This window comes from Hyperoodon ampullatus (genome assembly GCF_949752795.1).
Source record: "Hyperoodon ampullatus genome assembly, chromosome: 14".
In the NCBI taxonomy this organism is placed as follows: domain Eukaryota; kingdom Metazoa; phylum Chordata; class Mammalia; order Artiodactyla; family Ziphiidae; genus Hyperoodon; species Hyperoodon ampullatus.
Window position 1 is genome coordinate 38,731,156 of NC_136927.1, and position 72,089 is coordinate 38,803,244.

Sequence of the window (72,089 nt, forward strand, 5' to 3'; positions counted from 1 at the left end):
CGCCACCAGGGAAGCCCTGTATTTTTCTTTTCAGTTATTGTATTGTTCATCTCTGTTTGTTTGTTCTTTAATTCTTCCAGGTCTTTGTTAAACATTTCTTGCATCCTCTCGATCTTCGCCTCCATTCTTTTTCCAAGGTTCTGAATCATCTTTACTATCATTATTCTGAATTCTTTTTCTGGAAGGTTGCCTATCTCTACTTCATTTAGTTGTTTTTCTGGGGATTTATCTTGTTCCCTCATCTGGTACATAGCCCTCTGCCTTTTCATCTTGTCTATCTTTCTGTGAATGTGGTTTTTGTTCCACAAGCTGCAGGATTGTAGTTCTTCTTGCTTCTGCTGTCTGCCCTCTGGTGGATGAGGCTATCTAAGCGGCTTGTGCAAGCTTCCTGATGGGAGGGACTGGTGGTGGGTAGAGCTGGGTGTTGCTCTGGTGGGCAGAGCTCAGTAAAACTTTAATCCACTTGTCTGCTGATGGGTGGGGCTGGATTCCCTCCCTGTTGGTTGTTTGGCCTGAGGTGACCCAACACTGGAGCCTATCCTGGCTCTTTGGTGGGGCTAATGGCAGTCTCTGGGAGGGCTCACACCAAGGAGTACTTCCCAGAACTTCTGCTGCCAGTGTCCTGTCCTCACGGTGAGACACAGCCACCCCCCGCCTCTGCAGGAGACCCTCCAACACTAGCAGGTAGGTCTGGTTCAGTCTCCTATGGGGTCACTGCTCCTTCCCCTGGGTCCCAATGCACACACTACTTCATGTGTGCCCTCCAAGAGTGGAGTCTCTGTTTCCCCCAGTCTTGTTGAAGTCCTGCAATCAAATCCCACTAGGCTTCAAAGTCTGATTCCCTAAGAATTCCTCCTTCCGTTGCTGGACCCCCAGGTTGGGAAGCCTGTCATGGGGCTCAGAACCTTCACTCCAGAGGGTGGAGTTCTGTGGTATAAGTGTTCTCCAGTTTGTGAGTCACCAGGGTGAGTGACATACTGCTGGGTAGCAGTTATGAGATTTGATTTTATCGTGATTGTGCCCCTCCTACCGTCTCATTGTGGCTTCTCCTTTGTCTTTGGATGTGGGGTATCTTTTTTGGTGAGTTCCAGTGTCTTCCTGTCAGTGATTGTTCAGCAGTTAGTTGTGTTTCCAGTGCTCTTGCAAGAGGCTGTAATTAGATATTTTGATCAACACGTTTTTAAGTCAAGTATGTTAAGTATTTTGTTGAAACTTTCTGGGATCCTTTGGGAGGGAGGTAACACTTCATTACAATACCATTAATAAGCTTGGTCCTTCATCAGACCTTTAAGCAAGTGCATGGACAAGAAACAAAAATGTTGCAAATAGCAATAAAGCCTGAATTAAAAACAAAAGTGGCGCCCACCTTAAACAGCAAAGTTGAGGATGCAGGAAACCTGGACCATGCAACAAACAGAATTTAGATTGGACCTCAGTTATAACAACAACAGGTAATATTGGGAGCCAGGCACCATATAAGCCTTTAACGTGTGAGCCCTGTGAGCCTCATAACAACCCAATGACACAAGTGTAATGTTGTCCCCATCCTATCAATGGGGAAACCGAAGCACAATAGCTGATAGGTGGTAGAGTCACAACTGAAATAAGCCTGAGACTGAGGATGCCATTGTTGCCCTTACTATTTCCTTTATAGAAACTAAAATCAGAACTGCAGGTGTAAATCATTCATGCTTTGTTGATTCTAGTTATTCCTCCATTTGGAGTGAAATGTATATAGTTCCCATTCCTTGGTGGGGGCTATATAATTCTAAATAAATCTTTTTGTGGTCTTCATAAAGTCTTGAGCTTAAAAAGTCCCTCTAGGTGTAGTAATTGCAGAAAACCTGCAGGGTGGAGTCTATCCTGTAACTGCAGTGAAAATTCTGTTGCCCAGGCCGTATATCTAAACAGCCTACTTCTTCATAGACCCACTGAGGTGTCTCAAGCACATCAGATTAATATGTCCAAAGCCGGGCTGATACTTTTTCTGAGTCTTCTTTTTCAGTTAGTGGCACCAGCATCCTTCTGGTCACCCAGACTATGGACCTGGGATCTTCCATTTCTTCCCTCTTTTAGTCCCCACACTCATGTCCAACTGGCCATCAAGTCATCAGGTGCTGTTTCTTAAAAAGTCCTCAAACATGGCCCTGGCTGCATCCCTGCTGCTACCACCCTAGTGACGTCCTCAGACGATTCTGTGATATTGTAGCAGCCACTTTCTGACTGGTGATCCTGCTTGGTTTTTGTCATCTTGCTTTTGTTTCCTTTCTTTTTAATTTTATTTTTTCCTCTACGAATAGTTTGGATTTCTGGGATCTTTTGTGAAAACTGGGAAGGCAGACACTTTGATTTAAATTCTATTAGTAGCTACCTTAAAGATTTTAAAGGAAATTCTTTTTTAAAATTGAAGTATAGTTGATTTCCAATGTTGTGTTAGTTTCTTGTGTACAGCCAAGTAATTCAGATATATATATATATAAATATATGTCCTAAAAGAAATTCTTATATCTATATTAAGTGATCAAAATCCACCACAGAAATGCAATTTTGGGGTGCTCCTTTTTGTGGAAGATAAGAATTTCATTTTGGGATTCTTTCCATGTGAATTTAGCCTCATCATTTTTTAATGATAAGAGACCTTTTGGGGTACAATCAACCTTGTATCCATACTAAAACAATGTTTTAGAGTTATTATTTCTATTCTATTTAACTGGCTTCAATAGAGAAACACATGATCACTAACCACTGTTCCCTTATTCTTGAGCATTTACCTCTGATTGCTATTTCATTTTTCTGGCATGAGTCTTCAAGTATTTTATTCAGGATGGGTCTTTGCGTGTTTGAGAAAATCTTTCTGACAACTTGGCTGGATGTAGACTCTTACTGCTTTGTAAATGATGTTCCACTGTTTGCTACCATTTAGTGTTGTAAAGTGCAAAGTCTGAAGCCAACATGATATTTCCCCAGATACTTACAGGAATTAAAAAAAAAAGTTTGCCTCAGTATTTCTATGTGTGGATCTTATTTGTCTAAACAAAAGTCCAGTCTCCATTTTTAAACTATCTTTATTTAGATCCAAAATTTTTCTTCTATTATTCAATAGTGTGTCTGCTCCTTTGGAGATTTCTACTCTTTGTTTTTGCTTCCTCTCATGATTTTTTTTTTTATCATTTACCATTTCCTCTGAGTTTGGTGGGGGAGGGAAGCAAGTTTTTCCAAGATTATCTTCCACTTTGCAATTCTTTCCTCCGTGTGGCCTTATCTCCTATGTGCTGCCTCCAAAGTGCCTTTTAATTTAATTATTGTGTTTTTCATATTTAGATAATCCTTCTTAATAAAAAATTAATATTTTATTGTGACCACTTGTTCCCGTTTTATAGATTAAAAAGACTTTTGGGATCTTGTTGAGGTCACAGATCAGGTATTTTAGAAACATTTTTCTCCCTTTCTTCCTGCCCCTCATCTTTCTCCTTTTCCTCTTCCTTCTTTTTCTTCTTTTTTTTTTTTTTTTTTTTTTTTTTTTTGCGGTACACGGGCCTCTCACTGTTGTGGCCTCTCCCGTTGTGGAGCACAGGCTCCGCACGCGCAGGCTCAGCGGCCATGGCTCACGGGCCCAGCCGCTCCGCGGCATGTGGGATCTTCGCGGACCGGGGCACAAACCTGCGTCCCCTGCATCGGCAGGCGGGCTCTCAACCACTGCGCCACCAGGGAAGCCCTTTTTCTTCTTTTTTGTCTGGCTGTAAACAAATTTCCCCTGACTCTGGAGTGAGGCTCCTTCCTTTGAACCGCAGACGATTTGCATACACCTCGTGTTGCTTGTCATATTTGCCCAAATTTTTATAAAGAAGGACCTACAGGTCCACACTTTAAGAGAAAAAGTAAAGAAAGCCGAAAGATTATCAGTCATGGCCAAGTTTAGGGATCCAGAAGCATGTGTGTGTGTGTGTGTAATGGGAGAAGCAGAATCTCTGGTAGCCTCCCCTGGGGGCTTTGTCACAGATACTAGAAACAAAACCCAGGGACTGTCTGGCATACCTAGGACTCAACTGTACAATATGTAAGGGAAAGCAGAGGTTATTTCCACTGATGTATGGTCTCACCAAATATTTATCTGCAAGTAGAAGGTTTTACTCTATCAATCACCAGTTGAGAGTTGGTTTGGCTAAGAAGTTCTGAGTCTGAGTTTTTAAATACACCCTCCCATCCCTACCTTAACTAGGGAGGCTGCTTCTAAGCTTAGTCTTCGCTTGATTTACACTTTGAAAATAGGTTCAGTTACACTGTTCTGGGTGCTGGGTCGCAATGGTGAGGAAAACAGACATAGTCTTTGCTCTCATGGGATTTGTAACCTATAGGGCTATAGGGTGGTAGTCGTATGTTAATCCAACAAGCATACTAATAAATGCAAGGGAAGGGTAATCACAAACTGAGAGTGTATAAGTGGGAATGGGGAGGGGAGCAGGGGCTGCTTCCTGGAGGAAGTGGCATTTGGGCTGTGCTGTGACGGCTGAATGGGGATGAGGCAAACCAAAGTGGGCGCAGCTGGAAGAGCAGGCCAGGCAGAGGGAGCATGTGCAAAGCTTTGCGTGGGAGGAAGCCTGGACTCTTTGAAGAATCTGAATGAAAACTGCTTCTGTGGTTGGAGTGTGAGCTGGAGGCATGGGGACTGAGGGGTGGTACCAGCTGAGGTCAGAGGAGTGGGCTGGGTCATAGTTAAGGGCAAGAGGAGCCCTGGGAGGGTTTCTTTGAAGGATGGAGCTGGAAGAGGTAATGGCAGCATCACGTTTGCATTTTGGAAAAGTAACTCTGGAAGCAGAGAATCTCCAGGCTGGGGGAGGGGGAGGGAGTGGGAGGAGGGATAGATTAAAGATCCACCAGGACCCGAAAGGTGATTCCACTGCTCACCTGTGGGTGTGCGCACTGAGGGTGTGCCCGCTGTTGAAGGGAACGGTGGTTTTTGTGTTTGTTTTTCCTGTGTGAAAACCAGCTACTTACGTAGGATGGTTTGTCCCAGTGTGTGTGGGGATAGATGGGGAAAGTTAGTTACTTATTTGAGCTTGTTTATCTGTCCTTCCTTCATAAGGTGTGGGAGCATGACCTCCCCTGGTGAAATCTATGGAGTTGAGTCCACCAGGTTGGTCATGGCCCAAGGAAGCCAGTCCTGCAGGCTGTTCCAGGGCCTCCCCAGGCCTCCAGGAAGGGAACAGGAGCCCAGCCTCTAACGTACGGGTTCCTGGAGCCCACACCCCTTTCACTTAGGGGACACAGTGGGGAGGTTCTACCAGGTTCTCCTCTTCATTGCTCTAACAGAGCACCTCTCCAAGGAGGGTAGTCCCGTATCAGACTTCAGTGAAATCTTTTCATCTGGTCCTGTCCATGCTGCACTGGGTAGAAATTTCTTGAAGCCCCTGACACATCAATTGCACCCCATCTGTATCTTCTCTTAGGCACCAGTGAGTGGAGGCGCTGGAAATCTCTGCTCACAACATTGAGAATTATGAACACAAAAAAATATTCCTCTTGAAACACGCCTCTAAATAGCCTTTCCTAAAAGGTAAACCAGTTTACATGGCTCAAAACAGGAAACAAACATGCCTTCACTGTTCCTTCACTGGGTATTTTTTAAAATGTCTGCTACTTTTCTGGAGGAAAAAAATGTCTGCTACTTTTTTGGAGGAAAATGCAGGGAGGATTTGCTAGTCTTTTGTGAGCTCTCTTATGATTTGCATTTCCTCTTTCATTGATGTCTGTTCAGGTCACAAAGGGTTAATTTAAAATGGCCTGATCCCCCCCAGAGGGGAGCCCTACCTTGGAGATACAACTAATTACACTGGCTCTGGGAGATCTCCGAGCTCATTTCAAGGTAGATCAGAGATGATTTCTGAAAATGTATTCATCGCTGCGTGGCTTTTGTGGGAGAAGTGAGGGAGGGGACGGTGCTTCCTCAGGACTAATTGGTTGTTTGTGTGCAATGAGAAAAATAGCTCTTGGAATCTGTTCTAGGTTTTTATTATTTATTCTATAGCCAAGATTTGTTATCACTAGAAAATTCAATAAATGCATGTACTCTGCAAATCAGTAAAATGATTAGTAGGTCATCTGGATGAAAAGAGTTTTTATTTATTTTTTAAAATTTATTAATTACTTTACTTTTGGCTGCATTGGGTCTTCGTTACTGCGCTTGGGCTTTCTCTAGTTGCGGCAAGCGGGGGCTACTCCTTGTTGCGGAGCACGGGCTCTAGGCACGCGGGCTTCAGCAGTTGTGGCTCTTGGGCTCTAGAGTGCAGGCTCAGTAGTTGTGGCGCACGGGCTTAGTTGCTCCGCGGCATGTGGGATCTACCCGGACCAGGGCTCGAACCCGTGTCCCCTGCACTGGCAGGCGGATTCTTAACCACTGCGCCACCAGGGAAGTCCCAAGAATTTTTAAAATTGAAATTAATATGACTGACTAAGGGGTCAGGCAGGTGACAGAAGGAGGCTAGCCAGGGCAGGGAGGCAATAGGCAGGGGTGGGGCTGAGGAGACTTGGAAAACCAGGTCCCCATCTATGGGGGCTGCTGCTACTCACCTCTGGCTGACTTCTGCCACATGAGAATATGGGCTCAGTGTTGCCCAGTCTTCCAGCTTTCTCAAAAGAGGTGGAACATCTGGATTTTTATGTGGAATTAGCAGCTAAATTCGCAATACCTCTGCAGGTCACACAGGACATAAATGCTGTAGCCCACCTGCTTGCAGTCTTGGGTCTAGACTGTGAAGTGAAGAAATTCTTTTATCTCAGTGATTTACATCTGCTGGGGACCCTCACAAAAAGAGGGAAGATTAAGTATTGGGTCCCAAAACTATGGGTCTTTGTTTCTCTTTTCTTATTGGGAGGAGACTGCTATTTTCAGAACTTGGCTCCTAAAGGACTCTATGGTCAAAGTGGGGAAATATAACGCATGTCCAACCCATTGACCCAAACAGAGAATGACCACCAGGGAAACCACCAAAGGTAGCCATCAGGGCTGACAGTCAGTTCCAGCCTATCACTTTCTCAGCCCCACATGGAGTCCAGTGGAAGCTGCCATGTATGGTTGTATAGGTTGTGTACTGTTCAGTTGTAGAGGGTCTCATTCACGTTGTAGACTCTGCGAATGGCGACCCCCAGGGCTGTGGAGTGTTATCACACAAGCCCTGTCAGAGGCCAGACGTCACATGTTCCAGAATGGACAGTGATGTCATGTTTGCACTTCTCTGTATCCTCCTTGTGTCTGTAGGGTGCTGAGACTATAACTTGATTACTTTTATATCAGCCTGCACAGTAGTCTTAGTAGTGTGGATAGTAGGGTGTTAATAAAAAAAATTTTAATAGTGATAACTAAGGAAAGAGAGAAAACTAACTTCTGTACAGTATAACAAGACTTGAGAAATGCAGGAATCTAAGTGGATGTAGGGTGGAGGAAGAAATAGGTTATTCCTGGGAGGGGCATTATTAAGGTTTCACAGGGAGATGGACAGAAAGCCTTAACATTAGGCAGGACCAAGGGGAAAATGTAACTATTTTGAGGTTCTTAAGACACTAAAACAAAGGGGCATTTTTTTCCTACTTATTTCAGGCCCAAGAATTAGACAGAGTACTTAACAGTAAGAGCTCTTGAGGTAAGTAATAAGAATGAGAGAGGTCTGGTAAGTCCCACTCTCAATAAAATGAAAAAAATTTCATTTTATTGAAATGAATAAGGTCAGATGTCCAAAGGGGCTTCTCGCTCCACATAGAAGTATTTATCAAATGTGGAAAAATGTTCACAACATATTGCTAAATGAAAATCAGGCTAGAAAATGATATGTACAGTGTTTATTTATAAGAAAAATGTGGTTTTTTTCCCTTTCTAAAAAAATGAGTTTTTCTTAGAAATAAACAGATGTATAGAAAATAAAAGATTGCAAGGGCATTGACTAAAATGTTTACCTGGTTACACTTTCTGGGGTGTCTGCATGAAGAATTATTACTTGAGTAATAAAAAAAACACAATAAATATAATTCAGTATGAACGTTCCCAATATGAAGTTTTGAATAACATGCTGAATAACACAGAAAATGATGATGATATTTGTTAAGTGAAAAAAGTAGGTTGTAAATTTGTTATATGTGGAATGATACCATGTTTATAGCAGTTTATGTGTCTGTGCACAGGAAAAAACAGTGGTTATCTCTAGTCGATGAGCATAACATGATTTTTATAGTCTTTTTTTCTGTTATAATAACTATAATTAATGTTGTAATAAATTTTTTAAATTAATAAAAATTTCTGTGACTATATCTACATTGTATTTATTATATTTGCATTACATGTTTATTATATCTATATTCTATTATATCTACATTGTATTGTTATATGTACATGATATTATATCTACATGTTACTTTGTAATGAAAATTATTTAAATAAGAATACCTACAAGGATGTCAGAAAAAGCATACAGGTCAGGAAACATCTCTGGAAACATTTTATAAGATTTTACAACTTTAAACTCTTCATATATGTTGTCTTTTTTTGTTTCTTATTTTCATTTGGTATTTACAGTAAAGCCCTTAAAATAGTAATAATGAGAAAGCACGACTTTGATCACATCACTCCCCTGCTTAGAATCCTTCCATAGCTCCCTATTGCGTTAGAATCAAGTCCAAATTCCCTAAGCAGATTTACAAGGCCTTCAGTGAGCTGGCTTTGCCTACCTCTTTGTCCTCTGCTGTCCCCTGCCTTTCATGCCTGTGCCACTCCAGTCAGGCACCCACCCTCCCCCGGCCATCCTGGACTCCTGCACACGCCGTTCTCTGCTGGGACACACTTCTTTTGTGCCTCACAAACTCCTACACAGGGTTGAGGTACCAGTAACATGTCACTTCCTTTCAACTCTCTCTGCTGCCCAGTTTAGTCATCTTCTTCACATACTCTCTCAGCACATCGTGCATCCTCTATTCAAGGACCCGTGACACTGTTGTCCTTTCTTGTTTTGCGGTCCACGTTTCCCATGAGACTGTGCCTCAAGCATCTTGCTCACTGTGGTATTTCTAATGCTTAGCACAGTGCCTGTGAAACCATAGGTGAAGATTTGCAAAATGAATGAATGAATGAGTAAGTGCTTACCTTTGGGGCAGCACAGAAAAGGAGAGCTCTGAGGTTCCCATTCATCAGGCAGCCTTCAGGGAGCGGGGCAGGTGACAATAACGAAGAGTCTAAAGCTGCACAGAAGAAAAGCTCAGGGAACCAGCCTGGGCTGGGGACAGTGTCACTAGGCTTAGCAGTAGACACTGCTTTTTACTTAGTCCTTGAAAGAAGAGATCACCAGGCAGAGGAGGCTGCATAGGCCAAGTCCTGGAGGCTGGAATGTGCTTGCTGTCCAGAGCGGCGAGGATCTAGAGTGAGCTGGAGTGCAGGAGGAGGGCGCGATGGGGGAAATGGGAGTTGTAGGAAGGGACACAGCAAAGATTTTAGGTCCATTGCAAAAGCCGTTTAGTCCACACTTTGAACTTTGGGCAACATGGAGCCAGCCAAGATCGGTTTTGTTTTGCATGAATATTTAACAAGTGGATTAACACAGGAAACAATGCCAAGTAGCTCTCTGTCATAGCCTCCATGTGACAGCTATACGTTCCACACACACAGATATGCTATGCTCCGTGTCAAAGAAAACCCGAACGTGCAAACAGCTCATTTGGTCTGAAGTACTCAGCTATTTCATTCAAAGTATGTTACGGGAAACAAGCTTATAAACGGTGTTTACAGGCAGCGTCATTTGGGAACTAAAGCATTTGCTGAAGCCCTTTAAAAAATTTATAGCAAGATCAACATTATATGCCAATAAAGGGAATTTTTTAAAACCCAAACAAATAAAGAAATGTAACCACCAGTTGAACATAGGAGGATGTAACAAGTCCTGTGTTAGAGATTTATTAGTACAGAAGAAGAGCCTCTTAAAATTTTTTTGATGAAAATAATACATGCTCATTATTTTAAAATGAAAAAAGAAAGGAAGAAACAAAGAAAATGGAGAGTGCAGAATAGCTTTTAATGAAAAACAGTATGCTGGCCCCACTCCTTCCCACTCTCAGTCTTCTTTCTCAGAGGCAGCCAGTTTTAAATCTTCTTAATTATGTCTTCTAGTGGCTACCTCTTCATCTCTAAATAACATGCAAAAATGGCTGTTTCTTGGTTTATCAACCGTAGACCCTGTCTACTGACTGCCAGCACTGATGGACAGGAATTTAACTCATTTTTCACCGCATCCCTTCTCTCTCACATCTTCCTGATATAATTATCTGATTATATGTCCTTTCCTTTGCAATTTTAGAAATAAATCTAGGCTACAACTTTAAATGCGAGGCCCTTGTAGATGTGAGGCCCCTGACAACCCAGGAAAGAGGTCTGGCGGCCAAGGGAGGGGTGAATGGACCAAGCTTTGGGGGTGTCCGTCATGCCCCGTTTTGTCTTATAGTTCACATCTGAAGCACCAGCAGATTTTCTTGGCTCTGCGTTCAAGACATAGCCAGGGGTTTTTGTTTGTTTGTTTTATTCATATATATATATATGTATATGTACATATATACGTATTTGAAGTAACATTGGTTTATAACATTATATGTTTCATGTGTACAACATTATATTTCTACTTCTTTATACACTACAGCTCAAAAAGTTAAGAATAGAACTATCATATGATCCAGCAGTTGCACTTCTGGGTATTTATCCAAAGAACACCAAACATATCCAGAGTTTGACAGCATCTCCTGTTGCCCTGGGTGCTTCCGTTCTGGTGGAGCCCCGTCTTCTCTTCCTGGATGATGGTAATCGCCTTCCGATGGGTATCCTTCTTTCTGCTTCTCTAAATAAGGAAGCTTTTCAAATGGAAGTCGGAGCACATCACTTCTCTGCTCAAAAGGCTTCGATGATTCCCCACCTCACTCAGAATCAAAGTCGAGTCCCCACCACACCTGGACCACAGCTTCTGCCCTGATTTCACCATTGACCACTTGCCCCATTGCTCACTCTGTTTCTCAGGGGCCTTGATGTCCCTCAACCAATCCCAGCATATTCCCACCTCAGAGCCTGTACACTTTCATCCTCCATCTGGAACATTCTTCTCCCAGCAATCTGCGTGGCTCATTCCCTTTCCTGTGCGGCTCTAGAGGGAGTGGTAATAAGTATGTGAAATGCTAGGGGCAGACCATTTGTCGAGGGAGTCTGGCAGGGGAGAAGGAAGGACAACGGGATACTAGGAAAAGACAGGATGGAGGGAAGCTTTTAACAATAAAATGGCCCCAGGCACGATTTTTGTTTAAAGTAGAAGGAGCTGTGGGAAAGGGAGAGAGAGAAAGAGAGAAAAGTTAATATGGAGAGAATGTCCCCAAGGAGAGAGAGGGCACAGATCAAAAGCATGAGTGGATGAAACCAAATTATTTTAATATTAATTATTAATTATTGCTTTAACAAGTTCATGCCTGAAAGCCATAATTTTCTCTCTGAAATAGAAGGTAGGGTCTAATCCAAGGGGACTGGGCTAATTTAGGGGCCAAGATGAGCTGGTCATGTGGGTTTGAAGCACATCGACTGCTGAGGGGAGCAGGAGAGGGAGATGATCAGGGATGTGTGAAAAGGTTGCCTTGCTTGCTGGGGGCCAAGCAAGGCTGGAGCCCTTGAATTTGAAGTGTCCTCCTGTACATGCATGCACGGTTTATTTTTCTCCCCTAGTAATGCTCGGCAGTCCTTGTGTTGTGATGATAAAATAATAATAGTAACCAACATTAAGTAGAGGATTATCACTTCTCCCATTTTAGAGATGAGGAAACTGAGGCACAGAGCAGTTACACAGCCAGTTAGTTGTTGTATTAGTCAGGATTCTCTTGAAAAACAGAACCAATAGGGTCTCAGTCTCTCTCTCTCTCTCTCCCCACCTCTCTCTCCCTCAGCTAGAGGGAAAGCATTAAGGAAGAAGTAGAGATAGAAAAAAATGAAGAGACATGTTGTCTTCTAGATGAGGCAGGAGAGAATGGAATCCTCTCTCAGAGAGAGAGAGAGAGAGGGAGAGAGAGAGAGAGAGGTTGACTGATTAATTGATTATAATGAATAATTGACTCACATGATTATAAAGGTTGACAAGTCCCAAGATCTGCAGTTGGCAAGCTGGGGCCCAGGACAGCTGATATTTCAGTTCGAATTTGAAGACAGGGAAGAACCAATGTCCCAGCTCAGCAGTCAAGCAGGAGTTCCTTCTTTGTCAGGGGGAGGGTCAGACTTTTTGTTCCATTCAGGACTTCAACTGATTAGATGGGGCTCACCCACTTTAGAGAGGGCAATCTGCTTTACTTAGTCTACTGATTCAAATGTCAGTCTTATCCAGAAACACCCTTGCAGACACACCCAGAATAATGCTTGACCAAATGTCTGGGCACCCCAAGGCTCAGCCAAGTTGGCACATAATCTTAACCGTCACCGTGGTGGAGCCCAAGTCCAAACCCAGGCAATCTCTATCCACTGGAGTCCAAAGTTGAAAATGTGATGACATGGTGAATAACAGGCTAAGTACTAAGGAGTGGTTGATGTAAAGCCCCGAGGAAAACGTAAGCTGAGACATACTAGTACTGGTGTTTTTATTAATAATAATTATTGTTTTTGGAAGTGAAGGCATGACTGGAAGATAGTAGAAGCCTCTGGCTGATGTACTGGTTAGGGTGTAGGCTGAGCCTGGAGGTGCATTAGTTAGGGTATGGGCTGAGCCAGGAGGTGTACTAGTTAGGGTACGGGATGAGCTGGGAGGTGCATTAGTTAAGGTATAGGCTAAGCTGCTGCAACAAAGGGACCTGAGAATACAGAGGCTTCAACAGGATGCAAATTCATCTCTTTCTCACATGACAATATAAAGGTGGGAGGGGTGCATTAGTTAAGGTATAGGCTAAGCTCCTGCAACAAAGGGACCTGAGAATACAGAGGCTTCAGCAGGATGCAAGTTTATCTGTTTCTCACATGACAATATAAAGGTGGGTGTGGCTCCATCTCTGGGTCCAACTTTTCCGGCTGTCACCACCTCCCAGCCAGAGGGAAGAGGGGAGGCAGGGGGGTGCATGCCTACCCTTTTTAGGATCTCCAGGTGGGTTATCCAATAAGGTGGGCAAATGTGGCTATTGAGACTGAGGGAGTGAATTCTGGATTTAATTTAATTTTAATTAGTTTAAATTTAAGTAAAAAACTGATACTCTGTTCAGTTATTGGAAGACTTTTAAGTATGTTTGGAACAACTTGAATAAATGAATATACTTTTTCAACTGTGAATTTTCTGAAATCTAAATACAGATCAACTATTTCCAGTGAAAGTTAGCATGACTATAGAGATGTGCTAGAAATATAAAATATCCACTAGATTTTGAAGACTGAGTATGGAAGAAAGAATGTAAAATATTTCATTAATAATTTTAAAATATTGATTCCATATTGAAATGATAACATTTTGGATATACTGGGTTAAATAAAATATATTATTAAAGTTAATATAACCTGTTTCTCTCTACTTTAAAAAAGTATGCCTACTACAAAATTCAAATATAATGTGGCTCACATTATATTTCTTGGAAAATGTACCTATCACTTAAGATCACAACCCATTGGCCAGAAATCAGTCATGAGGTAGTTATCTTCCTGTTTAGAAGAGAAACACACATTCAATTCTTTCCAGTAACTATATAGACACTATTGCTAAGTCTCACCTTAAATTCTGATAGGGCTTTAGAATTTCATACACATCATTATATGATCCTTACAAGAACCAGCTCTCAGCACAAGGCCTGGCTTATTGTAGGTCCTCAACAAACATTTGTTGAATAAATATGGGAATAAATTAGGCCATTTGGATGAAGATAAAAGAAGAGGTAGAATACGTAATTCATTCATTCAACAAATACTTTAGTGCTTTCTCTTTTGGGCACTGGGAATACAGCAATGAACAAAACAGACAAAAATTCCTGTTCTCTGGAGGAGTGGGGCTGAAAAATGAACATACAGGCCTGTAGTAAATAATATGATATCAGTTCATAATAAATACGATGACTAAAAATACAAGAGAATAGAGACATTGAAAGTGATGGGGGGGTGCATTTCAGATTGAGTGACCAGAGAAGCTTCTTTGAGGAGGTGACATCAGTCGAGAGACATGAGTGAAGCAGACAAGCTGGACTTGGAGATGTCTGGTGTAAGAGCATTACAGTCAGGAGGAACAGCGAGTGCAAAGGCCCTGAGGCCAGAACGTGCTAGTAGTGTTAGTGGAGTTAACAGCAAGTAGGCAATGCAAGGAAAGGCGAGGTTAAGAGTGAGGGAGACACGGATAGAGTCAGAGCAGGGGGCAGGGGCCAAATGACTTAGTTTTCATTAAGTTTGATCCTCGGTGGGAAGGTGGCCGCCAGAAGAATGTTCTTCTTTGAAGCTGTTTAAAGTTGTTACCGCACCTTTTGTGAGCTCTTCCTGCCACAAAAGGCATGGAGGCGTGCATGGCATTGTGGATATGGGCCCAGGCAGGGCTACAGCCAGGTTTCCTCTGACTTTTGCTAAAGGGCTTTCAAAAATTGGTTTACTTAGCTGTGTTTAGCATCCCCACACTTTCTCTTTAGCTCACTGAAGAGGGAGCAGAGAGATGTTTTGGGCTTCCTTCCAGACTTGGAATTAGTTTGTTTTCTGTCTTTTATCATAAATATCCTACTGCCCTTTGCCAGTATTCCTGGTAATGGAAGCTTTTTGTTTCGTTATATTTTAATCTGCTTAGTGCATGTGGCTTTTCTATCTGGACTCACAAATCACTGGTTATCATCACAGTCAATGGTCTGTGTCCAGCCAATTTCACAGACAAACACCTCTCTCCTGGTCACAGTCCCTGACATGGGGAAGTCTGATTTACAAAGTCAATAAAAATACATTCAGGGAATTACTGGGCCTGCTGGCTTAATAGATGAGATTAAAATCTCCAGGTTTAGGACAATAAGAAGTCATTTAACACACATAAGGCGGCAAGTGGGTTATGGAAATGTCAGCTGGTCAGGGACAGGCACCACTGGAAGGGGATTTATTGGAAGACAAAAGGACTAATTGATTAATTGCCTTCAGTGCCTTTCCCAGCATGACCTGGGGAACAGATATCATGTATATTTCATTGGTCACTTTGGAGAGCAGACATTTTTTCATAGTGGAAGATCACCTAGAACAAAAAAAATAAGGCATTTTACATGGAATTTTTTAAAAATCAAAGTTTTCCTCATTAATGAATGAATGTGTTCATTATAGTTGCTGTAACATGGCTTATCTGGAAAGCAGAAGTGAGGAAAGCAGGGCTGGGCAGAGGGAGAAATTGGGCCATGATGCAGTTACAGCAAAGGCCTCAGCCAAATCCATGGGAGCTCAAGAGCTGGGATGAAGGCAAGGGACCAGGCCTTTGTGTGCCAACAGGGAACAGCCACTGGATGCAGAAGTCCCCAGGAATTGGTGTGTGTGTGACCCTGGGTGAGGACAATTCTTGGAAAGTGTCTTGGAAGCCAGGGGCAGGAGTGCCTCAGTCCTGGAGCAGGGACCTGAGTGCTGCATCACAGTATCCACTACAGTAGACATTTTAGAAAATAGAAGCAAAAAGAAGAAAACAAAAATGACTCCAGATCCCATCAACCTGAGAAAAGGATTAACTTTTTGGTACATATCTTCTCCATCTTTTATATCATACAGATATATGTATGTATATGAAATGTGTATTGGGTATGTGTGTATGCACATACACACATGCACCCACATATATACAGCAAAAATGAATCGTACTATTTCACATCTTGCTTTTTTCTGAATATATCATAAATATATTCTTTGTGTTAAACAGATTAAAATAAAATATACAAGGTATTTATTATTTCTAACCAGCATTATTTATACTGGTTAGAAAAATCCAGAACAACCTAATGTCCAACAATAAGGGTCTGATTAAATACATTATGGGGGCCTCCCTGGTGGCGCAGTGGTTGAGAGTCCGCCTGCCGATGCCAGGGGATACGGGTTCGTGCCCCGGTCCGGGAGGGTCCCATGTGCCGCGGAGCGGCTGGGCCCGTGAGCCATGGCCGCTGAGCCTGCGCGTCCGGAGCCTGTGCTCCGCAACGGGAGAGGCCACAACAGTGAGAGGCCCGCGTACCGCAAAAAAAAAAAAAAAAAAAAAAAAAAAAAAAAAAAAAAAAAAAATACATTATGGGATAGCTCTACCAAGACCATTGTAATCAGAAGCCTATTTTAATGATGTGAGAAACTGTGCCCAATATATGGTCAAATATTGGGAAAAAACCCCAGGATACAAAACACAAGCATTTGGTGGGAAAAAAAAAGTATATGTACATTGGAAAAAATAGAATATCCACCAAAATGTTACCAATGGTTATATCTGAATGGAATCACAGGTGCTTTTTTTTTGCTTTTTTTCATTCTTTTTTTCAAAATATTTTATAATTAGAAAAGCATTAAAAACATTTTTGGTTAATCCCCAAATATTTTTAACAGTACTCTAAAAATTAAAACAGTAATTCATGTATACGGCAAAATAGTTGATAAAACAAAATGGTGTACAATGAAAAGTTACTTCTCGCCCATTCCAGAAACCTCTCTCTTCCCCAGTTCTCTCCTTTTTTTAGCTGTGCCCTTACTTCCCCAACCAGGGATTGAACCCACACCCTTGGCAGTGAGAGCTCAGAGTCCTAACCACTGGACCGCCAGTGAATTCCCCCCCATTTCTCTCCCTAAGAGGCAACCACTGTGAGTAGTTTCTTTTACATCCTTGTAGGGATGTCCTATGTAATATAAAAATACACATACACAAACACACACGCACGTGTGTAAGAGAGAGAGCATACTCTATGCACCACGCAACATCCTCCCAACTTATTATATCTCGAGAACATTCTAAATCACAACATATAGATCAGCTTCATTCCTTTAGTGTCTAAGTAGTGTTTTTCATGCCCCCACCCACACAAGGCAGATGGGTGAGAGTGAATGATAACTCGTAACATCACAGTAGATGTACAGGAAGTATTAGTTGGATGAACAAGCTGACTTAAGAGGCCAGAAGGGATTCCCTCCCTCCCACATCATCTGGAGGATGCTCCCCTTCATTGCCTTCTATCCCAGTTCTTCCTGGACCCTTTCCCTCCAGCCTCTGTACATAGGCTCATCTTACCCTCAAAGGAAGGAAGAAGGAAGGGAGGGATAAGGAGGGAGGTAGGGAGGAAAGGAAGGAAAATTAAAATACAAAACCTCTCAAGTTGACTTGTTCACTGCCCTTCTGCGTAACCGACTCATACACTTACTCTGTGCCAGGTGTTCTTCTAGGATATTCCAGAAAACAAAAACTTAAGAGTGTCTGTCCTCACTGTTACATTCTAGTGACATTTGAGATAGACACTAAACAAATATGTCAGATGCTGGTAAGTGCCATGGGCCCACCTCTCTGCACACCATGCTCAGTATCCAGGCCTCCTTGAGCAAGTCTCTGCTACCCGCTGAGGGCACAGGTGGACCAACTGCTCTGGCCTGCAGGTTGTGGGCAAGGGGCTGCTGTGTCTTCCTCATCTTCCACTGGACCCTCCTCTTCCTGTGCACCCTGCTGTCCTGTCAATGGCTCCCTGGTGACACAGGGCAAGGGCTGGCATAAATAATATCTACTGTTAGGTAGTTAGACATTAGCAGCAAGGAGGTGACAGTGGCGGAAAGACAAGAGGGGAGTAGTCAAGTCACACCCCAACCATCTGGGGACCCTCCCCGGACCCCACCCAGAACGGGTGAAACTATGTTCTGGTGGTGGGCAACTTATCCTGAGAAAGAGGGAGCACCGTAACACGAGGGAACGTCCCTGGGCTGCGCATGCCCAGACTAGACAGGCGTATAACCTGTGGCAAACACAAACTCACTATACCGTCACTATAATAAAATCTGTATGTGGTTTTGCCCCCCTCCCCGCCCCCCGTGGGCTTTTCTTAGCGAATCAAGGGTAAGAGCATGCGCAATACTGAACTTGTTACACAGCTCGGGACTGTCCATCAAATAATGATCCCCCTGTCCCTCACCCATGATCGCGCCCCGCCTCCTCGCAGAACACTCCTTACAAACACCCTTAAACCTGTACAGAAGTGCTGGCTTCACTTCGCAGAAACAGTCTGCTCTCCCTCTGAGAGGGTAAGCTTAAGCCTGAAGTGATAGTCTGCAATTCTTTGCTTGCTATCACAAGGACCGAGATTGCTGGTCCGGGTCTTCCGTGACCTCCACGGTTGAAGCTATTTGACACAATGCACGCCAACCCGGTAACGCTACCATTAACTGAGCACCTAGTTCTATGTGCCTGGTGCTGAAATAAGTATTTTACGTGTATGAACTCGCATGAAACTTTTGAGGTAGATACTATTATTATCTTTGTTTCATAGATGAGAAAACTGAGACCCACAGAGAAGAGGAGGAATCAGAAAATTTGAACCATGGCAGACTCTCAGGCGTCCTTAATATCTTAACTGTGACATGCTAAATACGTGTCAACAGATAGGCAATTTTGCTCTTTCTTTTTAAAAGTCGGGACTCTTGCTTTTGGGATAAATATTCCCAAGATTTTTGATTTTTTACTCGCCGGCTCTTGATTTTTTGCAACTGTTAATCAATTAAATTATTCAGCATATGTTACTAGCACTTACTCTGTTCCAGGAAATTTCTAGGTGTTGGGGATACAAAGATTAGGATGACGGGTCCTCCGGTGAACAAAGGACCATAAAAGAATGCAGATTGGATTATATAAACTGTAAATGTAATAACAGTAACTTAGCCGATAACATTTGTTGAGCACTAATAGATTACTAGACAATGCGTTATGGGCATTGCCTGACGTGAACCTCATAAGAATCGTGAGATTTTACAGGCGAGGAAACGGAAGCTCAGAGAAGGTCAGTCCCCTGCCCCCGGGAGTCTTGCCAGATCCAGTATAGGACGCCCAGTTAAATTTAAATTTCAGAGAAGCTTGTTCCATACTTAGACCAAAAAATTATTCATTGTTTATCTGAAATTCAAATTTAACTCTGTGTTCTGTATTTTTATTTGCTAAATCTGACAACCCAAGCTCAAGGTCATCCAACCAGCATTTGGACTCAAATCTCACTTTGGAAACGAAGCTGGCGAACACCGCGTACTGAAACTGATCACAAGGTCAACAGCAGCATGCCCTCAAACGCCCCCCACCCCTCCCCTGTCAGAGATTCTTCATACCGTACTGGCCTTCTAGGATGTACCAGAATGGTACAGGCCCTCAGAGACGTTAGTGGTACGTGTGTGCCCGTGCGCGCGTGTGTTTAGAGATGGAGACAGGAGGGAAGGGGGAGTCTCGCCACCTTTGCCCTCCAGGTGTGAGAAGACAGCAGCTAAGCAGCAAAGTGAGTGGCTCCAATCTGTGCTGTTCCTTCCGGAGGGAAATCAATGATTTAGTTAAAGCCTCACATGCCCCATGCTGCGGATTGGGGCCATCCCAGCGGAGCCGCTCTACAGAGCCTTTTTATAAACCACCAACAATTTACACTCCAAATGAAGTCCTAATAAACTACCGCGCAGCCCTGCCAGGAGGAGGCCGGGTAAACACTTCCTTTTAATAAAACAGTTGAGCGCTGGTCTCAGCAGGGCTGAAACTCTTGCGCATCCAACATCCTGGCCTTGCAGCCTGGACCCAGGGGACCGAGGGAGGGGTCCTCGCACAGCCCGGCTGCTGTAGGTTTTATCTGCTTTTATTCACCCAGGTCTCTGCTCCTGGTCTTTCGATTCCCAGGGCGGGAGGAGCCTTAGATTTCAACCAGGACAGTCTTGTGCTGGGTGCTGGAATTCTAGTGTTTCCCAACCATGGGTCCATGATTCCTCACTGCTGTTCCAGGGGGGCAGTGCTGCATGATTGTTGGAACTGTGGCCTGGAGTCAGGCTGCTGGATCATGTACTGCTTCCTAGATGCGTGACCTTGGGTACGTTTAACCCCTCCATGCCTCACTTTATAATTTACAAAGTGGAGATACATACAGCACCTCTTATTTAAAGTTATGGCATAGTGCCTGGCATAAGTGCTCAATAACAATCATTACTGTGATTTTATTATTAAAATGACATTATATATAATGACTGTGAAGTTCTCAGCACATAATAAATGCTTAACCAATGGTCTGATCTTTATGCTATTACATTTAGTATGACTATAAGTATTAATAAGCTATATCAGAAAGATCTTGATAACTTTGAGAAAAAGTTACATTGCTGTAAATTCTACCCCTTGTGCTCACTCCATCCTCAAAAGGAACTAAACAGAATAAATTTAAATAAATTTAATCCTGACAACCCTCAAACATCTGCCCCACTCCCAAATCTACCCAAAGTTATGTTTAATTCAGGTAAAAGTACACCAGTTCTTTCAACAATTCATCCAGACATCCTAGATCTTTTTCTATTAAGCCTCAGGTTTAAAGTGGGGACTAGAATACTTGCCTTCCAGGAAGGAATAAGTTAGTGGATGATAAAGCTCCTAGCATGTTTGTAGCACACACTAGGTGCTTTTCCCTCCTGTTCCCCGCATGAGAGCAGAGTGTCATTGTCCCACTTCCTAAGAGCCAGCCTAGCTAGTGACTGTGAGTACACAATCTGGAGTCAGATTGTCTGGGTCCCAAACTGGCTCCATCAAAGCTGTGTGACCTTGTGCAAGTTACTTAACCTCTCCTTGCCTCACTCACTTCACCCCTATAGTGGGAACAATAACATTGTGTGCTTGTGTTGATTAACCAAGATGAACCAGGCATTACACAGTGCCTGATGTGTGGTAGGCACTCAATCAATAGTCTTAGGCTATTATTATTTCAAGTGAACCACACAGAACTGGAGGTAGTACTCAGGAAGAGGGTCCTATTCCCTAACCCTCTCTTTAGCCAGCATCAGACCACCATCCTTGGCCATCTCCTCCCATTACTGGCTCATTCTGAGCTTATGTTCTTTTCCACAAGAGCTACCATTAAGCGTCAACCCTCTTATCTTGTTCTCCACCCGCTATTATTTCCTTTGGACTCAAGTGTAAGCCTTCACATTAATCCCTATTTAATTTCATCCTGCTCGTTTTGTGCTATGATTCCAATTGTTCAAAAATCTTTTGGATGCTCAGCCTGTCATCCAACATTGGCCAGAGCTCCTGCTATCCGGGCTTATGGACAAAGCAGATGTTGTAAAACCAGGAGGAAGAGCCAGAGCCTGTAGTGGACTTTTGTTGCTCTTGTCTGCCCAGAATTCATGCCCCATTTTTTGGCAACTGCACTTCAATATTTCTTTAAGGAATCACCCCTCTCCCATGGCATGTAGTTTTGGAGGGGTGTCAGAGGAGGGTACAGGTCCCAAACTGGGCCAATCAGATTCTTTCTCTGGGACCTAACTGTTGAGAATGATACAAGGAACACTTCCCACCAAAGAAAAGAAAAGAAAAAGTCAGAGTTGGTTCATCCTGAGAACAGCTACTTGAAGAGATTGTTCACTAGATCCTATTCAATGGATCCTTAGTGCTGCCTTTTTCCTGTCCTGTCAAGGCCTGGTTCTTCAGCTTTGCCTTTGATGGCATGTATCAGGTATTTATTGCCACAAGAATGATGTGTAACAAACTTTTATGGGCTGAGTTGTGTCCTCCCAAAAGTCATAGGTTAAAGTCCTAACCCTCAGTACCTCAGAATGTGACTGTATTTGGAGATAGGGTTTAAAGAGGTGATTAAGTTAAAATGAGATCATTAGGATGGACCCTAATCCAATCTGAATGGTATCCTTATAAAAAGAGGAAATTTGGACACACAGAGACTCAACAGACATTCACACACACAGAGGAAAGACCATGTGAGGACACAGCCAGAGGGCAGCCTGTGGCTTTCCACAAACGCACAGGACCAGTTTCACTGAAGACACCAACACCAGCTAGCTGGCACCCCCTCCTCAGGGATTTGGGTTCCAGACCCACAGGACCCCTCCTCTGAACTGCTGAGTTTTGATAATTCCAACATCTTCTCTTGCTGCTCCAGCTGGAGTGGTGGTAACTGCTTTCTGCAGGGGCTGTCTCTGTGATACCTTGGAGTTATTTTTTCCTCTTTCAGTTAATTAGTTATCAATGCTAGACCTTGTTAGAAATTCCTCATAACAAAGGGCATCATTCCAATAACTTGTGTGGCTCCTGTCTCCAGTCTGGACCCTGACTGATAAACCCACCGTCACAGAACCCCATACAGAGTACTACCATGGGCTCAATCCCATTGTCCTGAATTGTTTCTGTCCCTGTGTCCCTGTTAATATGGGTTTTCCCCTTATAGTGATCAGTAAACCTGACTGTGTCAGAATCTGCTGGGACTTTTGTTAACATATTTTGGGGGCCCCACATCTAGAGGCTCCGGCTCACTAGGGAAGCTGAGAATCTGTATTTTTAATAAGTGCTCCTGGTTTGGGAAATCACTTTTTTGCAGTCAGGAGCCAGCTTTTCCCATCTTTGTTCCCAGAAACCTGGCACTGTGCAGGCCTCCACATGAAAGCTTGTTGAAAGAGTGCATGGGTTATGTTTGCATTATTCTGCAGCCACTTCCTCTCCGTGGAACGAAGAACCAAGGAGAACAGCAAATGGTTTTATGTTTTTCCATTAGGCAAAAGAGGGTATAATGCTGGTCAGTAGAAGAGAAGGTCCACTCAATTCTGCTTGCTTCTAAGGTCAGATATTGGACAGAAGACCCAAGCCTGAAGTATATTAAGAATGAAGCTAGCATATGGTGATGGATGTTAACTAGACTTATTGTGGTGATTATTTCACAATATATGTAAGTATCAAACCATTCTGTTGTACACTGGAAACTAATACATTATATGTCAATTATACAATTTTTAAACATGTTTTTAAAGTAAAAGAATAAAGCTAGCAAACATGTTGAGAAAGTGTCCTGTAAAATAATGAATCATTGCTTTCAGGAGGTACTGAGACGATCTCTTTAGAGGGTTTAGTTAATGGGTGTGAACAATTTTGGAAGTTTTAAATAATTCTGGTGGGAAAAGTTCTCTTTTTCCCATAATTTTACTTCACTTGAGGTAAAATCCAATGAGAGTAGATTACTAGTCCCTTCTTTGGTAAAAACTGGTTTGGAGACAGCTGTTGGGAAGGTCATTATGGTGCAGGGGCTGGGAAAGGGAGGATTGATTTTTATTCGTTTACCTCTCATAGGAGGGAGAAAAGCCATGAGGGGTTAAGTATTAACCAATATATACTTATCCCTAAGTTAAATAGATAATGCTTACCCAAGATTTGTTCTAACTATATAAAATGGAATTAGTAGGAACAATGGCTGTTAGTTGATGGATCAGTGTTACCATCCTCCAGACGAGTGGTTCTTGAAGATATAACCCTCCACTTTCTTTTTTTTTCAAATTGAAGTATAGTTGATTTACAATGTTGTATTAGTTTCTGGTGTACAGCAAGCTGATTCAGTTATGTATTCTTTTTCATTATAGGTTATTACAAGATATTTAATATCTGTGCTATACAGTATGACCTTGTTTTTTATCTATTTTATATACAGTAGTGTGTATCTGTTAATCCCAAGCTCCTAATTTATATCTCCTCCTCTTTTTCCTTTGGTAACCATAAGTTTGCTTACTATATCTGTGAGTCTGTTTCTGTTTTGTATATAGATTTATCCGTATCATTTTTTAGATTCCACATATAAGTGATAGGTATCATATAATATTTGTCTTTGTCTGACTCACTTCACTTAGTATGATAATCTGTAGGTCCATCCATGTTGCTGCAAATGGCATTATTTCATTCTTTTTTATGGCTGAGTAGTATTCCATTGTATATATGTACCACATCTTCTTTATCCATTTGTCTGTTGATGGACACTTAGGTTGCTTCTGTGTCTTGGCTATTGTAAATAGTGCTGCTATGAACATTGGGGTGCATGTATCTTTTTGAATTAGAGTCTTGTCTGGATATATACCCAGGAATGGGATTGCTGGATCATATGGCAACTCCATTTTTAGTTTTTTAAGCAACCTCCATACTGTTTTTCATAGTGGCTTCACCAATTTACATTCCCACCAACACTCCACTTTCAAATGTCTCCAGGTAAAGCTTGGTCAACATGGAATGCAGGGTCTCAGGTATAATTATGCTAGTTATAGGTACATGGACAACGTTAAGAGCAGAAATTCTCAGTTGACATTATCTAGAAAGTCTCTATTTGGCAACCTTGATGGGAGGAGAGACGCATGTTAAAGTATACCCAGTAACCCATCTACTGGGGCATTAACCCAACTACGATGACTCAGTTTCCTCTTGTAGTGTGGAAATCTAGGCGTTCAGAGATAGACACTCTGCATTAACTGTGATGCCTTCAACCAGCCCATTTCTTGCATATTTTTTTCTTTGATGTCAAAGAAGAATCTTGACAGGGAATTCATTTTCAAAAATATAGCCCTTTTCAGATAAACCTGACAGATCAAAGTCTGCTTGTAAAACCTTGTCCACCTGCTACATTAGGAGAGAGGCCTCTCGTCCATAGGGAGGTAACACCTGGGGAGTTACAGAGTCTAGGAGGTGGTTTAGGATTTTGGAACTGTGGTTGGTGCCTGAGGGATGCCATTGGAGTTGGGGAAGGCTCATTCTTCTGAATTAAGCTAAGTCCACATGGCCTGCCTAGTCTTTGGGTGGGAGAGTCTGTAGGCTTTGGGGACCTGGCTACCTGCGTAAAGAGAAAGCTCAATTCGAAGCCAAAGAAAAGGAATGTGTAGTTTGCCTGAGGCAGAAGAAACAAAAGGTAAGAAACAGCCTCAGGGTCCAAGCTTTTGGCAGAGGGGAAATCTGAAAGGCATCATAACCATGAAACAAAGGCAGTGGGGAAGATGATCAGTTAGAGGGGAGATAGTTGGGTAGATCCCACAGGTGTCTGAAGGATGGCTTAATTGGCCAGCACATCATTAAGTTGTGCAACTGACACAAAGGTCTCAATCCTCTTAGATATTATTTAGCCTATGATGGAAGGACTCACATTTGCCTCAAATGTGTTGCCCCCTCCCCCGAGGGAGCAAAGCAAAGGAATGTGGGCAGAGCCAGCTCTTCTCCAAGGCAAACACAAGGGCCTAATAACTGGCTCCTGCCCCCAAAAGACGAATCTGTTGTTCTCGACTGACCTCAGTCCTGCAGTTTGCCCAAACTTGATAAGGATGTGCCCATATTTCAGTCTTTCTGAGGGATGCATGTTGGGGGGCGGTGGAGAATATTTCAGCTGCAGAAGCTATTGAACTGGGCATTGCTCAGCATTTACTTAGCACAAACAAAGTGAGTATGTATGATGCAAACAAAACAAAACAAAAGATGTGATGATATGGCAGCAGTGGTCCCCAAAGCCATGCTGTGTGAACGTCCCTGACTGGCTTTGGAGCAACTGACCACAAATCCCTCCCACCGAAACTCCATAATATCCTGACTCTGTGCTGATCATCCCTACATATCGTGTTCATTTCTACCAGCTAGAAGAATCTGGGTACCAAACTGTAGGAGTAGTCGCTGTGGCACTTTATAAGGAACCTAGATCAACTGAAGAAAAGCAAATTACCTAGGGGTGGTGAGTGATAAGAAAATAATAAGGTTATATTTGTATTGTAACCAGCTGATGCTAGTAAAGAAAATATTCCATCTCTCCTTTACCATCCCCTCCCGCTGCTGTGCCCCATCTGTCTATGTCCATTCACATCCACAGAAGCTTGTTTTTAAAGTGGAAGAGGCGAAAGGAGTTTAGTAGGGGAAAGAAGCCAGAGAAAGAGGATGAAGGGAATAGAAGTCCCCTGTTCCAAAGCTTAGGGTTGGATTTGGGAGGTAATAGAGTTGCAGACTGCATCACATTTTTCAAAACTGACATTTTACGAAACTCTAGACTCAAGCATATTATGTCTGAGCCTTTGGGTCAAAGGGTGTTGCCCAGAATTGGGAAAGATGCTCTTCTCCTTGTTTTTTGCAAAGAACCCAGTGCCATCCTGGAACATCCAAGGACAGCATGCTTGGCATGGACATTTTTACAGAGAGCTGGGATGGGGAGATACTCTTCAAGCACCTCTGTAGACAACAGGTGGGAACTGAGGGAGGGTGGCAGATCTGCATGCTGGCTGCAGCTGTTGGCCTGGTGCATGAGTATGCACTGGGCATCCCACTGGGGACTCCTGGAGAGAAATGGCAAGGGAATGAAGTGCTGTTGCGGGGTGGGCACTTGTGCTTCACAATCATTGCCGAAATGTTTACCATTTACGAAGTGGAGACACCAGGACAGAGCATGTTAATTAGACCACACACAAAGCACACAACAGGAGACTTTGGAAAAATTCTAATTGGTTCACTTGTGATGCACTAGCTCTAGCCAGACCTTGGCTAATTCACTTGTGTCTGTAAAAGGAAACGGATGCTCAAGATCAGGTAACAAGGCTGAAGCCTATTCCCATGGGGCTAGGCTGAGGTGCTTAATAGGAGTTTGGGGTTTGGTTTGCTTGGGGGCCCAGTCACCTGAATCCTCCTTGTAGGATCTGTGTATACCCAGCCAGCCAGAGTGCCTCCCTTTCTCTCCAGGGGGAGAATCACACAGGCTACGTTACAAAATGGCTCATGGATACCTCTTGGGCTGTCTTTTCTGGACATATTTATAAATTTATTTATTTATTTATTTTTGGCTGTGTTGGGTCTTCGTTTCTGTGCGAGGACTTTCTCTAGTTGCGGCGAGCGGGGGCCACTCTTCATCGCGGTGCACTGGCCTCTCACTATCGCGGCTTCTCTTGCTGTGGAGCACAGGCTCCAGACGTGCAGGCTCAGTAGTTGTGGCTCACAGAGCTAGTTGCTCCGCGGCATGTGGGATCTTCCCAGACCAGGGCTCGAACCTGTGTCCCCTGCATTGGCAGGCAGACTCTCAACCACTGCACCATCTGGACATATTTAGATCACTTATTTTGTCCACAGAGGTGGCTCTCAGCTGCTGCATTCCTGCCAAGTGCACCTCACCCCCTCATAGCAATAGCTGCTAGGTCCAGGGATGGACACTTCACCCAAGCCAGACTGATCATCCTCCTCTGGGAGTTTGGAATTTTGCATGGACAGAGGCTCAAGGTCAACTATATCAAGGGCAGCGCTCGAAAGCCGCGGGTCTCACTCTCGCATGCCAGTCAGTGGGGGTCTTGTTAAAATGCAGATTCTGTTTCAGTAGGTCTGGGGCAAGGCCTGAGATTCTGCATTCCAACGAATGCCCAGGTGATGCCTATGTTGCTGGTTCTTGGACCGCATTTTGAGTAGCAAGGAACTATAGCATATTCCTTTTGCTAAGAGAAAATTTTCAATCATATACCCCAAGAGATGTACATTTATTTATTTCTAAATTATACAAATATAATACTATTATGTATATTACAAAGCATACCTAAATAAGAAGAAATTAAAATGAGCTAAAGCTAAATAGAAATAGACATTTGAGTGTTTTCTCCCTGTACCTCAGTGGATAGACCTTACAGAATTAAGGCACTGGGATGAAAAGAAAGGAATCAACAAAGCAAATGCCAACAAGCATCTGTGTGCTGATGCCACTGTGTTAGGGGTGTGTTTAGATTTGATCTTGTCATCAAAATGTAGCCAAAAATGGATGCAGAGCTGTCCCAGTTGTATGGTGACAGCAGTCATGTTCGCTTGGTCTGAGAATGTTCTCAAAACGATGCCCATGGGACTTCCCTGGTGGCTCAGTGGTTAAGACTCTGCCTGCCAACACTTGTCACTCTTAAGAGTGTGTATACACCGCTTTGGGGGCCACTGCTCCAGATGGAAGGTGCACAAACCCACTGCTGAGAGCCCCCCATTTTCCTGGCTCTATCCTTGATAAGGATGGGATGTCTGAAATCTCCACCAGTTCTCCAATATCCTAGCAGCTGTCTAATGATTTCCCCAGTGTGTACTGTTACTTGCAGGCAAAGGCAGTGCAATGGTCTGAATATTTGTGTCCCCCAAATTCATAGTGAAACTCTAATCCCAATGTGAGGGTATTTGGAGGTCAGGGTTAGGTCTAAGAGGAGAGGTGAGGCTGTATTTGGGAAAAATGAGCTCAGGAGCATGAAATTGGTCCAGGCAAGCAGTCTAGTGCTATGGCCCTGACAACGCAAGGATGTCAGAGGCCTCTTTTCATGCTTTGTGCTGCTTACAGGACTGGTTGGCCGCCAACAAAGAGATCTGCCTCTGTCCTACAGGAAACTGATTAGAGAGAACCCCAGTGCCAGCCCAGCTCTTCTTAGCCTTCATGGTCAGGGAGGAGACATGGGAAGACTGACGTTCTTACAGATTCCTCTGAAATGATGCCTGGTAGGAAGGTATATCAACTTGGTACTAATTCCACAGGAGGTACATTGGTATAAAAGAAAATTTGAAATCTAAGAGGTGAACAAGCACAGGGAGAGATGTTCAAATCGTTTAATATTAAGAGAAAGGGCAATTAAACAAGAATAAGAGATCACTTCCCACCTAGACTGGCAAAATTAGAAAGCTAGATGTACCAGGCTCAGGTAGGGAAGAGAGGTTCCGGGAGCCTCCTTCATGCTGAAGGAAAGGCGGTTTGTGCAGTGGGCTGCAGGGCACCCTGGCAGGGCTAAGGCAGATCCACTATCCACGAGTACCCTCTAAGCCAGCAAGCCTGCTCCTAAAGTAGGGGACATGGGAGAGAGTGTTCCCCGAAGCACTCATTGTGGGGTGTCTTGGTGTCTGTCACTGGGAGGGCGACAGGCAGAGCCTGGAGGACCCGGCAGCAGTCACACTAGTTGCACGAGAGCAACACAAATGGATCCTGAAACCACAGGCTGCGTGGTCCATGGTGTGGGAAATGAGGTGGGGCTAAAAGGGGATGGGAGAGGCCTTGCCTAGATCAGTGCTGATATCACAGGTTGGAAAGAAAAAAAAAAAAAACAAGAAAAAAGAAATTCTGCTAGCTAGCCAAGGCCACTTTGTGGTGTTTCTTCCACAGAATAATGCTGGGGACTCAACAACTTGTCTGTTAGTTCAAGGTGAACCCAGCGAGTAACACAGGAGCCGAGGGCTTTCCCTGCCCCCATGTTCACCACACACACGTATGTACACACATAACACACATACAACATGCATACACACACATATACATATACACATGCACGTATACACATACACACAGATATACACATGTATACACATACCCACATAGACACACATATACAAACATGCACACATATGCATACACACACACGTATACACATATGCATATAGACACATATCCATACATACACACAGATACACACATACACACACATACATGCACATGGGTGCCATTTCCCCACTATTTCTGGGATGCTGCTGCTTCCTTGATCCCATCTCTTTGTCTTCATACATGATGTGGACTTGTCTTCCTGGGAGATAATTCTACCTTGCGAGTTGACTAAATCAGCGGTCCCACTGGATATTGTAACTATGCCTATTCCCAGGGCCTTCCCCAGGCCTGTCCTATCAGAGTTGGAGACTGTGAATCTGTGCTTTGGTTAGTCTAGATGGTAAAATTGGTATGATTCCAATCATCTGACAGTTTTGGAAACCAAGGGATTCTCAACACGGTTGCCCCGTAGGATCACAAGTAGAGCTAAAAACAAACAAACGAACTACAACAAAAACTGGTGCCTGGGCCTCATCTCAGACCAAGAAACTAGAATCTTTCTGGGTGGGGCTCTGGGGTTTTGTTTTGAACCTTCCTGGGGATTCTACTGTGCAGCCAACGTTGAGAAGCAGGGTCCCCAGGTAATACTTCCCCAAATTCCCTGCTTTTGTGCATCACCTAAAGTGTTTGTTAAACACACAGCTCCTGGGCCCCTCGTCTGGAGATTCTGATACCCATGCATCTGGGTTGAAGCCTAGGAATTTGCATTTTCAACAAGTACAAGGCTTGACCTTACCTCCAATAGTGGGATAAAAATAATCCATTTTGTTCTCAGTGTGGAAGGGAGTTCCCTTCATCATTCCCTTCCCCTTCTCCCTGCTTCCAACTCTGGGCAACACTCCTCACTAGGAAGAAACAGGCACATTGTTGGACACATGTTTTGTAGTCTGTTTTCCAGTGTCCATCACTGAGTTCTAAGTAGTTTTCAGAGAGGTGCTTCTTTCCGCAGCTATAGCTTTGTGCATTTTCCCTAGTGGAGGTCCCCTGCATTTGTTTCCCATACCAGGGCTGTATTCCATGGAGCTGCTAGGGGAGGTGTGGAGGCTAGGGAGACAACATGACATGCTTGCCACGTACTAGAAGGGTCTCAAGATGCTCTTTGTCTAGCCCTGCTGGCGTGTGTTCTGCTTGTCAGCTCTTCCTTGAGACCATCAATCAGGTGAGGGCTCCAGATTGAATCCATTCTCATCAACCAAAGCAACCATATCTGAGAGATCGCTGTTCTCTCTTTGGACCAGAGACTCTATTTGTGGTTCCTTTTGTCATCATTCTCAATAACTCTTGACCTCATCTGAATTGAGATTTTCAATATATATGATAGATAAATGGCTATTTCCCTCTCCCAAATGAGGAAGAGACATAAACAGAAATAATAGGAGAAAAATACAAGTGGCCAATAAACAAGTAATAAAATAGTAATAATAAAAATAATGCAAAAATTACAATAAAGTATCAATTTTTCACATGGTCTGGCAAAGATTAAAGATTAATAATAGCATGCATTTTTAGTGAGGTTATTGTGAAACAGGCATTTCCATTGGTGGGAACTGTGAATTGGTCCAAAAACTTTAGAGGAAAATCTGGCAGTAGCTATCCAAATTTAAAATATACATATCATTGAGAAAGCAATTCCAGTTCTTGTAATTTACTTTATAGAGTTATTCACAAAAATATGCAAAGATATCTATATTTATATGTCCCCATATCTATATCTATCTATATGGATATAGATATTTATTGTAGAACTTTTCATATAAGTGAAACATTGGGAAACAACCTAAATGTCCACCAATAGGGGAGCAGTAAAGTCATCTCTGGTTCATCCAGACACTCTGCAGCTGTTAACGAGAATGAGGTGGACCTATATACACTGATGTGGAAAGATCACTTAACTAAAGAAAGCAAAGCTTGTATTAACTAAATAATGAGGAATACCCAGCTTGCTTAGAACTCTAAAAAGTCTTTGTTCTGAGGTAATAAGAAATAAAGAGATCAAAACAAAGACTTGACTCTCATTCCCATCACTTATAAGCTATACAATTTGGCCAAGTTACATAACTTTATTGAACCTTAGTTTCTTTATATTTGAAATGGGAGTCATAATAGCTACTTCATAGAATTCTTATAATGTTTAAAAGAAATACCATATTAAAACTAAATAGGGCTTCCCTGGTGGTGCAGTGGTTGGGAGTCGGCCTGCTAATGCAGGGGACACGGGTTCGAGCCCTGGTCTGGGAGAATCCCACATGCCGCGGAGTGACTAGGCCCGTGAGCCACAACTACTGAGCCTGCGCGTCTGGAGCCTGTGCTCTGCAACAAGAGAGGCCGCGACAGTCAGAGGCCCGTGCACTGCGATGAAGAGTGGCCCCCGCTTGCCACAACTAGAGAAAGCCCTCGCACAGAAACGAAGACCCAACACAGCAAAAATAAATAAATAAATTACTAAACTCCTACCCCCAAATTCTTCTAAAAAAAAAAAAAAAAACTAAATAAATGTTAGTTCCCATTTCCCCAAAGGTAAAAATAAGGTGATATAAATGAAGGTTTGTATATAACATAAGATTAGATCAATTCCTTATCAACCTTAGTTATCCTCTGTAAACTCTGACTAACTTTTTTAGAATTGGCCTAGGCTTTTTTCTTGGAGTCTGTGTTTCAGGACATTTACAGCTCAGGGGTGGGGTAATGAGAAGATGTGGGGTGTAAATGGATTCATTATAAAACCCACCTAGCCCACCTTAGCTTAATTCAGTCCTGATTCATTTATTTTCTCTCTCACTCTGAGCTTTCATTTGATGCCTTTAAGACAGAGATTTAGCTAAAACCATATTTCAAAGCCAACAAATGCTTATTTGAGTTTAGAATGTAACAAGAATGAGCGAGGCAGGCAGGGGATTCAATAGTAAAAAGTAGGAATCATCTTTATTTCACAAAGAAATTTGCTCATGTCCTGCATCCCCATCCCCACTATTTAGCTTTTATTTTCCCAATTTTTACTAAACATAGGAGCAGAAAAATTTTGTTTCTCTCTTAACTCTAAGGAAAACAAGTGCAACAGTAAATAGTAGGTGATGTGCAATCTCATTATCAAAAAGGCTATAAGGAATGGTGGAGACTGCAGCAAATAAGAAATTATGTTCTGCTCCATGTTCTATGTTCAGTGGGCAACTAACACTTACTTCTAGATCAGTGATGCAGAACCATAGGTCTAGGGTTGCCAGAAATTCTAACTTTTCAAGAGAAGCTGGAAGTTTGGTTTTTATGTGAATTACCTTGATGTTTTTAGTTACGGCAACTATTCTTCCAAATATAAAAGCATATGAGGGCCAAAGTGGTGAAGGCTCAAGAAGACTCATCTGTGAGCCAGAAGTGGCCTGAGTTTGTAACCTTGATTTTAGCTTCTTCACAGAGAGTATATGAGAAAAAAATGGGGAGAAGGAGTGTATCAGTCAGGTTCTGCTCAGAAAACAGATGGCACATTCAAATTAGTACAGCTTGAGAAGGATTTACTAAGAAAGAAATGGATTGCTAAGTTGTGAGTAGGATTCCGGGGAGCCTCAGGAACAGTGCAGTACCTGGGGCTGGCAGTGGAGTTGTCACCACCCACAACTGAAGGGATGAGGGGAAGGAGAGTTGTACAGAGAAAGCCTCTCTGAGAGGTACCTTCTGCTGAGGGACCTAGCCAGCCTGAACTTACCTCTCAGAGAAATAACCTCCAGTGGCCTCCTTCTGTTGCTTCTGGTGCCTCCCATTGGCCAAACCCAACTGGAAGCAAGAGGACGTGGAGGCTCATGGATGTAATACATATAGCCCAGTATCTGGGGCAGAGAGCAGGTGAAGGGGGCACAGAGGAGATCTGGGGGTCTGGGGGGACAAGTGGAGACATCTGTCAGAGGGAATGGAAGCAACGGATGTTGGAGGATTTCTGAGGCTTCTTTTGGGTCAGGCTTCTGTTGGGTTAGGTCCAAACTCTCGGAGCTGCTGTTCACACAGTCAAGTCACTAAGCCTACCCAGATTTTAACTAAGGAGGAAGAGAGCCTGGGAAGAATGTGTCACTGCGGGCAGCCCAAAGAAAGGCTGCAAGGGAACTTGGCTGGGTGGGCAATTCAGACCCATAGAGAGGATCCATCCTCTCCTAAAGGGACAGAACTGAGAGTGCGGGAAGCTTGCTGGCAGCTCCACAAAGACAGGGATCTTGATGTATCCCAAGCAACTCTAGCAGTGCCTGGAATACAGTAGGTGCTCAATAAATATGTGCTGAATGAATGAGATGTTTGGGCAAGCTGCGGCAGTCTGATTATATTCTCAGTGTAGAACCATCCTGCTGCAATTGTCAGCATCCAGATCTCCCAGGGCTGTTGGAGTGTCCTCAGCTTTTTAGAAGCCACTCTTGGAGGAACCTCAACACCAGAAGGGTCCAAATGGGGAAACTATAACCCAGTATTACTCTGGGATTTCCTGGATCAGAGAACAAAACCTAAAGCCTCTTCCCCAGCTGCCTCCTTCTCACCTGCTGGAAATAACTCTGGAAACTAGTGGCTCACGTCTCTGCATATTTCTCACTTGGCAAATCAGCAAGCAGTTGGATTAGAGGATTAGGCACTAAATGAATGGCTAATGGCTTCTTTGAGATGCTGCACAGAGGGCATGAAGCAGGTGGCAGGGAATGACCTGACCTGTAGAGTTTTCTGAGGCAGGTCTGAGAAGTGCTGAGAAGGGGGAAGAGGTAAATCTAGTCCTTTTATTCCTTAAGGCTCATCTTGGCTGATGTCTTAACCCCTGCCCTGTGGATTGCTAAATCAAAACAAAGTCCTCATTCAGTCAACTAATATCCGTTAAAGGTTTACCATGTGCCGGGCTAGTGCCAGGCACTGAAGACAGGCCCATGGATAGCACTGGCACGCTTCATACCCTCCCCTGAGCTTACATTTGAGAGTATATAAATCACAGCCACACGGAATTTGTAGTAATGCAGATTCTGGGGTCACATGTCTCGATATTCTGAAATAAGAGATCTGGAGTGGGGACCAGGAATCTACACTTTAAAAAACAAGCATCCTGGGACTTCCCTGATGATCCAGTGGTTAAGAATCTGCCTTCCAATGCAGGGGATGCAGGTTCCATCCCTGGTCGGGGAACTAAGATCCCACATGCCGCGGGGCAACTAAGCCCATGGGGCGCAACTACTGAGTCCACGCGCCACAACTAGAGAGCCCACGTGCCGCAACTACAGAGCCCATGTGCCTCAACTAGAGAGAAGCCCACGCACTGCAACTAAGAGCCCGCGCGCTGAAACGAAAGATCCCACGTGCTGCAACTGAGACCCCAATGTGACCAAAAATAAAATAAATAAAAACCAAACAAAAAACCAAAATAACCAAACATCCTGGGTGATTCTAGTGCAGTCAGACCAAGCCACATCTTGAGAACCAGCTGGTCTACTTGGGATCTTATGCATTATGAAAAAGAGCTCCGGGGTCATTTAGCACCTGCCTTCCTAAACTGGAATTCTGCCTCCTGATAAGGACATTAGATTCATAAGTAGGCAGAAAAGGAGAAAAATCTCACGTTGTCAAAATTACTCGTGAATTGCTTAAGAAGTTACCAAATTGGAGGTTGTTGTATCATCTTTTTAAAAGACCAGCCCAGCCAGTTTTCCTCCACTATAGGGAGAAATCTTCATTTCTTCGGTGTCTGGCTTGGCGGTCCTGCTGTTTAAAAAGCACCAATCTTTAAATACTCCTCACTGCATGATATTCTCTTTATAAGAGGCGCACAAGGAATAGCAGATTCAAGGCCCCATTTCAGTCTCGCTTAGGGATGTGCACTTATTAAATGAAGTAGCAGGAAGAACTGCCTGTGTTATTTGTTATTATTTCTTTTTCTTAATTTTCTTTCAAATCCAAGTAGTTAGATTTTCAGAAATTCAACGTGCATTTGATAGAAACCCATAATCCTAGACAGACCATGAAAAGCACCTGCCACTTGCATTTCCCAATTTTGAGAAAGCTGAGAGGGCCTCCAAGCCCACTGCTTCCTTTGGGGGGAGGTTTATGATTAGGTCCCAATATTTGTACCACGTGACCCACAGGTTATTGCACCTAGGTCGTGCACTGCACAACCTTCAGCAATACAATTCACAAGGACTACAGTGTAAATGACACCCTGGAGTTGTGCAGTACACAACCTGCACAGCCTGATGTGATGACCCTCATTGTACCCAAAGGCAGTCAGGCAACTCCAAGATTCTGTTCCAGCCTTTTATTGGGTGGGTAAGGAGTACACTTATTTTATTGCTTTCAAACAACACAGCAGTGAAAACTGAGACAAATGAAACACCCAAGAGGATCTGCATATCCATATTTCCAATTACACTGAACATGCATTCTTCACCCACATGAGTGCCAATTTGTATTATTCTGAGTTCCACTGAAATTGGAGTTCCACTGGGGAGCTTCCTGCCTAGTTTCACTTGTTACCCTGGGATAATTGGTTTAAAACTGATTACAGGGTCACTAGTTATGGGGCCTATTGACAGTGTATTTCAGCTTAGGGAAGCAATTAAAAAGTTCACCCTAATTAATCAGGGGTAATTAACAGGTCTTAAATTTTGTCAAGAGATTAATTATCAAGAAATCCAGAACAAATCAATGCATTCCAGGAGGGTGAGAGAAGACTCAGTCATTGGAGCTGGTGGTTATTTGGGCCATTCATTCCTTCATTCATTCATTTAATGTTTACTGAGCACCTATATGGTGCCAAGCACAGAGCCCAGGGACTCCAGTGGCTCTGCTGATGTAGCTTCCATTTGGCCAGGGAGTGGTCAGTCGTGAGACCAGATGGTTGTAGACAGCCTCTCTGAAGGCATAATAATAGTAATATTCCTAGCTACTTGTTTTGAGTGTTTATTATATGCTACATGCAATAGTAAGAGTTTATATCTTTTATCTCATTAAGTATTGACCGTGACCCTACTAGGTAAATAGGTAAATATTACTGATTGTTTAACAGGTAAGAAAACCAAGATCCAGGTAGGTTAAGAAACTTGCCCAAGAACACCCAGTGCTATGCTTTGTTGCACCTCTCCATGTGTCAGTGTTCTGAGAAAGGAGACGATTAATTGAAGTCTTCGCCCAAGGGTAGCTACTAGGAAGGCAGCATAATGAAGTGAATGGCAAGGGCTCTGGAGCCAGACTGCCTGGGTCAAATCTTAACTAACTGTCTGAGTTCAGGCAAGTTCATCCCACCTTTCTGTAACTCCACTTTCCTCTTCTGTAAAATGGGCATGTAATAGTACCAACCTCACCACCCTATTTTAAGATGATGCATGTAAAATATATTAAATAGTTCCTGGTACATGGTAAGTGCACAGTGTTAGCTGTTAATACTATTTATTACTGCTTTCTTACAGAACCAGGAGTTTTTTGCCTTCAAGCTCTTGTTCTACCAGCTTGCATTATTCTGCCACGGGGTTTCAGGAGTAGATTTCTGTTGAGTTTAGGAGTGTGCTATCAACTGAATTGTGTCCCACCCCCCAAGTTCTCATGTTGAAGCCCTAACCCTTGGTGTGAGGGTATTTGGATGTAGGGTCTTTGGGAGGTAATTAGGTTTAGATGAGGTCATGAGGGTGAGAGCCTTTTGATGGGATTAGTGCCCTTATAAGAAGAGAAGGAAAAAGGGAGAGCTTGCATTCTCTCTCTCTCACTCTCTCTCCCGACCCCTCCTTCCCTCCCTGCCAAGTGAGAAGACAGTGGCTGTCTACAAGCCAGGAAGAGCGTTCTCACCAGAACCTGACCATGCTGGCACCCTGATCTCAGACTTCCAGCCTCCAGAACTGTGAGAAATAAATTCTGTTGTTTAAGCCACCCAGTCTGTGGTATTTTGTTACGGCAGTCCGAGCTGATTAATACAGAGTGTTTACGAATTTTCTAGAATTGATTGCTTGGGGCCACTTGGGGGGTTAAGTGCTGTGTAGGGGGGGTCAGTCCCATCTCTCTGATACAAAAATGCTCTCTTGCCTAGAAGACAGCTTTGATAACAGGGAGGATGGCAGGTCCAGAGAGCTCGGTGTGTGGGGGGCGTCTCATAATAAGTTCCACAGTTACATCTTTTCTGAGGCAGAAACTTAGAGATGGGGGCATCAGACTCTGCCCAGTGCAATGATGATGTGCAGGGAACTATAGGTGTGAGAAATAGTGATGCCAGGACAGTAGGATGAGAAAATGTGGGCTGCAAATAAAGCCCAGATGTCACCCTACGCTCACCTCAGCCGCCAGCCTGAGACTCCAAAAATAAGAACACATTTCCTTTTATGTCCAACTAATAGCCCCAGGAAGCCATATAAGGTGTGGAGGTTAGGAGTGTGGTTGCTGAAGTCCAAGGGCCTGGGTTTAATCCTGGCCCTGGCACTAACTAGCTGGCTGACTTTGGGTAGATCACTTAATCTCCATGACTTAGCTTCCTCCTCTCTTGTTTTTTATTTTTTTAACATCTTTATTCGAGTGTAATTGCTTTACATTGTTGTGTTAGTTTTTGCTGTATAACAAAGTGAATCAGCTGTGGGTATACATATACCCCCATATTCCCTCCCTCTTGTGTCTCCCTCCCACCCTCCCTATCCCACCCCTGTAGGTGGTCACAAAGCACCAAGCTGATCTCCCTGTGCTATGCAGCTGCTTCCCACTAGCTATCTGTTTTACATTTGATAGTGTATATATGTCCATGCCACTCTCTCACTTCGTCCCAGCTTACCATTCCCCCTCCCCATGTCCTCAAATCCATTCTCTATGTCTGCGTCTTTATTCCTGTCCTGCCCCTAGGTTCTTCAGAACCATTTTTTTTTTAGTTTCCATATATATTTGTTAGCATACGGTATTTGTTTTTCTCTTTCTGACTTACTTCACTCTGTATGACAGACTCTAGGTCCATCCACCTCACTACAAATAACTCAATTTCATTTCATTTTATGGTTGATATACAATATTCCATTGTATATATGTGCCACATCTTCTTTATCCATTCAACTGTCAATGGGCACTTAGGTTGCTTCCATGTCCTGGCTATTGTAAATAGAGCTGCAATGACAAATAACCCAATCCAAAAATGGGCAAAAGACCTAAATAGACATTTCTCCAAAGAAGATATACAGATTGCCAACAAACACATGAAAGGATGCTCAACATCACTAATCATTAGAGAAATGCAAATCAAAACTACAATGAGCTATCACCTCACACCGGTCAGAATGACCATCATCAAAAAATCTACAAACAATAAATGCTGGAGAGGGTGTGGAAAAAAGGGAACCCTCTTGCACTGTTGGTGGGAATGTAAATTGATACAGCCACTATGGAGAACAGTATGGATGTTCCTTAAAAAACTAAAACTAGAATTACCATATGACCCAGTAATCCCACTACTGGGCATATACCCTGAGAAAACCATACTTCCTCCTCTCTTTAATGGGCATAACAATAGGTTGTCAGTAGGATTCAATAGCTTTGATTATGTAAAGTGAATAACTCAGTGCCTGGCACACAGTGAGCGACCCCAAATGGTCCCTTGTTACATAACAACGCCAAGCACCATTTGCCAAGACAGGGAGAAAGTTCAGTTTGTTCCTGGACTTAATTTCCCAAAACATTCCCAATGACCCTTAAGGTCCTCTTCTTGCTGTTCTCTGCTTTATGCATCAGGGAATAGTTGGCAAAAAACTTTTGAACAGAGGAGGTCAGTAAATGTGGACTGACCTTAAATTCTGCAGTCTCTGAACCTTTGTTTTGATGCTGTAAGGGAACAATTACTTCTGCTTACTCTCTGTGTAGGTGTTTTATGTGACTATAGTTGCTGCAATGAATTGACATTATTATAATGCTGAGCTTTGGTGGGAGGAAAAACTCCCTTTTTGTAAAGCAGGAGGTCTAGTTATAGGGTTTTTCTGGTGCTACCTGCTCAGGAAAGAGGTGTGTCTTGCAGACCAGAAGAAGGAACCAGGGGAGAGCTGGAAGGGTCATTCAGGATTGAGCTCAGGATCTCTTGCTCTGTACAGTGAGGATGTCCAGCGTGATGCTCTTTGCTGGGGGATGGGACCTACCGAAAGGAGACTCCAATTTGCACCAGCCTTTGGAAGCAGGAGCATTGTGTCAAGACAGCATGTGAAATGGGGCAAGGCTTGAGAGTTCTGGAAGCAAGCCGACTATGGCCAGTTGATAAACTTCGCTTGGTTGGCCAGAGTGTTTTTTCTGTTTTTGTTTTGTTTTCTCTGTGTTTGCTTCTCTTTTGTTCTCTCTTAGCATTTAGCAATTTGAATATCCCAGCTAGTTTAACTCTGCCACAGGATGGGATGGAAATATTCATATTGGAGCAAAGCTTTAAAGGGGAGCATGTTTCTTTTGGTTAGAGGTGTAATTCATTACTTCATGCTTTCATCCATCTATCTATTTATTAATCTATTCACTCTTCTATTCATCCATCCATTTATATATCCTTTTATCTATCTATCAATCCAACAAATATTTATTTACACCTGCTCTGTGCCAGGCACTGTTCTAGGCGTGGAGATACAGTAACAGGCAAGACAGAGAATTGCCCTCAAGGAGCTTACTTCCTAGGGGCAAAAGATAAGTGATAAACAATTAAAATAATATAGTGTATCAGTTGCTGATAAGTGCTTTGGACACTATAAATCAGGGAAGAGGACTAGGGAGTGCTGAGGGGTGAGCAATTTGACAGGGAATTGGGCAGAACCAAGGCTTCAGGCTCCAGCAGTCCTTCCCTAGCAAGAGACTTTTAAGAAAATGCGATAGTATTTTAGAGACCTCCCAAGGCTTATTGTATTGTAGCAACTGAGGCAACTCAGTGGCAGGCAGTTGCCCACTCATGCAGTCATTTAGGGCGTGCACATATACTTGAAGAGGGCATCTGTTATTTTTGCCTGTGTAGCATCAGTCCTCCTTATTCCTGTAACTGCGTCCTGATTTTTCCTTGGGGAACCATTCTTCTCCCTTTCTCCTTTCCCTTGGTTTAGGTGGGGCTGACCTCCCTCAAACTCCACAGTGTGCATATGACCCAGGTCTGGTCAATCAGTATATTCATTTCTCCTGGTCACATTGATTGGTTCAGACATAAACCCCTGACCATGTGGCTCTAGTGAGAGCCATCCCCTGGACTTTGCCTGGTGTCACTGGGGAAGAGGAATCTTCTTATTTGATGGATATAATGTGATGAGATATAATTTAAAAGGCTACAACTACCAGTGGCCATCTTTGCCATCTGGGGAAGAGTCTGCCTGAGCATGAAGCCAACAAAGAGGAGACCTGAGAAATGGAAAGAGATTAAGCCCTGATGATGTCATTGGGTCCCGGGACTTAGCTGAGTCTGGTCCACCTACCCCTAGACTATAAGCTTTGTGAGATCATCATTTTCTCAAAAAACTTGTCATTTTGATTTGGGATTCTGTCACGTAACCCAAGAATCCTGATCGACATGGTGCTCAGTGAATATTTATTGAATAGATAATATCAGAACTTTCGCAGGTAGGAACCTTAAGAGATCTGAATTCCATTCACTTTGTTTCTATTTTCCACATCAGGAGGTTCAATGTGACACCTACTGTGACATCTACTGGCTCTTCATATTGACTTTTGAAGCTTTAAAAAGGAATTTTATGTATGTTCGGAGTCATGAAGCATAGGAAATAAGACATGCCCTCTAAGTATGTTTAGATATTGATTTTAGTATGTTTCAAAAGTAATACATGTTCACTCTAGAGAATACAGAAAAGCACAAAGAAGAAAATAAAAGTTATGTAACTACTCATAAATAAATAACTTGGCATGCCCATTTTTTCTTTGCATCCATGTTTTTAAAATAAAATTGGAGTTATACTGAAGTACTCATAATCTGTGTTTATTTTCACGAAAAATATTTTTTGACTATTTCCCCATGTCAGTAATTATTCTCCTCTAACAACATACTCGACCACAATTTGGAAAGGATTTAACATTACAGAAAAGTACAAAGAACAACATGATAGACACCTATCCTACCACCATGTACAATTAACAACTGTTAATATTTTGTTATATTTGTGCTGTCATTTTTAAAAGAAAAACATTATATATGTATCCAATTTTCCTACCAGTGAGTCCTTACTTATTTTTCACCATTGTGAAAAGCATTATGAAGAATATCATTATTGAACTATAACTTTGTATACATCTATCATTCTGTCAGGGTAAAGTCTTAGAAATAGTGAAACTATATCCTAGCCAACACTGGATTATTATAATTCCCATTATTTTTAACAATTACATTGGAGAAAGGTGACATTTTATTATTGTCTTAATTTATATGTCTTTGATTCCTACTGATGCGAAGTATGCTTTTTATGCACACTGGTAAATTTGTAATTTTTCTTTTGTGAATTACATGTTCAGGTCCTGTGTCCTTTACTCATTTGGGGTGTTTCATCTTTTCTTTTTGAGTTGAAAGACCTGTTTCAATATTAAGGATATTTTCATATAGCAAATATATTCTGCTGTGCACCATTTGCCCTTCAGTTTTACTTCTGATGGTTTTTGACATAAGCAGATTTTTACTTTTTCTGTAATAAAATTCATCGGTCTCTTCCTTTATTTTTTCTGCCTTTATGCCATACTTAGAAAATCCTGCCTTATTCCGAATTCTAAAATGATTCACCCCACATATTTTCAAGTGCCTTTATGGCTTTGTTTTTACATAAAACTTTTAAAACCACCAGGAATTAATTTTGATGTATGGTGTAAGGTAGGGACATTATGGATTTTTTTCTAAATGATTATCATGTGTCAGAACATCATTTATTGACTAATCCCTCTAATGAAAAATGCCAATTTTACCACATACTACATTGCCTTTTATATATTTATATCAATTTCTGGAAATTTTATTCTGTTCCATTTATTTATATATCTTAGCTCCATTACTGCTCCATTAGAATTTTAATTATTATGTCCTTATAATATAGTTTCCTATCTATTCTCACAAGTGTCCTCTCTTCTTAAAAATGTTGGTTATTCTTGTGTTTTTATTTCTCTAAATGAATAATTCCTAACAGGCGTGAACATGAGAACAAACTGTGGAGGTTTTTCATTATAAACCTGCCCAGGGCTCCCATTCCAAGGAATTCTGATTCGGTGGGCCTGGTGTAGGGCTTGGGCATCTTTCAGAAATAAATAGATAAATCACACATATACATACCCATGTAATATATGCATTGTACATAGAGGGCTCCCTAGCTGATGGTGAGTACCGCCCCCCCTCCTGACACCCCCCCCCAAGGTTAAGAATCACTGCTCCAGCCCCAAATGATTAAAATAAAAAATTTTAAAGATATGTTTAAATTTTTTGACAAAATAACTGTTATAATTTTGTAACACTGTCACAGTTCCCCTGTTGTCTCACTTCTAGCCTGTTTCCAAGTGCAAGATGCTCCCTTGGGACCACCTGGGGTGCCTTCTGTAATTGGTCTGGGGATTTAGCAGAGGCTTTGGGATTTTTAAAACTTCTCCAGGTCATTTTAATGTTTAATCAAAGTCAGTGACCACTGGTTAGGAACTCCTTAGTCTTGCCCCACTCTACAGCTCACGTAGAATTCTGTGAGTTAGTGAGGATTTCGATATGAGCTATGTATCAGAGTCACCTGAGGAACTTAAAATACAGACTGAGTTGAATATCTATGTTAAATACTGGTCACTGGTATTAGAGAAAAATAAATACAATCCTACAGGTGATTCTAATATACAGCCAGTGCCGGATACCTATTCTCCATGCAATTGTCCTTTTTTAATGATCAGCCTTACTTTTCAGGTGAGAGCCCACCTATTTAAACACATGGGCATAGACTTGACTCCTATAGACCCAGTGTATCATCATTCATCGTGTACTAATAGAAGTGCTTCTCAAGCTTGAGCATGCATCAGAGCCACCTGGAAGGCTTGCTGGGTCCCACCCGCTGCCCAAGTTTCTGATTCAGTTGACATGGGCCTGAAGGTTTGCATTTGAACAGGTTCCCAGGTGATGCTGATGCTGCTGGTCCAGGGACCACACTTTGAGAACCATTGAGCTATAGCATTTATACAAATATTAGACTTGTTCCATGATGGAGAGGTTACTCCACTGTAGTGAGCTTAACCATGGGCTCCAAGCTGTAAGCTGCAGACCCCTGGCAAGTGATGGCGAGATGTACAAAATGCTCCATGCACCTACATTGCTGAGAATCGCTACAAAAAGATTTTATTAAACCTCTAGGATTATAATCTTCAGTCTGACATTATTGAGGTAACTTGTTACATATCCCCCACTTCCAATCCTGCCCCATTATTGTGGGTGTGTAACTCCTGATGCATGACTGCAGTGGTTGTGGTGCTATATTCAGTTGACATTACACTATGCATAGGGTGAGTGGCAAGGTGTTCCCTGAAGGGTAAAGCCTAGCGACTATTATTTAGGGAAGGACCCATCTCTTAGAATTGGGTGGGCCCATCACTTAGTTGGCTAGAGAACCCTCACCCACTTGCCAGCTGATTTGGAAGCAATACCTTTCAACTGTTATCTACAATGGAGCCAAATGATCTTCTAAAATGCAACACAGATCATGACACTGCCCTGTATAAACAATTCAATGGCTCCCCATGACGGTTGGGATAAAATTCAAAATTCTTAACATGGTGTTACAGGTTGAGTTCCCCAGAAAATAGATTCTAAGATGGAGTTTAGCATGAACCCTGCTTATTAAGGGGTGCCCTTGGGAACAACACCTGTGGAAGTGGGGTATGGAACACGAGCGGGCAGAAAGGGTCAAGCCAAGATATGGGCCCAATGACAGTCTCAAGCTGACTGCATGGGGAGCTCTGGAGTTAGATTGGTCCATCAAAGTGGTCCTGAGTTGAGCCAAGATGGTCAAGCCTGTATATCCTCAATGAATGCCAGCTGCCCTGTGAAGGGTGTGACATGGGCCAGGCAGCTCTGTGCAGCTGGAGCAATACCTGCAGGGCCTGACAGCTGAAGGCTGGCTGTTGACAGCATGCCCAGCATCTGGGGTATCAAGTTTTTCCTTAAAAGGGGGCTTGCAGGACATGGAAGCAACCTAAGTGTCCATATACAGATGAATGGATGAAGAAGATGTAGCACATATATACAATGGAGTATTACTCAGCCATAAAAAGAAATGAAATTGAGTTGTTTATAGTGAGGTGGATGGACCTAGAGTCTGTCATACATAGTGAAGTAAGTCAGAAAGAGAAAAACAAATACTGTATGCTAACACATATATATGGAATCTAAAAAAAAAAAGGTTCTGATGAACCTAGGAGCAGGACAGGAATAAAGATGCAGATATAGAGAATGGACTTGAGGACATGGGGAAGGGGAAGGGTAAGCTGGGATGAAGTGAGAGAGTGGCATGGACATATATACACTACCAAATGTAAAATAGATAGCTAGTAGGAAGCAGTCACATAGCACAGGGAGATCAGCTCAGTGCTTTGTGACCACCTAGAGGGGTGGGATAGGGAGGGAGGGAGGGAGATGCAAGAGGGAGGAGATATGGATATATATATATATATATATATATATATATATATATATGTATAGCTGATTCACTTTGTTATAAAGCAGAAACTAACACACCATTGTAAAGCAATTATACTGCAGTAAAGATGTTTAAAAAAATAAAATAAAAATAAAAGGGGGCTTGAGTGGTGTAGCACAATGTTTCCCACACATGGCCATACCATTCTTTGCAATCTGGCTGTTGCCCATCTCTCTAGTCCCTTATTGTCTACTTTTCAGGTGCCTTGTTTTTTCTTTCAGTCTCTCAAATTTGTCATGCTCCTTTCTGTCCCAGGACCTTTGCACCTGCTCTCTCCTCTGCCTGAACTGTTTTCTCTGCATTCCTGACCTCTCCTCCCACCCCTTGTTCAGACACTCCAACTCATTCTTTAGATCTCTGCTCCAGTGTTGCTTCCTCTGGGGAAATTTTCTGACCCTCCACCTAGCTTAGGATGTCTGGAATGCACTTTCAAAGCTTAGGCACCTACCAGATGCAGCCAGGAAGTGAGGGACTCACTTCCGCTTCTTTCCTTCGGGTTCCATGTGGAAATAGGCCTGAATGCCATGGTAAACTGGCTAGTTGGGGTAAGGGAGATGCTTTATATGTGGTGTGCTGATTTCCCTTAAAATTTAGCCCAGGCTTTTGGAAAATTTTGCCCTGTGTCCCTTATGCTAGGTTGGGGCTGGAGTTTAAAAGGAAAAGCAGCAAGGGCCAGAATCAGAGTGAGGGGCCTCAAATGGAAAGTGAAATTTAGGAGGATAAACTCAAGTGTCCTTGATCAGACATGCCTCTTAACCAGGGGTCCTCCTTCCTGTGTTAATCATAGAGATTCATAGTTTCATGCTATTGAATAATAACAGTATAATAATAGCGGTAATGCTGCCGAGTGTTCACTATGTGACGTTATGCTTTGTATTGAATATTTACTTGCCTTATCTCACTAATCCTTATATCAGCTCTGGGAGGAGGACTATCATTTCTTTCTGTTGAAGAGACAGGTGCACAGAAGTTAACTAATTTGCCCAGAATCATACTTGTAATTAGTGACAGAGCTTGGCTTTGAAGCAGGGCTGTCTGCTGAAAGAACTACCAGGCCAAAGCAGCATGCATCCGGCCCCTTTGATGTGGAGCCTGCCCAGACCTCCCTGATGGTCTGGAGCCTCTGGGCCCAGGCCCTGGTCCTCAGCAGCTCTTCCAGACCAGCCTCTGCTGTTTGGTTCTGGTTCCCCACTCCATCCCCCATTGGCCTCCCCCTCCCACCAGCCAGGCTGCTGGAGTCCCAGCATGCCTCAGGCTGCAGTCGGACTGAGTTATGACATAACTCCCCAGAAAATTCCCCTGTAAAGGGTAAGGGGCCAATCAAATGTGAGTTATTCTTATTGTAAGCTCCCCAAAGCCAGGGACCTTGTATGATTTATCTTGGTATAACCCACAGCATTGGGAACAGGGCCTGGCACATAGCACAATGTTTATGGAATTGACTGGAGTTTTTGGAGAGATGGGGGACTAAACACACATACACACACTCACACACCCTGACACACACATTATCCCCACACAAGTACACACATGCACATACGCTACGCCTACACACCCTCCACACACAAACACCTACCCTCTCTACGCACACAGACACAGCCTACACACACACACACACACACACACACACACAGATCTTTTTCTGTGGGTGTGAGTTTGCATCTGTGATCTTTGTCTCCCGTGACACGTTATGTGTATAACTCCATCATTCATTTTAATTATATTATTGTGGGCTCTATTTGGCCTTTGGGTATTTTTGAGACCAAATTAGAAATTTAAAACAGCCATCTTTCTTCCCGGAGAAAATTGTAACAGCCATTGCCCTGGGTGGGGGGCTTATTTTCATGGGAGTCCCTTTTGTTCTGTTTGGAATATTTTTAACCATGTGTGTATATTATCTTTTCAAAGCCTAAAAATAGAGACATTTAAATAAAGAAAATCGCCACCTAGCTTCAAAAACAACCACTGACTTACATAAAAGCTTTTATAACTGGTTTAGTTAGAGATTAAAGTTGAGGCTTGTTCTGGCCAGGTTCACAGGCCCCTGGGGACACATTGCCGCCACCCCCCAGGGAAAGGCACCCAGCACAGCGGCTGACACCGTCCTGGGCCTGGGCTCAGCTCACCATTCTGGATGAGCCCAAATGGATATCTCCTCTCAAGCCTGCACTGAGAAGCCTTCTTAGAAGTCCTTCCGTAGAGACCCCGCACATTCATTTAGCTATTCTCTTTGCTGGGTCAGTGACAGATCTACAAGGATTAGGGGAGGTAAGCTCTGAAATCTACTCAGTAGGATGAAAATCTGTCTCTTCATTCTCAGGCTCAAGTGGAAATGATTAAATCTGAGGAGTCAGGCTCAGGGGGCAGGGGTCTGGCTGTAGCCTTTGAGTTTGAAGTTGTGTCGCATCCTTTCCTGTGATTTTAGAACCACTGGCATCTGGTCCCCAGACTCTATGGCAGCTGCTTGGAGCCTTGGAGTCAAACTCAGGGAGGATTGGGGCCTCCAAGGTGGACTGAGTACTTACAGCCAGCTAATGAGAGAGCCGGGGCTTTCTTCTGAGTCCAAGATATTCCTGGAGGGATTAATTTTTATCAAATGACTTCTTAATGAGAGTCTGCTTACCTCCAAATTTGGAGACTTTAAAGCTCCTGAAATTTAAAACTAATCAGCAAGCTGGTTCTGCTTTGAATGTGAGAAGTTCACACAATCAGAAGCTCAAAAGAAAAAAGAACAAGTTAGTAAGAGCCAGGAGCTAGCAGAGTGGAAAACATTAGCTTGAAATTCAGCAAACGGCCTTGCTCTGTATCCCTGCAAGAGGCACAAATGTGCCAGGTCAGGATCTGAAATTGGGGTCCTGGGGGCTGGCTCTGACTTGTAGATGTGTTTTGTGTAGTCCACATATAATTTTAAATTTGGGGAAATGTCATGTACACATGTGGTTTGGGGACTTTGTGAAATCAGAAACTCTGGCTTGTGTTGCAGCCAAGGGGACTGCCTGGAGGCTGCCCCTTTGTAGAGGGCTGTGTGAGCCCTTTCACCACAGTCCCCACCTTTCCCTACGGCCCTTTCAGCTTTGTGTATCATATTACCTGTCTGGCCTTTGTGGGCATTTGAGTTTGAGTTTTCTGCCCCAGATGAACCACACACATGCTTAGAAACACCCATAGGTGGACCATTTTGCAAATTTGGGGATCATTTAGTAGACAGGTGAGGCCAGGTCTACTCCACTGGGCTATGTTTGGGGAATTCCTTCATTCTAACCCACACTGCTGTTCTGGTTTGGCTGCCCCTATGACTCAAATTCAGTGACTAATGTTTCTCACATCCTGTGATAGACTCCAAGACGGTCCTAAATTATCCCCACATCCTGATACTCATGCCATTGTGTAATCTTCTCCTCTTAACGTGCAACTTACTTCTAACCAACAGAATATAGCCAAGGTGACAGGATGTCATTCCCATGACTACATTACATAAGCCTATAGCATCTGTCTTGCTAACAGACTGTCTTCCCTTGCTGGCTTTGATGGAGCAAGTGGCTGTGCTGGGGAGGCCCATATGAAAGGATCTGAAAGCGGCTGATGGCCAAAAAGCAGCTGGGAACTGAGGTGACTTCTGGTCCACAGCCGGCAAGAAATAGGCCTTGAGTCTGACAGCCCATAAGGACCCAAGTCCTGCCAATAAACTCATGGGCTTGGAGGCTGATTCTGCCCTAGCTGAGCCTTTGCCTGAAATCACAGACCCGGCTGACACCTTGATTGCAGCCTTGAGAGACCCTGAAGCAGAGGACCCAGCTAAGGCCAAACTCCTGAGCCATGGAAACTCCGAGAAACTCAGTAACTGTGAGTCGTTTAAGCTGCTAAGGTTGTGGTAGTTTTTGTTTGTTGTGTAGCAATAGAGAAGTTATGCAGGCTCCCTTTGGATATGGAGTTTCAACAGTTACATTCCTTCTCAGTTTGATCCCATCTATGTCTGTAGTAATTTTACTTATTGTATAGGACTGCTCAGTGCTGCTATTGATTCTCCTAAATCTGGATCATGTGCCAGAATAGACTTTTCTTGAGGGGGGAAGGAGAAGTGTATGCCACATTCAGTTCACACCTCTTTTGCATCATTTGCCAACGTATCCCACAGTAAGATGTGTGTTCTTTGATGGCTGGGACTTTGTCTGGTTCATCTTGATATCAGTGGTGCTAGACATATTGAGTACGTGCTCAGTAAATGGGTGTTGCATGAATGGACACAGCAGAAAGGTTGGATTACCCTTTGCAGGCCCTTTTTCCTCCAGTTTCATTCTTTTTTTTTTGCGGTACGCGGGCCTCTCACTGCTGTGGCCTCTCCCGTTGCGGAGCACAGGCTCCGGATGTGCAGGCTCAGCGGCCATGGCTCGCGGGCCCAGCCGCACCACGGCACGTGGGATCTTCCCAGACCGGGGCACGAACCCGTGTCCCCTGCATCGGCAGGCGGACTCTCAACCACTGCGCCACCAGGGAAGCCCTCCAGTTTCATTCTTAATGACAGATCATGTTCTTTGTTTGAAGGTACTAGAGCTTAGAGAATTGACTTCCTTTTGGCATTCATCTTGTTTCTAGATCTTTTGCTAATATAACCAATGCTTCAATTAAGCATTCTAATAGCCAAATGTTTGTGCCCATGTGTGATTACTGATGGGTCAAAATTTGTTCACGATATTACGGTTTTTAATAGTTACTGGAAAGATATTTACTGAATATTCCTAAAAATGTGGTATGTGGGAATGCTAACTTTCCTGCGCACTTGCCAATACTTGATAGTATTTTTCTGGATAATCTTTGCCAATTTAATAGCTGGGAGTGGTAGGTTGTTTTTTTTGTTTTTTTTTTTTTTCTTCGGTACGCGGGCCTCTCACTGTTGTGGCCTCTCCCGTTGCAGAGCACAGGCTCCGGACGCGCAGGCTCAGCGGCCATGGCTGACGGGCCCAGCCGCTCCACGGCATGTGGGATCTTCCCGGACCGGGGCACGAACCCGTGCCCCCTGCATTGGCAGGCGGACTCTCAACCACTGCGCTACCAGGGAAGCCCTGTTGTTTTTATTTGTATTGATTTGCTTATGAATGAGGTAGAATATTTTAATTAGCTGTTCCTATTTATCTTATAATTTATATTTCACGTTCATTAACTATTTCTCCATTGGAACAGTTGATCTTTATCTTATTGATTTGTCAGAGCTCTTTACGTATTATCTGCAAATGATTCAAGCCAGGTTTTAAAATTTAGTCTTTTTAAAAATATGTTTGGAGGAACTTCCCTGGTGGTCCAGTGGTTAAGAATCCACCTTCCAATGCAGGGGATGCGGGTTCAGTCCCTAGTTTGGTTGGGAAACTAAGATCCCACATGCCATGGGGCAACTAAGCCCATGCACCACAACTACTGAGCATGTGAGTCACAACTGGAGAGAAGCCCACGCAACTAAGACCTGATGCAGCCAAAAATAAAATAAATACATAAGTAAATATTTCTAAAAATGTTTTGAAACATATTAATAAGCTTTTACTGGGTGAAATTTACCAGTCCTTTATTTTGTAGTTTCTATCTTTGTTATCACCCTTAGAAAGTGCTTTTCTACCTTCAACATTATATATTCATCTTCCAACCTTTTTTTTCTAGGGAAGTGGGTGAACTTCAGAGGACAAACTTTTATTAAGTTTGGCAGCTGATACACAGACTTGCCCTGGATTAATAACGTTTTGGTCAAGTATAACTGAAATCTAGTCAGGTAGAATCAGACTTGGTTCTTCAGCAGAATCAGGCTTGGTCCCCCAGCAGATCCACACTGATAAATTTCTAACTAAAATCTGTTTCTCCACCCAGGACTCCAGAGACATTCTTCCTCTTGCATTGGTGGTAGCCACTTCATATCTCAAGCTAAGCCTTAGGAATAGACAGATTCCTTGGAAGACAGACTCAGCCATGGGTGTTGGGAGCCAGAATTGGGTCAGTGACATCATTAGACGTCATTAGACAACAGGCGATAGACTGAACAAGTAATCAAAGTGGAGGGTCCTACAGGAAATGGGAGGTCCTTACACATGATCAGAAACATAAAATGGGATTAGGCATTGATTGAGTACCGACTCAGTGCCAGGTACTGTGTTAAAGTCTTAACATCCACTGTGCGATTTAATTCTCTTAACTGCATGGTGTAGATAATATTATCCACATTTCGAAAATGAGGGAACTAAGATTCAGAATTTTGACTCAGGTTTGCCTGACTTTGAAACTCTTTCTACCACTCTAGACTGCCATGTCATGTTTCTCTAGATGAATATAGAAATACTCAAGGTGCAGGTTGGCTGCAGCATCAGGAACAGAAGGTCCAAGCTGTGGGGCTAGGTTTCTGGTGAGATGCTTTGTGAGCACTGATTGGCTATCAAGATGGACATAAAAAGAAAGAATCCGTGGGAGCCTCACAAACTCAGCCTATGGCAGAGATGTACAGTCAGCTGCTCTAGCTTATAACTGCTCATTGAGATTCTTGCTAGAGCTTTTTAACACTCTGCATTTTCTTATCCAGGGATGAGATTGTCCTGTGTTAACCTGAACTCCTTGTAGCAAGCTTGATTTCACCTTCCCCCTCTTTTGTCTGTAGGATTTATGTAATTTGTTTCATCCCTTGGGGATGATCCATAAATAGACCCAATATTCTCTTTCGTGTTGGGTGTTGGAAGTGCTCCGGTGTATTTTCTTGTGCTTATGAATAGGCGTTTCACTTCCCAAGACTGCAGAGGGATAAGATAAATCCACCACAAGAAATCACTGAGAGCAAATATCTCTGAAACCATATTTCTTTAATTTATTCCACAAATATTTATTAAGCACTTAACTATGTGCCAAGAACCATTCTAGATTCTTGGAATATATCAAGTGAATAGATGCTTTAAACATATCAAATGAACCAAATGGAGAAAGAACTTGCCCTCAAGGAGCCTACCTTCTAGCTGGGCAGGGGAGGAATAATAAAGGGGAGATGAGGTTACAAAGGTCATGGGGTGAGAAGAGCACACAGGACCTTGTACGCCATCATAAGGACTTTGGTTTGTCCTTTGAACGACGTGAAGATCCATTGTAGGGCTCAGAGCAGAGGAGTGACATGATCTGGCATATCTTTTAGTAGCATGTGATGGCTGCTTTGAGAATAGACTATAGTTAAGCAAGAATAGAGGCAGTGAGGTCAGTGAGGTCAGTAAGGAATCAAATGGGAAAATCTTGAGATGATGATAACTCAGACCAGGATGATAAGAATAAAAGTGATGAGTGATTTCGGGTGTATTCAGAAAGTAGAGCCAGTGGGGTTTCCTGATGTATTGGATGTGGGACGTAAAAGAAGGAGAGCAGTCAAGGTTGACATGAGCAGTTTAAAGGATGGAATTGCCTTTAACTAAGGTGAGGAAGGCTGTGGAGGGAGCACCTGAGGGGGAAGATAAGGAGCTTAGTTTTGGACCTTTGAAGGCTTATTTTTTTATTTTATTTTTTTTTGCGGTACACGGGCCTCTCACTGTTCTGGCCTCTCCCATTGCAGAGCACAGGCTCCGGACGTGCAGGCTCAGCGGCCATGGCTCACGGGCCCAGCCGCTCTGCGGCATGTGGGATCTTCCTGGACCCGGGCACGAACCCGTGTCCCCTGCATCGGCAGGTGGACTCTCAACCACTGCGCCACCAGGGAAGCCCTGAAGGCTTATTTCTTATGCCTCTCATAATATTCTTCAATTAGTGGCTTGAGGTGATGCGAGCTGAGATGACTTAAAAGGGAACTGGGGATGTGTGCAAAGAAAGAGATGGGCTTTGCCCGTATAATCCTTCTTAGAGAGTACTTCATGAGTAAGCTGTGAAGAATCCCATCGCACTGCTGCCATAGTGCTGATGGGTTTCATAAAGTCAATAAGATTTCCTGAGCGTCTTAAAGCCACAACCATCTTCGTCCTCCCTCCATAGAACTCTAAGGACTCTTTGCTACTAAGCTAAGATGCGGCAAGTGTGCCACTGATGGAGCAAGTACAGACCGAATGGGATTTGGGACAAAAGACCAAGACTGAGTCTCAGGCACAGGGACTAAGACTCAGATTCAGGCTTAAAAATGGTGGTCTCCTCTTGTTGGGGAGACTTCCAGCGCTCACCCTTATCTGGTCCCCCTCTTCTCCTGGGCACACCAGAGGATGGCACAGCCCTACCCCCATGAAGTTGGGCAGGGCCATGTGATTAGCTCTGAACACTGGACTGGAATGGAAGTGACATGTGTCATTTTGGGGACAAGGCACTTAATTGCCATGATAAGCCTGTCCCTCTCTCCCCTGCTGTGGTGACCAAGGAGACCTCATGTTCTTGATGGTGCAAAACAAGATGTCAGAGCCTCCATCATTCTGGGTCCCTAAGTGTCTGTATGGAGCACAGCCCTCACTGACCTTGCTGCATATGTACAGTGAGAAGGAAGGAAATATAACGTGTGAAGCTACTGAGATTCCAGAGTTAATATGTTACCACAGCGAAACCTAGACTATCTTGGCTAGAACACCTTCTTTAAGACAGAAGCGAATTACACCTTACTCTATTTTCTCTTTCATCTCTTATCCTTTTAAGAAATATAAAAGTTGCTAACACTCTTCTGATGCTCCTGATAATACATAAGTATATCAGAACTCCCACCCATCCTGAGAGACTCAGCTCTGTGGAAAACCTCGCCACTCTCACCCCAAGCAGGGTTAGAGGAATCTTCCTTTCAGCTCTCACAACACTCTCATCATACCTCTGTTAGAGCACTTACCACAATGTATTGAAATGATTTGTGTACATCTGTCTCTCCCTCTAGACTATAAGTGTCAGAAGCTTCCTCTATTTCCCCCTTAAAAATTGGGGGAAAATACACCAAATGAAGGATAAATACAGATAAAAGCAGCCACGCGGAGGCTCTCATCTACCTTTATCTGGCAATGTTTTAGTTAAGGCTCTTTTGATTGCAGGTAACAGAAACCTAGGCTTGCTAGTTTAAGTGAAAAAGGGAATTTATGGGCTTCCCTGGTGGCCGATGCAGGGGACGCGGGTTCGTGCCCCGGTCCGGGAAGATCCCACATGCCGCGGAGCGGCTGGGCCCGTGAGCCATGGCTGCTGAGCCTGTGCGTCCGGAGCCTGTGCTCCGCAACGGGAGAGGCCACAGCAGTGAGAGGCCCGCGTACCGCAAAAAAAAAAAGAAAAAGAAAAAGGGAATTTATTGGAAGGATATAGTAGTTCTTGGAATCCAAGGGGGAGATGAACAAGCAACTCAAGGAACGGTAGGAACCAGGGCAGCCCTGGGGACCTCAGTGCCAGAACTTAATCATGGTCCCTCTACAGCTCTGCTGCGGCCCAGCACAGCTTCTAACTCCCAGACTCAGGGTCCAGGAGAGAGAATCCACTTGGGGCAGCTTGGGTTAAGTGTCTGCTTCCCACCAATCACCAATGGCTGGGAGAAATGTCATGCAGTAGAAACATGAGCTGTGGCTTTGCAATATGGGTGATTCTCAGAGATAATGGGGCAGGTAAATCATCTAATAGATGCTCATGTCAGATGATATCTTATCTAACCTTCAGAAAGAGCATCTACTTGCCTCACAGCTCTGTAGACTCTCTCTCGACTTGACACTTCCTGATAAATTCCAACCAATCACCATTCCTGGATCCTGCCTTAAATGTCCCAAATCACCCTGAACTTCTGCAGAAATACCTGGATGCACAATCTCTTTCTAGATACCAGAATGTGCCCAGGAGTTTGGGTGATCTTAGTTGCCCTTATCTAGCTACTCTGTTGCCCCCAGTTGCTCTTCTCTTGGATGTTTCTCAACATCCAGGGCCCTGGGCTCCACTCACGGGCTTTATCAGCCTCCGCGGAGGCTGATCACTCAGCCAAGCTTGACTGTTTAGCTGGGCCTGACAAGGAGCTTCCCCATGTGAGGCCCATAGAAAGTGTTTGTTGAATTAAACTGAAATGGATTACTCAAAGCTAGATTGTGTCTCCTCTTACCAGCCTTTTCTGGAATGGAAAACCACAGGCAAACTGGAGTCCTACAGGGAAGAGGGTGTGCAACATTAATTTTGGAAACAAATCAAACCCCTCCCCCCTCCAAATCCTGGCCATTTATTCTCATTTATTCGTTCATTCATCCATTCAACAAGGATTTTCCTATTATGTCAAGCATTTTCCTAGGTCTGGGTATATTAAAATGAAAAAGATCTTGTCTTGCCATTAACTCAGGTCTAGTGGCGGGGGGGATGCAGACATTTAAATAGCTAACTGAATTTCTTGGTGCTAAAACAGGCAGTGGGGTCTTATTAAAAGGGTGTGCACTGTGGAGAGGCCTCAGTATGAATCCTGCCTCCACTACTACTTCCTAATACATGACCTTGGACAAGTTACGTATTTGACCTTTTTGGATCTTAGTTGCTTTATGACAAAAGAAGGCAGAAATCATGTCAACTTTTCAGTGTTGTATTAGATATACAAAGTATCTAGCATATAATAGGTTGTAATTGTAACTATTAATATCATTACGAAATCCAGGGTTTTTTTTTCTACATACTTATGCTTTTTGCATACTTTCCAGGGTCTACAACATTGTCTGGCACATAGTAAGTCCTCAATAAATATTTTTTGAGTGAATGAACCCATTATTTCTTGTGCACTTACTTCATATTAGGCATTTGTGTGTGTATCTGTAAAATAATTTTTAATTTAGAGAAAGACAGTACAATATAAAAGTTAAGATTGTCCTTCGTCTTTGGTATTAGAAATACTTGTGTTCTAAGCCTTGCTATGAATCTGGGTTCTGTTCCTAGAAGCAGAACCTGTGAAGGGGCTTCTTGTGCAAGTGCTGAGACTGTTCTCAGGAGAAACTTGAAAGAAAGAGAGGGAGGCAGGATAAAGCAGAGTGAGTAGCTAGACAAAGATGTGGTGGTTTCTGGAGCCTCCGTCTGGCCTCAGTGCAATCCTGTAGAGAGCTCTGGAGGCTGAGTTGCACCTGAGTCAGTACTGTCTTGAAGAAAGGGAGCTGGCTTTTGTACGCCCCACATCAGTCAGCTATTGGCTGCAGGTGGCCATGGGGAGGACATCATAATCTCTGAAGCATCTCCAGGCAGGGTGGCTCCCACTGACTTCAAGAAGAACGTGAGTATGAGGCTGTAGCATCAAGATCAGGAGCTGGGTGCTATCGAGGAGACCTGGTGGGGAACTGAGAGCATATGCTGTAGGCTTCTATGTACCCTCATTAAAAGTGAGGCCCCTAAAAAAAATGAGGCCCCTGCAATTTATGACACAGGAGGGAACTGAGGGATCAAGAGCTTATAACTCATCTGAGATTACCTAGCTCTAAACAAAAAGTGAATCCCAACAATTACTCTGTGTTCATAAAAATAACTACCAATTATTAATTAAATTACCATATGCTAGGTAGTGAAATTAATGCTTTACATGCACTGTCTCATTTACTGCTCATAACAAACTTACAGGGTAAGTAATCTTATTATCCCCCAATTAAAATGAGGAAACACACGCTAGGAAGGGTTACGTAACTAGCCCAAATCACATTACTAGCAGTGGCATGGTCAGGATTTAAAATTAAGTGTGTCAGGCTCGAAAAGCAAAGAATATTAACCACAACTCAAGGAAAACATTATGAGGTATTAATGCTTATTTCCCTTCCCACAATTTCCCTTCCCCTTCTCCCATTTCTTTCCCTCTATTCAGTCAGGGAGCAATCTCTGTGCTTTCCTCATGGGACATTTGTAGTGGAGAGAAGTGGAAATTAGAAGAGAGTTTCCTTTTGGGCTTTTCCCCCTCCAAAGCCTAAGCCTTTTATTAGGGAAAAGAGATTTAAGACCACAGGCAAAGTATATTGACTTGAAGAAATGGGAAGATGTCATTTGTTCCATTAGATTTAAGGTTTGCTACCCTGGAGAAGGAAAGAGAGAACGAGCAGCAAGGCAGGGAAAGGAGAGAGAGAGAGGAAAAAAAATATTCGATCCCTGAGCAGTAGAGATGAACCTTATTTCACGGCAGCACCACTGGGGGAGATCGCAAAATCCCAGGAAAGAAAGGCTGTGTGATGTTTCTAGGTAGATGGGACCACAGGAAGCCTAACAAAAGACTCTTATTCTCCAAGCATTACAAGGAGGCATGGAGAGGGAGTGGATGAAAAGAAGCCATGCAGACAGGGACAATGGATGTATCAATGGCCACCTGTGTAGACCCATGACTGAGAACCAAATGCAGCCACTCTTTGGATGCAAAAGACATAGATGTGACTGACCCCAGGAAGGACCAAAGTTAAGCTTTTTATATAGATCAGAGGGATGGAGAGCATGAAGTCAGATAATCAAGTTGAACTGGAAAAAAAAAAAAGAAGGAATTTTTATTGAGTTTATCTGAGTTTGAAGTTTGAAATGTATACCTATGATGAATAGAAAAAGAATTGGCCTTGGGGAATGTGGAGACAGTGGCCTGCATTATGGTGAGTGGAGAGAACTTTCCTGTACCCAAGTCAGCATGGCTGGTCATTGAAAGGCAAACCCTTACATATCTGTTTGGGTTGTTCTACCCACTGTCCCTACCAGGATGGTGGGAGGTATTGAAAATTGAGGTCTAAGTGAGTAAAGCTAGAACCCTGATAGGGTTACTGCGTCAATGAAAGGGGGGTTAGAAAAATTTTACTCATCAGCCCAGGGAAGCAAATTGGGGAATTTGTCACTAAGCAGGGCTCTGGGTTGGAAAATTACAAAATTAACTCATCCATGAGAAACTGAAATGCTGAGTCTGCACCTTATGGTGATGTTAAAAATCAAATTTACACTATTGATACCTGGATTTCTAAAGTGATAAATTCACATTAAAAACTTGTTCTCTACTAGTAAAACGTCCAGGGTTCCTTGCAGATACAAATGCAAAATTACTCTGTAATAACATTACCATAACCTTAGGTTCCATGGGATTTTTATGATATAAACAATCCCCACTAGGAATTCACTGTCATTAAAAAATTACAAATAGGGCTTCCCTGGTGGCGCAGTGGTTGAGCGTCCACCTGCCGATGCAGGGGACGTGGGTTCGTGCCCCGGTCCGGAAGGATCCCACATGCCGCAGAGCAGCTGGTCCCGTGGGCCATGGCCGCTGAGCCTGCGCATCCGGAGCCTGTGCTCCACAACGGGAGAGGCCACAACAGTGAGAGGCCCGCGTACCACAAAAAAAAGAAAAAAAAAAAATTACAAATAGTAGGAAGAAATTGTCAACCATGAGGAAGAGTCAGCAGACACCACAAACAATAAAATTAGCAACCCCAGGAATGTCAAGTAGCAGAACAGCAATCTGAAAGACACAATACTTTCATTTAAATTTTTAAAGAGATTAACAAAATAGAAATCATCCTGAAGGAACAGGATACTACGAAAATACTAACAAGCAGATTTGAAAGAGAATCAAATAGAATGTCTGCCAATAAAAAAGTGTGGCCACAGAAAATAAAAGCTCAATAAATACATTAGACAGCAGATTAACCACTAAAAAGAGAATTGTTGAAGTATAAGATAGAGCTAAGAATACTACCTAGAATAAAGATCACAGAAAAGAAGAGATGGACAAGATGGAAAAAGATACGGAGCACAGAATATGAGAAGAGTCCTAGAGGGAAAAAAATAGAGAGAATGAAAAGTAGGCAATATTCAATGAGAATTTTCAGAATTTAGGAAGCACAATGAGTTCTGAACAGGATAAACATATATCCATATCTGGACACATCAAGTTGAAACTGAAAAATAACAAAGGAAAGGAAAATTTTAAGACAATGAAATTATCTGCAGGAGGAAAAACAGATTGATAACAACAATAGAAGCCCAGAACAATGGAAGAGTCCCTTCAAAATTCTGAAAAGGAAAACTGCCAATCTAGAATTCCATACTCAGTTTAAATATCAATAGTGGAGATAATAAAAAGACATCTCTAGACAGAAAAGATGAAGAGAGTTTAATGCTCCCAGGAATGTATTGCAGTAAAAATATATTGAACACAGAATGAAAGAGTAGGGTACCAGAAGCATTACTGAGCAAACAAACTGGTGATATCTGTGGGTAAAGAAAGCATTTCTCCTAAAAACAGTAACTAATACTGGGGGAGAGGGTAAAAGCAAGGTGAAAATAAAATAGACAACAAAAATGAATCAGATGAAAGGAAAGTGATGAGAGTTAAAGGTTTCTAAGGTCTTTGTATTATTTTGGAGGAGAGTAGAAATAGTGATGAACTACAGAGATGAAGTATGCATATTAAAAACTTAAGAGAAACTACTAAAAGAATAGAAATAAAATGTATAGCTTTCAAAAGAGTAGAGAGGAAAGAATATCTAATTAATTCAATGTAAAAGAAGGAAATAGAAACTATATAAAATGTAAGATAAAATCACAAAATAAGATGGTCAAAATGAACCCAAATGTGCAATCACAATAAATGTAAACAGACCACTGTCATCAATTAACACACAAGGATTCTTGCATTGGATTAAAAAAATAATGTATCCAAATGCTATTTATTAGAGATATACCTAAAAAGTAATTTTTGAAAGTGATGGGATGAAAGAAGATATCCCAGGCAATACTGATGAAAAGAAGGCTGGTATATCAATAGCAGAATCAGATAAAATATTATTTAAAACAACAAAGCATAATTAGGGATAAAAATGACTGTTTTATAATTACTAAAGGGAAAATTCACCAGTAAAATACAAATACCCAAACCTATATTCAACTAATAACTTCAAAACATATAAAGAAATGTGATTACAAGAAGAATTTGACAAATAATTATAAGAAGAATTTGACAAATCCACAATCACAGAGGGAAATTTTAATAAACATTTTTCAGAAACTGATGCACAAAGGAAATGAAAAATAAGAACACTGCCATTTTGAACATCACAACTAATAAGTTGGGTCTAATGAGCATGTTTAGGATATAAAACCTAAAAATTAGAATATATTCTTGTTAAGCACCCATAGAATATTTATCAAAAATTTTCAAGGCTACAAAGCTAGTCTCAAAAAATACCAAAGAATCAACATTATGTAGACCACTTCCTTGACGATGCAATAACATTGGAAAAAAAGGGCAGAAAGGAAGTCCAAACCTCTTCCCGCTCCATTGGGAAACTATTACACTTTTAAACAATTCATGTGCCAAAGAAGAAATTTGGGGCTTCCCTGGTGGCGCAGTGGTTGAGAGTCTGCCTGCTAATGCAGGGGACGCGGGTTCCAACCCTGGTCTGGGAAGATCCCACATGCCGCAGAGCAACTAGGCCTGTGAGCCACAACTACTGAGCCTGCGCGTCTGGAGCCTGTGCTCCGCAACAAGAGAGGCCACGATAGTGAGAGGCCCGTGCAGCGTGATGAAGAGTGGTCCCTGCTCAACGCAACTAGAGAAAGCCCTCGCACAGAAACGAAGACCCAACACAGCCAAAAATAAATAAATAAATAAATAAATAAATAAATAAAATTTAAAAAATAAAATGCTTTATAAAAAAAGAAATTTGATGAAAATTAGAAAATATTTAGACATTAATAACAATGAAAAACACTTCCTATTAAAACATTGCACATACTGGGTCTAAAAATGCATATGGAAGAGTAAAAGGTCAAGTTCAATAGCAATGGGGGAAATGCAAAGAGAAATAACAATGAGATTCTTTTACATCCATCAGTGTGGCAAAACGTTTGAAAAAATGTCTGACAATGACAAGTATTGGCAAGAATGTGAGATGATGGAAAGCTGCAACACTGCTGCTAGTGGTGTAAATGCTAGAGCAGTTCTGAAGCATCAAGATAAACTAGCACCTGCATACCCTCCAACTCTGTATTCTCTAGGCATATGCACCACCCATTAGTGGGCTGTGAAGTCAAAAAGCTCCCAAACAGCCTTCAAAGTAAAAGAAGAAAAAGAAAATACTAAGGTGCATTACACATAGTAAGATTAGGTCTTGGTTTTGTAAAAAAAAGTGGTGTGTGTGTTGGTGGCAATGTAAACATATGCTTTCTAGGGGTTGGTCACGGTAAAAAAAAAAGCAGTTAACAGATGATGCCCTAAAGAAATTCACTTTTGTACACAAGGAAGTGGAGATAAGAGTGTTCACTGCAGTGCTGTTTGTCATAGTGAAAACTGAAAACAGCCTAAAGTGCAATAAAAACAGTCATATTTACCTACTTAGTGGAATACTGTCCTGCAGTTAAAAGAACCTAGGTCTACATTTTCCAGCATTGAGAAATCTCAAAATCATATTGTTGAAGATACGGAGAGCATGGCATCATTTCTCCAAATTACTAAAGATGCTTCCATATGTAGCCAAAATCCTGAAATATTCATGGAAAGAATACATATCAGCTTCAGGATGTGTTTACATCTGAGGAAGAAGGTTGGGAGGGGACTCAGCACACATGGGGGAAGGGATGTCTTTTGTTTTACCTGTGACGTTCTACATGTGAACAAATCTGAAGCAAATGTAGGAGAATGTGAATACCTGTATAATTTGGGTGCCAGGTACATTGATGTTTGTTATTTACTGTATGTCTGACACAGTTCATAAATGAAAATTTTAAAATTAAAGTGATCACAATAAAAATACCTTCAGAGCATCACTTACCCAGCAGAGACTCCCAAACCACAGGGCCAGCTGAAAGTCTGGTGTACTTGGCTGTTTGGAAGGGGATACTTGCTGGTATTTAACTTGCAGGCAGGGAGACAGAATGTAAATTTGCATCACACACTCCGACAAAATCAATAGAGGTAATTTCCTTATTCACACCCATAGATGTGCACAAAACCACCCTGATCTACAGAGAGCTATCCATGTAGAGGGGGGGTCCGGGGGTGACTTGGGGCCTGAATTATTCAGCGTCTGTCTCACGGCTCCGTTGCTCGGGCTTCAGTTGGGGCACGATGGAGAAGCCTGAATTCGGCTGCTGGACTGGCCTCAGCTCAGATGCTCTGACAACCACAGACCATGATGAATGATAATTGTGTTTTCTCTACATCAGTGTATGGAAATCTGTTTACAGATTTGGATTACAAATTCTGGAAACTTAATATGTCTAATGATTTTTTGCCGATCTTAAAGGGCTCTGCGCTATTTCAACCATGACTGTGACTAAATTCTGAGCATTGTGGAATTAACTCTGATTTTGCCCCTCTGGAATTAACTTCTGCTATTAAGAAACACTTGAAATGTCATTTCTTTCACCCCCCAATTCCTTGTTTTATTCAGAAGAAAAGTGGGAAAGGGAAAAGGCTGGCCTTTGGTAAAAGACTATACCGAATGGCTGTTTTTTTCTCCTAGGCTTATAGGAGACCAGTAATTTCAAACTTCATAACCGAAATCCCTGCTAGGCAGAGGGTAGCCCAAAGGGTCTCATTTGTGCCTCTCTCAGACTGAAGCAACCGGTCATGAAGTTCAGTTCTAACAGGATTAAAAAATACAGCAGCAGGCGGAGGGCTACAAAATCAAAAGGTGCTGAGTGACATACACATTAGAAAAAGAAAATTGAATTAGCAGTGACATTTTTTGGCCTGAGGCCTTTTTTTGGGGGCCGTGGAAATGAAGACAAACTTTGATCTATTCTACTCAGAACCTGACGAAGACATCAAGAGCAGAATATTGCCTCTAATCTTATTTGTTATTTCCAGACTGTGTTCCTTTGGCTCCTCTGGTCCTTGAGGATGGGGCTGTGTGTATCTCCAAATGCACAGCTCATGCTTCTGTTACAGCAACCCCATAAGAGAAGTCATGCCAGGCACTCTAAAGTGGTTCCCGTGATTGTGGAGGGAGGCCGCCACTGGTCTGGCCAAGGCTCTCGATTCACGAGATTTACGTTCTTCCTCACTGTGGCAAAACCGTAACTAGTGGAAGTAAACTATAAATGAGGGCAGGGAAATAGCGGCACAAATTATAGAACTATAAAAGACAGAACAAGCAAAATCTTTCCTGTTCTTAAATGAAAAACTTCATTATGTTTTCAGGGGAGAAAAGTTAATGAAAGGAGACCTGTCACTAAACACGATCTAGAAATGTCTTTTACATTTTGAAGATAAAGAAATTATGCAGCAAGCATCCAAGCAGAAAAAAAATGATCTTCAAAAACAAACACAAACACAAAAGGCAAAGAAAACAAAATATATATTAAAGAAAGGATGCTGGGTGCTTCAGACCTTTCCGCTTCAGAAATAAATGCCATGATTGACTCAAGTGGTGCCTGTACCACTACAAGCAAAGAAGACTGTGACTCCACCTGCATCCACACTGGTATTCACATATGAAGACAATAGAAAACATGTCACAGATCCTGGCAGAGGGAACTGTACTGCAAAGATCTGCAAGTGAGGGCTTCCCTGGTGGCGCAGTGGTTGAGAATCTGCCTGCTAATACAGGGGACATGGGTTCGAGCCCTGGTCTGGGAAGATCCCACATGCCGCGGAGCAACTAGGCCCGTGAGCCACAACTACTGAGCCTGCGCATCTGGAGCCTGTGCTCTGCAACAAGAGAGGCCACCACAGTGAGAGGCCCGCGCACCGCGATGAAGAGTGACCCCCGCTCACCGCAACTAGAGAAAGCCCTCGCACAGAAACGAAGACCCAACACAGCAAAAAATAAAAATTAATTAATTAATTGATTAAAGTACCCTTAATTATAAAAAAAAAAAGATCTTCAAGTGAAAGGATCTTGGCATGTAGAGCTTTGAAGCAGGAAGGGTTTGGACTTTTTCTAAGGGTCTTGAGCAAAGGAGTGATGTGATTTGATGGATGTTTAAAAAATATTAATCCAGTGTGCTGTGTAAAGAACAGACCAGGGGGGCTAAGAGCGGGGTGGGTATATGGATGGGGAGGTTTTTGCATATGCTGGGCAAGAAGTGATGAAGGCCTGGACTGGCACATGATAGTTGGGGAGAAAGAGGTACTTGGATTTGAGGTATCTTTTATAGGAGGGTGATGTCACAGGGATTGGGGATAGGTAGCCGTAGGAGTTGGGTGGAGAAGGGGAGGACTTGAGGAAGGCTTCCAGGTTTCAGGTTTGAGCACTGGGAAGAGGGTCGCCATTTACTGAAGTGAGAAGTGATGGTGGAGGCACACGTTTAGGGCTGAAATATCAGTGGACTGATTTCGAACCTGTTAAGTTTGCATGACCAAGACTTCCAAGTGCTGTGGCCAAGGAAGCAATTGGATAGGCAAGTCTGGAATCATGAAGACGTTCTCAGCCCCATATTTCTCAGCATCCCCTACACCATTCTCCCAGACCTTTCCACTGACTCTCTGGAACTCCTGAACTGTGATCACTGAATGCCCCATATCCTCAGGCTCCTCCGCGCCAAGCCCCCCTGCTCCTCTCTCAGTCTGCCTCATTCCAGTCAATGGCATGTCCACACTGAACTTGTTTTTAAACATCTTTATTGGAGTATAATTGCTTTACAATGTTGTGTTAGTTTCTGCTGTATAACAAAGTGAATCAGTTATACGTATACATATATCCCCATATCTCCTCCCTCTTGCGTCTCCCTCCCACCCTCCCTATCTCAACCCTCTAGGTGGTTACAAAGCACCGAGCTGATCTCCCTGTGCTGTGGGGCTGCTTCCCACTAGCTATCTATTTTACATCTGGTAGTGTATATATGTCCATGCCACTCTTTCACTTCGTCCCTGCTTTGTCCCAGTGTCTTCAAGTCCATTCTCTATGTCTGCATCTTTATTCCTGTCCTGCCCCTACGTTCTTCAGAACTTGTTTTTTGGGGTTTTTTTTAGATTCCATATATATGTGTTAGGATACGGTATTTGTTTTTCTCTGTCTGAATTACTTCACTCTGTATGACAGACTCTAGGTCCATCCACCTCACTACAAATAACTCAATTTTGTTTCTTTTTATGGCTGAGTAATATTACATTGTATATATGTGCCACATCTTCTTTATCCATTCATCTGTTGATTGGCACTTAGGTTGCTTCCATGTCCTGGCTATTGTAAATAGAGCTGCAATGAACATTGTGGTACATGATTCTTTTTTTTTTTTTTTTTTTTTTTTTTTTTTTTTTTTTTTTTTTTTTTGTGGTACGCGGGCTTCTCACTGCTGTGGCCTCTCCCGTTGCGGAGCACAGGCTCCGGATGCGCAGGCTCAGCGGCCAAGGCGCACGGACCCAGCCGCTCCGCGGCATGTGGGATCTTCCCAAACCGGGGCACGAACCCGTGTCCCCTGCATCGGCAGGCGGACTCTCAACCACTGCGCCACCAGGGAAGCCCCATGATTCTTTTTGAATTACAGTTTTCTCAGGGTATATGCCCTGTAGTGGGATTGCTGGGTCATATGGTATTTCTATTTTTAGTTTTTGCTCAATATCAAAAAAACAAACAACCCAATCCAAAAATGGACAGAAGACCTAAATACACATTTCTCCAAAGAAGATATACAGACTGACAACAAACACATGAAAGGATGCTCAACATCACTAATTATTAGAGAAATGCAAATCAAAACTGTAATGAGGTATCACCTCACACCAGTCAGAATGGCCACCATCAAAAAATCTACAAACAATAAATGCTGGAGAAGGTGTGGACATGCACTGTTGCATGTCCTCTTGCACTGTTGGTGGGAATGTAAATTGATACAGCCACTGTGGAGAACAGTATGGAGGTTCCTTAGAAAACTAAAAATAGAACTACCACACTGAACTCTTGATCCCTACTTCCCCCACCCCAAACTTGCTTCCTGCACAATCCTTCCCATTTCAATCAATGGCGCCCCCAAACTTTCAGCTGTTGAATTCCAAAACCTTGAAGTTATCACTGACTCTTCTGTCTCTCTAACACCCCCCATCCACCTCTTCATAAGGCTTTCCATATGACTCAGGATAAATATCAAAGATCTTATAATAACCCATAAAGTCCTGCATGATCTGGACCCTTGAATATTCTTTCTCACTACTCTCTCCCTCCCTTACTTTGTTCCAACCATACTGGCCTCCTTGCTGTTGCCTAGGACTCTGAGCACGTTCCACCTCAGGGCCTTTGCACTGGCTCTTCCTTCTGTCTGAAGCACTCTTTCGCACTTATCCACATGGCTCCCTCATTCCTTTCATGTCCTTTAAATATTACCTCATCAGTGAGGCATGCCCTGATCTGACACAAAGCAACATCCTTTCCCTTCTTAGCACCACCTGGCATACCCTCTATATTTATTTATTTACTCCTTTATTGTTTGTCCTTCTATACTAGGATTTAAGTCCCATGGGACCATTGACTTTTTGTTTTGTTCACCACGGTATCTCCACAGTCTAGAACAGGGTTCAGCCCATGGTAGCTGCTCAACCAGCTGTATGTTTTTGCTGTTGACTAGGAGTCAAATAGTCTGGAATTCAGTCTCAATTACAACCTCATTGTAACCTCCCTGAGATTCACCTTTCTTAGCTGTGAGGTGGAGACTTTAATATCTGCCCTGCCTAGCTCATGGGGCTGCCATGAAGACCCAGTGACTCACTGTATCCAATGTCTTAACCGTTAGACAGAAAGATTAGACATTTTCATAGGCCATAGTCCCATGGCCCAAAATGCAAAACAGAATATGTAGAACTCAATAAAGGAATGTTCGATGATTTCCTATATAATTCCCATAGGGAAAAAAAGAGTCAGGGCCCTAGCCTAAGAAACTAGCACGTTCTCACAGGGAATTCTTTGGCAAGTTGTGATCTTAAAATGATCAGTACATAAAGATGAAAAGACGAGCACAAAACCAAAGGTGAATACAAAAGAATGTTAAGCATGGACAAGAATGGTTTCAGGGAGGCTGTGGCCAAAAAAAAGCTAAGGTTTGCAAAAACGTTAAGGATGAGAAAAATTGATTTGGGGGCACATTTGAAGCAAGAAGATAAATGACAGGATTGTGCCAACACATGACAGATTAAAAGCAGAACTCGGGTCTTAGTTTGCTTCCAACAAAGAAAATGGTCTTTAGATTTGAAATAAGAAATCCTTAAAAATGAGACTTAAAGAGCAACAGAGATACAGAAAGAGACAGAACTCTGCTTCATTAAATGAGGTTAAGCCTCCAATGTAATTGCCAACCCAATCCCCCACTTCATTTCACGGGTCTTTTTCTACTTCCCCCCAAGCTTAGCAATCAGGTTACCCATCTAGTTCTGGGCATATACCCACCTTGTTCTACAGCTCAGTCTGATGAAAGAGACAACTAGGGAGCCATATTAGGTGGGTAGAAGAGTCTCTCCTTATCCATGACCAGACTAGAAGGGGCATGAGCAGGTAGGCACCCACGTGCTTGGTTGTATTGCATATATGTACAAGTGCATTTCTTTACTAGGGAAGTCAAGGGGGTGTCTTCTGATGACAGTGAACTAGGCTTTACTGTAGCCAAGCATCTCCTCCACCAGAGGTAGGAGAGTTTGGGGTGTATAAGGGCTATTGCTCCCTTGCTGATAATAAGTCAAACCGAGACATACTTTTGGATTTTCCCGCTTCCCATTAAATACTCCAAGAACAGCTTATAAGACCTTACCTTCTCTCTGGGAGCCCCACAAAATGTTCCTGAGATGTAGGAAACCCTGGGAAGTTTGTTGGAGAGATGTCCCAAATAACAATGGCTGACCATATCTTTCAAAGTGATACCCTCTGCATCATTCTGGATGGATAGCAATATTCACCATCCCAGATCATAATTCTGGCCTAATACAATACAGCAAATGTAACCATTTGCTTCACATCCTAATCCTGCATCCAGATCTCCTTATGCCCTCTTCTCCCATTCTTTATATTGCCACTAATGGAAAGTATTTTTCAACACTTGATTATTGCTTTGATTAATATGCTTTAATTCACGTATAAATTCTTTCCTCTAGAATCTGCTGCCCCTCTCCCCACTGACCTGTCCCTATCATGCTCTTCTTGACCTTTCCTTTTCATAGGCCAAACTCATACTTTACCCATTGTCTCCCTGATAGACTGATCTTGACTATTGTAGTCTGGACTGACCACTGGGTTTCCATGTGGTCATCTAACCACTGGGATCCAACTCTGTCCCCCAGTATGCACCCCATTCCCAGTTCAGAGGCATGGCTTCCGTTTTGACTTCCACTCTTTGTTCTGATTCTCACAAATAGTTTATGCCTTTTATCTCCCAGAAGGACACTGTCTTCATTCCAGCTGGGGGCTTGGACCTGTCACCCACGAGGAGCCTTCTCAGATACTGCCTTTCTGTCTGCCTGGGCTTCTGAGCACTGCTCCTCTGGGGCCTCCCCCCACCATATGTCGTCACTCTTCATAGCCATTGTGTCAACCAACCACTCACTTAAACCAGGACCGCAGATAGTCATACTCCTTGGAAACCAGACCTACTGATTCAACCTGGGAGGCCGGCTTCCCCACCTACTTTCCATGCCTTTTTCTTTCTAGGAAAATCTATTCCAGATCATAGTCTATCTAGCCGACCTACTATATTTTGCTGTGAATTCTTTCCTTCCTGACTCACTTTGAAATGAAATATAATAGTTCTAAAATACATGAAAATGGGATTCCCAAAGAACTGCCAGTAACCAGTTGACTTCTTGAGGGGCAGAAACTGAGTCTCATTAATCTCTGTAACCTGGGACCGCAAGCAGCCACAGATTTCATGGGAAGAAAAACCAGAGACTAGAAAAAACGCTAATCTTTGTTTCTAAAAAAAGGCAAATTTCAAGATGCAAAAGAGAGTTAAGCAGCAAAACCCTAAGTGAATCCTTACATTTTTGCTTTGTGAGCACTTGGAAAAGAATGACCTGGTCACCAAGAAAGGGGTATGAGATTGATTTAATTTCCTGATTCTGAGGGGATCGAACTCAGGATATATATGACATAGAAGTTGTGCATCTCAATTTTTTTTACTATATAATGTTTCTTTTCTTTTTTTTTTGTATTGTGGTAAAATATATATAACACAGAATTTACAGTTTTAACTATTTTTATGTGTACATCTCAGTGGCATTAAGTACAATTCACATGGTAGTGCAACCACCTCTAGAAAATTTTCATCTTCCCAAACTGAAACTGTACCCAATAAACAATAACTCCCAGGTCCCCTCCTCCTCTAGCCCCTGGCAACCATCATTCTACTTTCGGTCTCTATGAATTTGACAGTTCTAGGAACCTCATGTAAGTGGAATCGTGCAACATTTGTCCTTTTGTGACTGGCTTATTTCACTTAGTGTAATGTCCTCAAGGTTCATCCATGTTGTCAAGTGTGTCAGAATTTCCTCCCTTTTTAAAGACTGAGTAATAGTGTATCTGAATTTTAACTTAAGACAAATTTTCTCCCAACATCCTGTGGATAATCGGCAGGAATGGGGCCTGAGGGATGGGATACTGGGACATTTCGGAGTCCGTGTCATGTGGGGGAAGTGCCACAGTCCTCTTGTCCAGACTGCCTGGGACAGCACTTCTAACAATGTCTTAAATGAGGACAAAGTAGGGCTGCCAAGCTAATAACATGTGAACGACACAAAATTGGGCATAACAGCTCTCCTGTTGAACGACGAATATAGATTCAAAATCTTTAGTATATTATAATGATAAACTGAAACCAAGGAGATGAAATTTAACAACAGTAAATGTAAGATACTAAAATTAGGTTAAAGGGCATATGTGCGGACACACACACACACACACACACACAGAGCAGTACAGGATGGCGTAAACTGGCCTAAGAGCAGCATGACCAAGGTTGTGGGTTTTAATTGACCACAAGCTCAGTCTGAGTCAACAGTGGAATGTGGTTGCCAAAAAAACAACGAGTGTGATCCAAAGGTGCATTAATAGAAGCACAATGTTCGAATTGAGGCAGGAAATAGCTCCTCTGCTGGCTTTGCTGGTTAGGCCACACCTGGAATGTTGTGTTGGACTGGGTTCCGCAGTTTCTGAGGGACAGCCAAGACCAGGAGGGCATTTGGTGGAGGACAAACGGTCCGGAAAACGTGCCTTGTGAGGGGCAGGAAACAAATTGGGGAACATAGCAGGCAGAGGAGAAGACTACAGGGGAACACAGGAGGTGACTTTAAAATTTGGAAGGCTTGCCTTCATGTGGCCTTAGCAAGTGGAACTGGAACTCATGGATGGAAGTTATGGGAAGGTTAAGTTCTCCTTAGAAAAATAAACAACGTCCTTATCGTTGATGTACCAGACAATAGAATGGAAGGGTGCAGGAGTGAGTTTCTCATGGTTGGAGGCAAGTAATGAGAGTTGTTTGAGAATAGTGGTTCTCAGGAGGGATTTCCCCACCAGGAGATAGAGATATTGTTGATCTATACTAATATGCTTCTGAACACCCTACAATGCACAGAACAAAGAATTATCCAGTCCACAATGCAAAGAGTGCTGAGTTTGAGAAACCTGCTTTAGAAGGAATTCCTACACTAAAAAGGTTAAGAACAGAGGCCCAAGCCCCCTGGCTGGATCTGGCCTGCAGAGTTTTTCCTTTTTCTATCACTTGTCAATTTCACATAAAGATCTGAATTCCAATCTTCCTTTTAAAAAATCCTTACATTGGGTCTAGCTTCCGGCATGGCAACAACTGCCTGGAGCTGCTGAGTAGCTGACGGCTCTTTTGGATGAATCCAGAGCACCTCCTTACCTGTAAAATCACTGCAGTCATTTGAATTTGTGACCCCCTGGGCCTTTGATACAGTGGTTCTCAACTTTGTCTTCATATCAGATCACCTGGGAAGCTTTAAAAAATCTCAGTGCTGAGGCTGCACCCCAGACCAATTAATCAGACCCTCTGGGGGTAGGCCCCAGGCAGTAGTGTTTCTTACAGCCCCCAAAATGGTTCCAAGTTTCCAAGGTGTAGTCAAAGGCAAGAACCACGGTTTTATAATGCAATGATAACCCGTGGGAAGAAGCTCTAAGGCAAATAAAATCATACTCAGTAGACAGAACTTTCTAGCAGTCAAAGAATTTAAACAAGCTTCAGAAGTGAGCTCCACATTTCTGGAGGTAATCAAGCAAGAGAATTTTCAAGAAGAAATCCCTACTTTGGAATACTTAAAGGGGAGGGAGACAGGACCAGAGCAGAGGTTCTTTACCCTGCGTGTGGGTAAGATTCACCTGAGGAGTTTCCCCGAGTACAGAGATCCAGGGCTCACTCTGGAAGATTATACTCTAGTAAAGTCAGGTAAGGGCTGAGCAGGTACGGACTGAAAAACTCTCCAGATGCTACTGCTAAGCGCTCCTAGGGAAGAACCACTGAGCAAGGTGGATGACCTCTACAAGCCCCAACCTCAACCTTGGCAATGACTCGGGTTCTTTAAAAAAATCTGCATAAATCTTCAAACACACACTGAAATAGAAACATAAATAAGATGACCACCATGGGTTGGGGAGTATTTTAACACAGGAAGATGAGGTTAAATTGGAAGCTGCAAGATTCTCTGATTCAGTCTAACACTGAGACCTAAAGGATTCAAGGAAGGAACTGTTTTCTAGGTTCCAGCTCTTTTTCTGACATACTTGACATGTGATGTTTGCTTACATAACCTGTCAAAAAGCAGCTTATGTGCTTGTGTCAGAGTTCTTAGCTTCAAGCAACAGATACTGACGCTGCCTGCAAAAAAGAAATCCATTGAATGGTTATTGGGACAGCGTAAGAAGGCTTTAAAATATGCCTGCCTTAATAAAGTGTGATACATCATCAATTTGATGACTTATTATACAGCCATTAGAAATTATCATACAGATTAAAATGTATTGGAGTATAAAGGTGTCCACAATATAGGACTTTGTGAGAAAATTAGGTTATAGAATAAGTCATAAGATATGACATAATTCATTTTTATAATAGCATATATTTATATTAATAGTTATATACAAAATCTGGAAAAATATGAAGAGCATATATTTATATTAATAGTTATATACAAAGTCTGAACCTTGGCCTAACCCTCACATCTTATACAAAAATTAACTCAAAATGGATCATGGACTTAAATATAAAATGTAAACCTATGAAACTTTCAGAAAAGAAAAAAAACACAAGAGAAAACCTTTAAGATCTAAGACCAGGTAAAGAATTCTTAGACTTGACACAAAAAACACAATCTGT